Genomic DNA, 72,089 nt, shown 5'->3' with positions numbered 1-72,089 from the left:
AATATGCTTAAGGCACGTTCAAATAATTATGTTGCATTCCTGAAGAATGAACACTTAAATGTTAAAATTACAGATCAATTCCCTGAAGTGAATGTGACAATATTTAGTAAAATTTATAAATACGGACACACTCTTGGTTGTGAAGAGATCACGACTCACCTCCACAAGAGGTAGAATAATTGAGAAGAAATGTTTCGAATATTCTATGCTTTACTCCCAAAGTAGTAAACTCATAAATCTGCTCCCGAAGTAGCAAACTTTGAACTCTACTCCGGAAGTTGTATATCCCGAGCTCTACTCCCGAAGCAGTAAGACTCTAAATTCTACTTCCGATAGTAGAACTCTGAAAGTTACTCCTGAATTAGTAAATATTCTGAAATCTACTTCCGAAGTAGTAGAACTTTGAAATTTACTCCTGAAATAGTAAGACCTTGAAATCTACTCTCGAAGCAGTAAAACTTTAAACTTTACTCCTGAAACAGAAAGAATTGGCAAAAAATTTGAATTTTGAAGCAAAGTCTTATTGTCCTTGAACAAAATAATGAGCTATAGATTCTTATATCTAGCGCATTCAAATAATCTGGCTATAGATTCTTATATCTAGCGCATTCAAATAATCTGGTTTCATTTCCCGAAGCGAATGAAGATATACCACAACCTATCTCTTGTAAAGATAAAATACAAGGAATATACATGTTATTTTTGTGGTATGAAATTAAGACATTGCAACACGTACATGTTGTACGTCGAAACATATTAAAGTATCATTCTAAGGCAAAAGGAAATATAGTAGAATGGTTTCTACTATAACCACATTGATGCATTGTGATTAGTTATTGATTTCCTTGAAGGAAATAAACATTTAATGTAGTCCTTCCTAAAGGATGTGATTACTATGTGGTTGCTACTTTGATACAAAATATTCAGATGTTAATGGCTAATCTCCTTGAAGGAGATATTTAAGATACTGAAGTTTAGAGCTTAACATTTACTTTTCGTAATTTATAGTTTAACATTGTCTTTAAATTTCCATTTGATTATTGTTTTCTTTCATGACACCAGTAGTGTCATTCCAAATTTTCTTTTGTGATACTAGAAGTATCTAGAAAATATTGGTACTAGAATCTAATGATTAAGGGCTGTAGAAGAGCTAATTGTTTATCTACAAGTATCATGACACCGCTAGTGTCCAAATTATATCTAATTATGGTAAATAAATTGACGCCTCTCGAAGATGTTGTATATGATAGCACCATTCGTACTAGATCATAACTGTTACAGTCGGAACACAAATTATAGTAAATATGAAGTTTACTAATAATAAAATGGTTATCATATTGAGACTACAAATGATTGGAAGATTGAATATCTTCAAGTTATCATGGGTAAGAAATACGTATGTGAAACGTTACTTGAGCATGATAAGATCACATACCGCAATAAACCAGAAGTATATTGATACAAAATCTCATGCAATAGTGAATCAGAAGTTTACTAAAATAAATAGCGCTCGTCATGGTAAACTTGAAGTTTACAGGTACAATAATTTTATCAGTTGACAAGACCATTTTGGTCGTCCTGATTTAAACCTGATGTGCTAATTGAGTATTCAAAATATATTGAAGAACTAGAAGATTCTTCAAGAATTTATTTGTGTTGCTTGTTCTCATGATAAGTTGATTACACCAGCTAATGTTGAGACTGAATCCCCTAAAATTCTGGAAAATATAAAAGGTCAATGTGGGCCCCATCACCTTCAATGTGATGTCTTAATTAATAGATGCATCTATGAGACGGTCACATGTACGTTTATTGTAAACTGACAGTTTGACATTTACGAAGTTGCTTGCTCAAAATAATTAAGTTGGAAGCATAATTTTCAGATTATGTAATCAAGAAAATTCATCTTGATAATGCTAGTTTATATGTAAACTGGTTTGGCACTGGATGCCTCCATAATGTAGCTAAACCATTGCTTATGAGAACAGAGCTTCAGATGTTGGTCTGAGATATGATATATTGAATACAACGACACTTGTATGCTTCAGACCAATAAATATGATAAATTCTCCCATCATAATTGGTTCAGGGTCAGGAACTAGATATTCCATCTTATAGCTTTTGATGTGCGATGTATGATTAATTGATATACTATGATGCACAGAGATGGATTTCCCAAAGAAAATGGGGATATGTGTTAGTTTTTCTAACATAAGGGGGAGAGAATATGCAACTAAGAAATATGTTGTGAATTATCATCAGTATGATCCTCAGATAATTCAAGTCAGATGCTGGAGGTATTTGCTGACCCAACTATTTCATATTTCATCTGCAAAATGCTCCTAATGTCCTTAAAAGACAGAATCTACAGCATTGCATGAAGCATGGTAGACCAATCGGTTCCGAATGTAATAATTCGTGAAAAGGGGGATGAGCAAATGATCAAAATGATCATAATAAGGAGGCAATATGCTCTTGAAGAGCCTACGACATAACATTTCATGAAACCTTATGGGAGGTTCAGGTACCTGAAAATAATGAAGTGATGAGATCTCAGTAAGCTATGTCGAATTACGAACCGATACAAAATGGTATCTCATCGACGATATCTTTGATACATTATGACGCGCAATATTGTACAAGATTGTGAGGATCTGATTTTTACGTTTCTTAAAGCATGCTGACGTAGAAATAAATTATCAAGTAATATGATGCATCTTGATAAGCGTAAAGCTTATTGGACCTGCAGTCCAGACATCAGAAGGTGTCACGTCATTTAACTACTAAATGGATGTTGTCACAATCTATATATTTTACTTGATAAGATTCAAAAATTTCTGAATAATTCAGAACGCCTAAAGCATATACAAGTTCTTGGAAAACTTGTTCATAATCCTTATATGGATTAAATCACGTAAGGTGAATGCATTTTCATCATCTTAGTGAATATTTATTGACGAAGGATACAAAGATGACCCTGTTTACCTTTGTCTCTTTATGATAATCAAAACATTTCATATTACTGTGCAAGTTGAATATTATTGGAGCTCTTGAAAAGTTTTCAAAAGTAGTAGATTATTTGCTAAAAGGGGTTGAAATGAGAAAATTGAATTGGTCCTGAAATACCATATATTTTTGCAATTGATACGAAAATGATATTGTTTTAATTCTAAATGGAGATATTGAAATAGATCAATTGCATATTGCAGATGAAAGCCCTGACATGAATGTGTTTATCCTAACAAATATTGTCAAGTGTTTTGGATATACAGGACATTCATATGATCTACATAAGAGTTCGATACAGATATGTTATCTATTTTCATGAAGGATTACTGTCATACCATGTTATTTTACTGACAGTCAAATCATAGAAAGATAACAGTAGTTTATAAAGCAAGTCAAGAATGTACTTGGCGTGACTGCAACAAATATTATATGAAGATGATGTAACTCTATCTAAGAAATGAAGATGCAGATCATCAAGCAGTTAGTCAAATGATCATTTGAGATGTGATCACAAATGCTCTGTCAACCTCAAGATATGATAAGTTGGTATACAAGATCGGAGTACGTCATCTTCAAGAATTATGTGATGCTTTAATCAGGGGTAGTAAATACGCGCTTGTACTCTTTTTCCCTTAATCAAGATTTTATCCCATTTGGGTTTTTCTGATAAGGTTTTTAATGAGGCAGCTAGCAATGCGTATTACTGGATACGTGTACTCTTTTTCCTTCACTAGAATTTTTTCCCACTGGATTTTTCCTAGTAAGGTTTTAACGAGGCACATTATCTATTAATAAAATATCCAAGGGGGAGTGTTATGAACTATTTTACAAGTTGATATTTGGATGTATTATTAAATGTAAATTATACCACTTACACATTAAGTGATAAATACAACTTGCACTTGCAAGTTGTATCTTAGTTGTAGAGCAACTTGTACAAGTTGTATATTGTAGGTTGAGGGGCAAAATTCTTCTATAAATAAGGAGCTATGCCTTCTCATTTGTAACATCATGAAAAGTGATAATACAATCTCTCCCTCCTCTCTACAAAGCTATTAGTTTGCTTCTCTTATTTATTTTCAATTATATAGTTTTATAACAAGTTATAATATTTCTTGATAATTCTAGAAGGTAACTTTTTTTTCTTAGATATATATCTACTAGTGACATTTGGCCCGTGCTAAGTTTGGATTCAAACCGACATTAAAAATTAAATTGTTAATTATTTTTTTGGTCCATTCTTTGGGGCATTGAGTTGCTAAAAGAGTAGTTTCCTACAAGCTCCTATAAATTAATCATACAAAAGTAGGATATAAAAAAAATTCTTTTTATTTTAGTGAATGACCATCCTCACCCTGAAAATTCGGAGGTAATGCTGAAGCGACTATCAGCCACATGTAACGGAAGTAGATCCAACCTGATACTCTGCATTCATAAAGGAATGCAAAGCAAGTGCGAGTCGGTCAAGACAAAACAACGATCGGTAGGCATCATCGGCCGACTAAACATAGCTAACACAATTTAGATAATAAAGCAGATAGGCAGACAAACCAACAAGTATAAATCAAATGTAATCGAATCCAAATACACATGATTGCCTAAGTAAAGCATCTAATCCCAAATGTGCCAGGTCGGAATGTATTAAGTCTGAATCCAACATCACAAGTACAACACCAAAACATCTCAAAATCAAGCCATAATGCAATGCAATGCAATGCAATAGTGTATGAATGCAATGCAATGCCATGCAAATGCTGTGTACACATGTACTCCGGAAGAAAATATCGACATCTTGGTAGCACAACCCAGTGTGACTCGCGAAGTCTAAGTGCCACCTGTCCCGGATCTTTGCCCACGGGGAGTTCTCACCGGCACCACTCTGGGGGACCTGCAGAGTCCATGCACTCACTCAATCAATGATTTTGGAACTAACATCCGATATCAACCTCTTATGTCACTCAAGTAAAACCGAGCCCAACTCATCAACGTGTTTCATCAAATATCATCAGTATCTCAATAGTGTATCATGAAAAATGAGAGTGCGTGCAATGCATGTATCATCATCAATAATCATGCTTAATATCACAAGTACTAACAGTGGGTACGCAACCAATATATCCGAGTCACAAGTACCAACAGTGGGTACGCCAACAACATCGTAATCAAGATGATAAAACAGAATTCAATATCTATCAACAACTCATGGCATCAAGCCAACACAATAGAACAATCAAATCACAACATAACGGGGTGGCTAGCCCCAAACACACAGCAGGACCCAACCTAAGGCAATATCCAACCCAACTTTATACCCGAAGGTCCACATACGCATCTCCGATAATATAGTCTAAATATGTGCTTCGCTATACGAAATCTCACCAAGGATAAGCCATAACCTACCTGGATAGCCAAACCGTAAACACCAACAACTCATTCCTTTGTCTTGCCTTTCCGTTGAGCCTCAGAACCAAAATAGTCTAGGCATATTCGAAATCTAGATTAGAAATCATGAAGAATGATACTAATATTGCTACCATTCAATTTAGGTCAAATCCAACCCTAGAACTGGGGAAACGGGGCCCACAAGGGCAAAACGGAAAATTCGGAAGCAAAATATCAAATTAAGCACTAGGTGATCATAACCTAACCCCTAACTGCTAAATTAACTCATAGATTTACCCAATTTCAAATTTGAAGCAAAATCCCCAATTTGGGTATAAACCCTAACTCTTTGATTCCGAAATTCAACGCTAGAAATGGAAGATATATGATTAACAAGCCTAGATTCATCAAAATCTAACATAAACCCCATCAATTTCATCATTAATAAGCCTAGAGAAAAGTTCATCCAAACCCACTTTCATATTCCATTACTAAGGGATTATTAAAGGAAAAAGGCGGAATTTATGATGATTAGGATTAATGAAATAGAAGAGGGATTGCAAGATTTACCTCCATTTCTAAAAGTTTTTCATAATATAATCTTCAATAATTCGACTTGAGCTTTACTATATGCATGATTAATTTCACTTATTTTTTCGTGAATTAAACCAGTATTGACTAACCAACTTAATTATCATAGAAAGATATTTTGGTATTCAAGAATAATTGAAATGATACGGCACTAAGCAAGAGTGTACTCACGAATCTAATCATTTTGTATTTTCCTTTATCGCTTTGGGTATTTTTACTTCTATTAAATTATCTCTCAACTAATTCTAAAGTTGGGAACCAAGTTTGTTCATTTTTTTTTTCTAGACAATTTGAGATAAAAAAATTAAATACAAACATCGATTTTAAGCTAAAATCAATAAACAACACAAAACTATATTCGCTACTCTAATAATTCATCCTAAAGTCATTACCATTTGTAAGTTCATCATGTAAGAACTCGACAGATTTATCATGTGTAATATATAAAGGGATTACTTAATAATTTTATAAGAGTAGTAACTCCCTTCGTCCAATTTATGGGAATTTTGAGAGTCAATTAAGTTTTTTTTTATCGGAATTTGTTTTTATGCCTTTTAAATTTTTGAAGTTGTTAATTATTGTGATTTATAGTATTTTTTACCTAGTTTTCAAATATATAAGCTTTATTTCAAAAAAATTTAAAGCTCCTATGTTTGGATGCACGATCAAAATTTAGAAGTTTGAATCTCGAATTTCCAATTGTGCCATATAAATCGGGACATAAAAAGTAATAATTAAAGAACATAAATTAAAAGATTTTTAAAACTATAACTAAAATTGATTCTAGAACAGATGTAAGCACATATGATGAAACAAATGTATCTCTAATTGTAAAAGAAAATTTTGTTGCAAAGTTTCTGCAATTTTACTCTAATAAGGACAAATAACATAACAATAACCTAATAAAGTTCAACAAAAGATCACAAAAAGTCAAACAAGTCACCAATTAGGAGGGTCCAAGTGGGAGTGGTATTAAGAAATAAATGAGGGCAAAAAGTTGGAATAGGTAATTGTTGCAACCACATGTAAGCATAGAAATATTGAAATTTGACAAATTTCTATTTTGAACTATGGTAAATGACGAATATAACCCTGTGAGGACTACAAAAAACACTCATTCTCTCTTATATATAGTAAAAATATTTTGTATCGGAAGATAGGTTTTATCCAAAGTGTAATTAGTGCCCCTGCTTTTCTGCTTTCCCCTCATGTCCTTTTCAAAAGGGGTGAGGGGTATTGTTTCCTATTCTAAGGGCTCGTTTTGTACGAGGAATAAGGGATAATTAATTTTGTGATTAAATTTGAGATGACTTTATTTCAAGTGTGGTTGGAATAAAATCGCGGCATTAACTAATCCCGGGATTATAGTGTTATTTTCATCCTATGAGAGGGTGGGATAACAATCTCGGGTTTAAAAAAAGTGGCTTTTAAGCATAAATGCTTAAAGTACTTTTGAAGTGCTGAAAGTTATTTTATAAATAAGCAGGTATGTGTTTGGATGAAAGTGTTGAAACTGAAAATAAGTTGTTGAGAGGGAAAGATGATAGTTTAGGGTTTTTATTAGTGAGGGTAGTATTGAAATTAGAAGAAAATATAAGGATAAAAGAGTAAAATCGTTGGTCAAACCAAAATAACTTTTAAGCCAAAAAGAAAAAAGTTGGGGTTCCCCAACTTCTTATTTTTGACTTATTTTAAGCACTTTTATATTTTCCCAAGCACTCAAAAAAGTTAAAAATGGCTTATAAGCTGGTTTGACTAACTTATAAGCCAATCCAAACGGGCATTCTACATGGGAAACTTTACGGGGTATAAGACTTAGCAGTAACTAAGTTAATTTCGTTTCCTCCCATTCTCGCTGTACACCTTTTGGAGAAGCATCAATGTTGCTCTGATGACATAGTAATTGAGATCTTAACATATCTCCTTGCTAAGTCTCTCATGCGATTCAAGTGTGTTTCTTAAACTTGGAATACTCTGACACGACACCCCAACTTTGTCCGGTCACACTATGGTCGTTCTCAAGCCCGAACCTTAGCCACCCGAATTTTGTTTCAACTCACAACAAATTCTAAAGATGAACAATACCACAACAATAACATACCCGGTGTGATGTGTTGCGACATTTCATAGTTTTGATGATATGACAAACAAGCCAAGGACCAGGCCCTTCATCAGGTCCCCTGCACTGTACGACCATGACAGCTGTAAAGTAAAGCGTACTGTTTCAACCTGGCAGAGCCACAACGGAATAGTAGCTGCATCATTGGGCAAAGAGCAAAGGACTAAATCAACGTCCCTTTCATGGTAACATGTTCCTCACATGCTCATTGCTTGATCTTATATATATATATGTTGGGATTGTTTAACCTAATACTTGCAAATCTAAAAAGCTATATTTCTCTCAAGTGTGGCGGCTACCTTTCTCAAGGTGTCCACAAGAACAAGATCTCAACAATCAGAGGGACCATTTCCTGCCACTGAAGACGTCTAAAGTCTCTAGGATCGTTGAGTCTTGCTTCATGTTCTTAATTTGTATTCCTACACTGCTTGTCGAGAAGCATCATAGTAGGACAGATTTCAATCTTTGTAACTTTGTTTTCTCTGCTAAAGTTAGCTAAGTATCAGTTGAGTCGTTGGCTAGAGGTAGTCAAGACTTGGAGCTTTGTAATAGAGTTATTGTGAAGGTACTTACAATGGGTGTATTGTAAGGGTTAGGGATTAAGAGTTTAATTCCTAATGTTGCAATCTGAAGTTGCTCAGTTTAGTGAAGTTGGAAATCCTACTGAGGTAGGTCGTGATTTTTAATCCCTTGAGCAAGGAGTTTTCCACATAAATACTTGCCTTATTTACTTTTCATAATTATCTGTGAAAACAGTTAGGGACCAGGTCCCCTAGACTGTTTTGGCAAATTTTCAGGTTGTGAACTAGCAAACGGTGAACCAATAGGTTCTATCACAGTGTAATCCCACAAGTGGGTAAAGATGAACAACATTGTGATGGGAAAATATATGAATCTGAAGGACTTTCTTTACAGCTTGATTATTTTTGCTACGATGTTGAGACAACAATAACATACCCAATGTTATCCCACAAGTGGGTAAAGATGAACAACATTGTGATGGGAAAACACGTGAATCTGAAGGACTTTCTTTACAGCTTGATTATTTTTGCTACGATGTGGAGACAAGTATTTGTTCTTGCAAGGGCCTTGTTTGCTTGTATAGATATAAAGATACTCAAGCTTATTTATATAATGTCACCACTAGGGAGATTAAACCTTTTCCACCGCCAATAATATTTAAGACATCTGAGAACCCATGGGATCTTAAGTTGTTTCTGGGGTTTGATCAGGTGACGGGAAACTACAAATTGATTTGTTTTTTTCCTCTCCGAGGAGGAAGAGGAGGAGAGGGGCCGAAATTCTAACGCTAGGAGTAACTAACTCTTCCTGGAGAAAATCGATTCGTTAAAATTTAGCTCATGTAATTTGTCTATGGAATGTATTTTCCTCAACAGGGTTCTTTATTGGACTTGTAGGTTCAAATATGTTGCCTACTTCAACTTTAGAGAGGAGAAGTTTGGATTTCTTCCATCCTCTCTGTCAGATTTTCAAAATTATTTCAGTGGGATGAGTTTTATTTGAACTGCATTGTGGGGAAAATTGGTTATATATTGCCGTTATATCTGTGTCCCTCTAGATATTTTGGTATACGATGAGGTTAACAAGGTTTTTGGTCCTCCGAGAGGTCAGAGATTCCCGAGAAAGGATTAATGACAAGACAAAGGAAGCGCATGTATTAGCAACAATAAGTGTAGAGTCCTCGTATCATGTTTAAATAGGTTAGCCGTTTTGTCGAGAATATTATCCCGTTGACGTCTTTACTATTTTGAACATAGAATTTATGTCTAGTTTGTTTTATCAAGAAGTTAGCTGTAAACATTACTAGCAGGTATGTCAACCAATTTAATTATGGATTGCGCATTCTTATTCAATTTCAGTTTTTATTTATGAATTGTTAGCCCTGGCGGAGCCAGTATTTTCACTAAGGGGATTCAAAATATAAAGAAGTAAAGTAGATTCAATAGCTACTATATATACAGCAAAAATATTTTTGAGCTTGTATACATAGTGTAATACTTTTACGAACCCCCTTGCGGCACCCTAGCTCCGCCCCTGCTCCCCCACAAGACTTGGTATTGCCCGCTTTTATGAGTCGATATCTTTAACCGCTCTTCAGCTTGGTCCAACTCTTCATCATTCTTTATGTCCTAAATATGCAACATAATTAGTTGATTGCCGGTGGGTGGAGGATTTCAAATATCCTAGATTAAAATATGTATAGTATTGGTAAGCATATAGAATGCTGAACTATAGCTCCGCCCCTGTTTCTGGTCTACAAAATTTCTAAGTACTTGCAGTTAATTATCTTGACGCAGCAGGTATTCAATAGAGCATGTTATGAAGATATTTCACATATTCAAAAATGAGTTCCCATCCTTTGTCACATAACTAATTAGTTCCGAGTGTTCTAAATACTGCTAGACCATAGTATACTTCACCATCTCACTAAGGGGTTGTTTGGTATGATGGATAAGGAAAAATAGTACTGAAATAAGAATTTAGTACCACCATATCCCTTGTTTGGTTGTTAATACTGGGATAAATTATCCCAGGATTAAAAATAGTACTGGCATAATTTATCCCTAGAAGAGGGTAGAATAACAATCCCCTAGGACTAGTTATCCCAGGATAAAATAATGAAAATGACAAAAATAGCCCTGAGGTCCCTCAAACCCCTTTTCTACTAATCAGGTGACGGGTAGTTTGTAAATGATTTTTTTTTACAATGCATGTTACTTTTAATAGAACAAACTAACCAATCAATAAGAAATTATATCAGGATAACTAATCCCAACATAAATAATCCCAGTATAACTAATCCCATCATAACTTGTCTTCAAACCAAACGACCCCTGAGAGATCAGAGGCGGAAGTAGTAGGTCTAATTACTAAGAAGTAAGAACGCAACAAGTAGTAGATCAGAACTCATAATCTTAAAAATATAATAGGTTCAACTCTAAGATACTTAAAGGTTATACCCTTAGAATGTAAGTCCTGAAACCGCCTCTCTAAGAGATTGTATGCGCACAAATAATGGCTACCAATTTCTTTATACGAATAGTCGGTTGGATTCGATTTATGTTTTCCACACACACATATACATATACATACATTCACCAGCTATTTTTAGATTTATAGTATTTTTGAAGTCACAATATAAGAAAATAATTTTGTATTAAACGAATAGATCAAATAGTGAATATCATTGGACATATTTGTTTTTTATTTTTTATTTTTTTTTATTTTTTAAAAATCATTATGTTTTTAATGACTAAAGGTAGTCAACCCTAGGAAGCCTCTCAATTTGTTAGAAGTGGGCCACCTAGAAGTAAATAGTAGTTATTAGGTTAAGGAATTTGGTTTCCTCTTATTCTGAACACAGAATTTATGGAGACGCATCAATGTTGCTCTAATGACATACTAATAAAGATCTTAACTTTCCTCTCTCCGAAGTCTCTCATGCGATTCAAGTGTGTTTCTAAAGCTTGGAATACTCTAATACGACACCCCGACTTTGTGTCTCACTATGCTCGTTCTCAAGCCCGCCCCTCAGCCACCCAACTTTTATTTCAACTCAAAGCATATCCTAACAAAAAACACGACTGGTTAGTTCATCCGGAAACAAGTGAAGTATTTCCCTTAGAGCTTAATTGTTTTTGCTACGATGGAGGTCAGATGAGTATTTGCTCAAATCATTACAACGGTCTTGTTTGTTTGTATAGCTATAGATACACTGAAGTTTATTTGTACAATGTCACCACAAGGGAGTTAAAACCTTTTCCGCCCTCTCTTAATCGAGAAATAATAAGAAGTAAGCAATACGCATTGGATCCGAAGTTGTTTTTAGGATTTGATGGGAACTACAAATTGCTTCATGTTTTTGATTGCCGAGGAGAAAAAGAGGGGAAAATTCTAACTCTAGGAGTAGCCAACTCCTCCGGGAGTAAAATCCGCGTGTTTAATGACGAGAGTAATAATAACCACAACTCATGTAATTTTTCTATGGAATGTATTTTCCTCAATGGTGTTCTTTACTGGGCTCCGAAAATTTGTGTCGTCTACTTCAACTTTAGGGAGGAGAAGTTTGGATATATTTTACCTCCAAATCCTCAAAGATGTTATTTCAAAGAGCCGAGTAGAATGCTAACTGCATTGTGGGGAAAATTGGTTATGTGTTGCCGTGATAGTTATTATAGCTCATCTCTTTTGTTATACGATGACGTTAAGGAGATCTTCACGAAGGTCTATGCAAGCTGTAAGGATGCTAACGAGATTTTCACGGACGTCTCTCTCATACGGAAGCATGTTATTGAGATCGCGGCTACGTTGCTTGGAGCAGAAAGGATTAATGACAAGACGAAGGAAGTAGCACATGTTTTAGCAACAACAAGTGTAATTAGTTCCCCCGCTTCTCTACTTTCCTCCCCAAGGCCTTGTTGCTTAAGATTTGATAGCAGTTTTGGTGAGCACAACAACGTGAGCACAACAACAAGACCCCTCGTATCGTGCAGAACATTATCCCACTAATGTCTTTACTAGTTTTAATGTAGAATTTATGTTTAGTTTCTACTCTTTTTTTTTTTTTTTTTTAAATGGATTGTGCATTCTTATTGTTATACCCTACCTTAACCGGGTTAAATTAGAGTACAACATATTGGTGATTCCTAAATTATTTAACTAACTTAAGGAGTCGCCACCTAATTAGTTTAGAGGTGAATTAGGACACCTATCGATTACTAAATGTTAACTCCGTTTAAAGCCTGCTAAACTTAAGATTCTAAGTAAGGGTTCAACTAATCTAAAAGGAAGGTGTTAAGCACCCTTTAAGATCCGTACTATAACGGTTAACCGGCCGGACTTAGATTAATTAAAGAAAGATATTTTTAGCCATTTAAGTATATAAATGGTAAATAATTAAATGATTCGCTACTTATAAAATCGAAGTTTCAAGAGTAAGGCTAACTTTTAAAATAAGGGTTAACAAGAAAATTGGAGATAATAGAAGTTAGTAATATCCTTAACTTATGACAGAGTTAAAAGACGTATGGAAATGATAAGGAAATTTAAATGGGCCAACAAACTCATTTCTATTCTAAGGAATCTGATTTAGACTTAAAATATTTCATGAATTAAATCATTTTTTATTTTATTTTTTGGGGATCAAAATGTTAGCTTATCAAATAGGCAGGTTTATAGGATTGATTACCGAATTAAACTACTCCATTAATTAGATGTAAATCCTAGACGTTAAGTAGCAAAAGGGTAATATAATATTAAAGCTCGTGACTCATACTAATTCTTCACCAGCATCGCGAAAGAGTAAGGGGGTGAGGGAGTTATTTCCACTATTTTTGGTATCTTATACATAGTCGGGACAAAAGAAAATAACAATTCATGAAGAGTGACTCCATGTCCATGCTCGGAAAGAGTCTCACATTGAGACTCGGATAATGCTCCCATTTGTGCACATGCAAAACAAAAGATGAAAAAGAGAGGTTAGAAAGAAAAATCTGGTTCCTTAGTAATACATAAAAGATAAATAACTAAATGGAAATCACATTCTTACTTATACAACAATCGTCCATGAAACCAAAACATATTGTATCACCGATCAACGTACGGGACCAAACATACTAACAGTTATATGACTCTAAACTAAATGATGAAACACTACTTTAAGATTAGTATTCCACTTCTATTTTTTAAAAAAAGGAAAATTCATAATCGGATGACTAAAGTTGACAATATATTCTCCACAACAAATAAATAGGGACAACCTAGTCACGAATGCATTTGACCTTTTTTAACTCAACATTCAGAAGAAAAAATACTTTGTAAATTAACAATGCTAAAATAATATAACAGCCTATTCTATTAATCACCTTTCTACTAAATCTAGGCAGGAAACTTTCTTGGAATAGATTTTACACATTATTTCTAAAATACTAACTCATGCTAATAGAACTCTACCATTCAAACATTAGCAAACACAAGTCAGATTAGCAATATTACCAAATACGGTTCCTAATGTAACATCTACCTATCATTTCGAAAGAAACCACTGGAAGATGGTTACTAATAATTGGAGCATAGCATACTGCTTGAAGATATGAAAATAACTCAAGTGTCGGAGTTTTCCAATAAATACCACAAGACGGAGTTTTATACATGATTAATGAGAAAAAAAAAATTTAATGATGCCTCTTAAGCCATCCAGAAAAAAAAAAAAAAAACCGAGTAAAACATGAGACCGAGAGAGATAGGACCCTTTTAATATATCCTTTCAATACTCCAATCAGTAAACATATTTTAAGTAAAGGATCTTTTAATATTTGAAAGAAGTAAAATACATAACTTTACAATGTTCACACTTTCTATTTACGTCAAACAGAACAACAAAACCCAAAAGGATTCCTAACATGATATTATCTACAACCATTGCATATTCACATCTCAAAACGAATAAAGAGGAAAGGATGAAATTTACCTTCCACGGGAGCAGTGAATGGGGCTTTGATGTTTCAGATCTACTTTCTTTCGAATGAACAAAACGGACAGAGATCGAGAGAGGAAAATTACTAAAGTTACTTTGAGAGATAGCAGAAAAATATCAACAGCTTCAAATGAGAGAGTATTTTTTATGGTTCCCCTTCTCCCCCTCTTTCGGCTGAAGGATTTGAGATATATTTATAGGCCAAAATTAGGGTTTTCAAGCTTGAAATTTGAACACACAAAAAGGTCACGGGCTGGTATTTTGGCTCCAACGAGTCGTTTTGGAAATAGAGACAAATCTCTGAAAAGTCAATTTTCTCTGAACTTAGAGAATCAAAGATCAACAATGACTTAGCCTTTTTTGTTTACTTCATCGATGAGAGAGAAGGGTGTCCTTAAATGCTAGAAGACGAAAAATACAACAACTTCACGAAAATGGGGCGGCAATTACTGTACTATGAAAGAAAAGAGTTGGATCTTTTTCTCAAAGGGGAAGGGGGAGGCTGCTGGAAGGAATAATATAATAGAGAGATAAAGAGACTTAATATTAGGGTTCTAGAATTTGGTATGGGCTAGACGGACTGGGTTGTTATTTGGGCTAATTTATCGCCCGAAATGTTTTCTTTTTGGGCCTAGTTGATAATTGTGTGAGCAAAAATGAGTGGGCTGCATAAAAGATACTAAACAAACAAGGCTAGTAATATGAACTATAATGGTAGTAATTAACATAGTGACTATTATTATAATACTAATAATATGAAGAGTGATGAGTAATATAACTACAATAATAATGCTACTACTAATAGTGATAGTAATAATAATTGTATTATAAAAAATATTTATAATAATAGGACAAAAATAGTTTAGTATTGACTAGGAAGCACAAAGAAATTATTTAAAGGAAAAGTGGGACAAAATTGGGTGTCAACACTTATTGAACAATTTCAGTTTCAACCAGTTTTTGTTCTATTTAAATGCCTACACTTGTTAATATAGTAAGATACATGGCTTACCAAGTTGCGCTTGTGTTAGAAATATACTGGGTTTACCTTAGGTTTGTCTAGGACACTATTCTCAAGACACTCGAATCATGCCTCGCGTCTATATCCCAGGAAGGGAGGAAATCAACCCATTTTGCTTTGTGCCTCTTCTAGGCATGAGTCCAATTATTTATAAAGTGAAAAAATGAGCTCGATACCCTCTAGTTTATTCCAACAGATGGAAGATTTAAGGATAGTTGTATTTGAGTTGCAAAATTGTCCGAGCCATACGCAAAAGCCCCTCGAGTCCCAACCCGAGCCATATAAAGAAGTCCCAAAACATAATACAAGCCTATAGGAAGGCTCAGGTTGTTGCATTCTTAGAGATCCTTAATTGCAACTTGCTGTCGTTATTAGAAATACTCCCTTCGTCCTTTTTAACTTGTCCGTATTTGACTTGACACACCTCTTAAGAAGTAATTAATATAATGATAAGTTTACTATATCACCCTTTGAATATAATAAATTAATCCCACTAATTAACTTCTTTACTAATTTGAATTAAAATTCTATAATTTGTACCCCCTGCTTCTCAGCTTTCATCTTCATGGCTTAAGATTTTTCGTTGAGAACAACAACAACAATTGTCCTTATAGCAAGTTTAAATCTATTAGTAGTTTTGTTGAGAACATTGTCCCATCAACATCTTTACTTGTTTGAAACCTGAATTCGCTATCAAACTTAGCGAGTTCGAAACTACTATCGCCCAACTAAGGGAAGAGCTCGATTCTGTCAAGGTCGATGCGACGCAGAAAACGATAGAAAGGTTCAGGCAGCTCGAAGTTGAGAAAGCTGCCCGAGAAGGAGAGGTTGAGTATAATTGAAGAAAAGGTCGAGACTCGTGCCCTGATCAGTGATAAGCTTCAGCTCGAGGATGCTGTTGCGGCCAACAATGCTCTTCAGACCGAACTGGCATCTGTCAACGAGGTTCGAATCACTCTAATGAGATGAAGTCCGAGCTAGAGGAGAAACTGAGGAAAGCTCAGTCTGACCTGGATGAATCTCTTAATGATATAGTGGCTGCCGATAATCGAGGACAAAGCTAAGAAAGCTCTCGAGGATAGCTCCGAAGATGATTCCGAAGAGACCATTTCTGAGAACTCGGGTTCCTATAATACCGAGTAAAATAGGGCCTGTACCAGCTTTTTTTATTTTTTGTTTTTGATCATTTAAAAATCCTAAGTGTAAAGCTTCGGTTTGCTATGCCATATATTAAATGCATATTTCCCTTTTACCATCATTTTCTTCGATCTTTGAGTCGGGTACATTTTATGACATTTGCTTTGAACGTTTGCTTCGAAAAGTTTGGCCGAGGCTCGGCCCTAAGCTTTTTATTCAAGTCGAGCCAATCTTAACTCATCGGTTATGGGCTTCATTTTGTTCGGTTCACCTTTGACCGAAGACTTATATATGGCTTACCCGTGGGGCCTTTTTATACTTTGTGAATTCAGACGTGTCCGAATCACCTTGGGCATTTAAGTCAAAGTCTTTAATTATTTGACCTTCTTCTGACTGTTTGCTTTTAGTGGATTAGGTTCGGGTGCCATAACCTTTGTGCCTTTGTCAATTTTATAACGGCAGTTCTCGTTCGAGGGTTAAAAAAGAATTGGGATCAGTTAACTACAACCTTTTTGCCTTTGACGATTTTGTGACGACAGTCCCCGGTCGAGGGTTATATTTAATAAAAGAACATATTCAAGACATACTTTTCAGTAATACTTCTCTTCATATCTCAAATGTTTATCTCATACAAAACTAAGGATTTCTTCCGATCTCTTCTGCTCTTTGCCATAGCAACACTACCCGGGCACGATTCGTTCGATCGTTTGACCTTTACATTGAAACCTAGCACAGAAGGTTTGGGAATTTAGAAAAAACAAAAATTGTTCAGAACTTGACTTCGTTTCTTGTTTTAATTCGGTGAACTCTTTTTCGATCTTGGTGGGGGTATAGTAGTCCCCTAGTATTTGTCCGAGAAGTATGAACGGGGAAACCCTATTCAGTCCCCGATACTTAACCGGTCTTCTAGCTTATGGGCCTTTAGCCTCGTCTTCTTAGAGCAACGCGTTGTACTTGTTGCCTCGTTAAAAATCTTGCCGAAAAACCCACTTCGGGACAAAATCGGGGCTAAGGAAAAGAGTACAACACGTGTTTTCAGACCTAGTTCTAATACCTTCGGAATTTACCCCGATACGATTTTTGCAAAAAGGATAGGTGAGAAAAATAATCACAAGGGTTAACGGATCATACCTCAGAAATAATATTTCTTCAAATGCGCCACGTTCTAGTTGTTATGTAGCTGTTGACCGTCCACGGTTTCCAATTGATACGTTCCTTTACCCGTTATTCCGGTGACCTTATACAGTCCTTCCCAGTTCGGCCCCAACTTTTCATCATTGGGGTTCTTAGTATGCAGGGTAATCTTTCGGAGTACTAAGTCCCCAAGTTGAAAATATCGAAGGTTAGTCCTTCGATTGTAGTATCTTTCCATTCGCTGCTTTTGAGCTGCCAAATGAACCAGCTCATTCTCGCGTAGTTTGTCCGTCAAGTCAAGCTTTATGGCCATAGCCTCGTCGTTTGACTCGTTGGTGGTATACCGGAATCATAGACTCGGCTCACCAACTTCTACGGGAATTTGAGCCTCAGCCCCGAAGACCAGGGAAAATGGCGTTTCTCCCGTGCTTGACTTTGATGTGGTTCTGTAGGCCCATAATACCTCCGGTAGCACTTCCTTCCATTTGTGCTTTGATGTCTCTAACCGTTTCCTTAGATTTTGAATTATGGTTTTATTCGTGGATTTCGCCTATCCGTTTGCACTCGGGTGACACGAAGTTGACACAATTTTTTTGATCTTCAATCCTTTGAGGAAGTTATTAACTTTATTGCCAATGAACTGAGGACCATTATCATAAGTTATCTCGGCTGGGATACCGAACCGACAAATGATATGATCCCATATGAAGTTAATAATCTCGTTCTCTCTAAATTTCTCAAAAGCCTGCGCTTCAACCTATTTTGAAAAGTAATCAATCATAAATAAAATAAAACGAGCCTTACCTAGGCCCATGGTAAAGGACCGATGATATCCATTTCCCACTTCATAAATGGCCAAGGGGACAAGATCAGGTGCAATAACTCCCCCGGCTGATGTATCATCGGCACATGCTTTTGGCACCCATCATATTTACGGACAAAGCTTTTCGCGTTCTCCTCCATCCGGTTCTAATAATACCCCGCTCTGATGATTTTTCGTACCAAGGCTTCGGCACTGGAGTGGTTACTGCATGTTCCTTCGTGGACATCTCTCATCACATAATTCATTTCTCCGGGTCCTAAGCATTTAGCCAGAGGTCCGAAGAAAGACCGGCGATATAACTGGTCGTCTACCAAATAGAAACAGGCCGCTTTGGTTTGAAGAGACCTCGATTCTTTTGGGTCGTTTGAGAGTTTTCCATCAAGCAAGTAGTCGATATATTTGTTGCGCCAATCCCATATCAAACCCATTGCATTTATCTCGGCATGACCATTTTCCACTGCCGAGTTCATCAATTAGACGACCGTGCGTAATTGAACTCTTCCACTTCAATCGAGGAGCCTAAGTTGGCCAATGCATATGCCTCGTTGTTCTGCTCCCTCTGTACATGTTGCATGGTCAATTCTTTAAACCGATGCAATATTACTTGAGTTTTTTTCAAGTATCTTTGCATTCGTACATTCTTGACCTCAAAGACGCCATCGACTTGGTTCACGACCAGGAGAGAATCACATTTTGCTTCGATCACTTCGGCCCCCAAGCTCTGAGCCAATTCTAGACCTGCAATCATAGCCTCATACTCGGCTTCATTGTTAGTCAATTTTATAATTCTGATTGATTGTCTAATAACGTTACCCCCGGGGGCCTTAAGAATAATGCCCAACCCGGTACCCTTTAGGTTTAATGCCCCATCTGTATGTAGGGTCCAGATACCCGAAGCCTTTCCCGAGGTTAACAAAAGCTCTTTCTCTACCTCGGGAATCACGGCGAGGGTAAAGTCTGCTATAAAATCGGCTAAGATTTGAGATTTAATAGCCGTCCTAGGCTTATACTCGATATCATAATCGCTAATCTCTACGGCCCATTTGGTCAACCTACCCGATAGTTCCGGTTTATGCATGACGTTTTTTAACGGGTAGGTAGTTACTACACATATGGGGTGGCACTGAAAATAAGGTTTTAGCTTTCTCGAGGCACTCACTAGTGCCAAAGCTAATTTTTTGAGGTACGGATAACAAGTCTCCGCATCTCCTAATGTCCTACTTACATAATAGATTGGGAATTGCATACCTCTTTCTTCTCTGACCAACACGCCGCTTACCGCAACCTCGGATACCGCTAGAAATAGGAACAGTTGCTCATCTGCCTTCGGTGTATGCAGCAAAGACGGGCTCGACAAGTATTGCTTCAATTCTTGCAAGGCTTTTTGACATTTCGGTGTCCAAACAAAGTCATTCTTTTTCCTTAGCGGAGAGAAGAAACGGTGACTTTTATCGGATGACCTCGAGATGAATCGACTTAGGGACGCTATCTTTTCGGTCAACCTTTGCACTGCCTTCACATTGTTCACCACTTCAATATCCTCAATAGCTTTGATTTTGTCCCGGTTAATTTCAATCCCTCGGTTTGATACCATAAACCCCAAAAATTTGCCAGACCCCGAAAGCACACTTCTCCGGGTTCAGCTTCATGTTATATTTGCGAAGTACATCGAAGGTATTCTGCAAAGATTTTAAATGGCCCTCTGTTTCCAGGTACTTGACTAACATGTCATCAATGTAAACTTTCATTGTTTTACCTGTCTATTTTTCGAACATTCAGTTAACTAGGTGTTGGTAAGTTGCTCCGGTATTTTTTAAACCAAATGGCATGACATTGTAACAATAAGTCCCATATCGGGTAATAAAAAAAGTTTTTTCTTGATCCTCTGTGTGCATCCGGATCTGGTTACACCCGGAGAAGGCATCGAGAAAACTTAACATCTCATGTCCGGCCGTCGCATCAATCATTCGATCGATGTGAGGCATAGGGAACGAATTCTTCGGGCATGCTTTGTTTAGATCTTTAAAATCAACGCACATTCTAAATTTATTACCGTTCTTCGGCACCACAACGACGTTAGCTAGCCAGTTCGGTATTTTACCTCCCGGATAGAACCAATTTTCAAAAGCTTTGTTACTTCATCTTTGACGAAGGTGTGTTTTGACTCGGCCATCGGTCTTCTTTTCTGCTTGACCGGCATAAATTTTTTATCGAGGCTGAGCTTATGTGTTGTCACCTCCGGTGGCATACCTGTCATATCTATATGGGACCATGCAAAACAATCGGCATTAGCTTTCAAAAATTTAATTAACTTGTTCCTGAGCTCCGAGGTTAACCCCATGCCCAGGTATGCCTTTCTATCAGGTAAATGCACAAATAAGATGATCTGCTCCAGCTCCTCCACGGAATATTTGGTTGCATCCGAATCATCAAATTTGTACGAACGATCTGGGCACACCGAAATCATCATCTTTGCAATTTGGGCTCATATCCCCATGTTCTTCACTCGAGCACACATTCTTTAATTGCTATTTGGTGGCCTCATCTTCGATTGACTCACCAACCTTCTGAACCGATTTCTTCGAAACTAGATGGATTCCCTCGACTGCGAACATTTTCCTTGCTGCGGGTTGTTCACCACCGACAGTTTTTATCCCTTTCGGAGTTGGGAACTTCAACATCTGATGCAACGTCGATGGTACAGCTCTCATGCTATGTATCCACGGTCTGCCAAGTAAAGCATTATACTTTATCTCCTCGTCGATGACAATAAACACAGTCTACTGAATGGTCCTGTCGATGTTGACCGGCAACGAAATTTCTCCCTTTGTAGTTTCACTTGCCATATTGAATCCGCTGAGTACACGAGCTACCGGAATGATTTGATCCAGCAACTTCAGTTGTTCTGCCACTCTTCATCGGATAATATTGGCCGAACTACCTGGGTCAATCAAAATGCGTTTAACTTGAGATTTAAAGATAAGAATGGAGATTACCAACGCATTGTTGTGCGGTTACATGCTGCCTTCTGCGTCTTCATCATTGAAGGAGATAGCCCCTTCGGCCATGTAATCCTTGGTCCATTTTTCTCGTGTAATCGAAACCTTTGTCCTTTTCATCATCTGCCCTCGAGGTGTATCCGTTCCTCCTATTATCATATTGATCACATGTTGTGGTTCCACAGACTCAGCTTTTTTTATGATTTTCCCTTCCTTTATAGTGGCTTTTGGCTCGGTCACTCAGGAACTCTCGAAGGTGACCATTTTTCAGCAACCGAGCCACCTCTTCCCTTAATTAGTGACAGTCCTCGATTCTATGACCATGAGTTTCATGATATTCACACATGATGCTCGGATCCCTTTGAGTCGAAATAGATCTCAACGGCCTCGGCCACCTGGCCTCTGTGATACGCCCGATAGCCTAGACCATGTCTGATGTATTGACGTTGAAGTTGTACTCTGATAACCTCGGTATGTCTCCATTGCTGGTTGAACTACCGGCATCGCCTCTAAATAACAAGCCTCTGTTGTTCGTCCCACGATGAACTCACTTTTCACCTCTACTTGAGAAATAGCTGGGGCCACTTCTTGTTTTTTCCGACCTAAAGCTGGATTTCTCCGGTTGAGAATATGGTCGATATCTTTCCCTCAATGGTCTTGCCTCTGGTTCATAATTTCTCCTCGATCTTTCAGAGTTCTTGCTTCCACTTACTGGTCTTGGGGGGAGTTTAAGTTGATCATACTCTACCCGAATCTTAGACTCGTACCTGTTATGGACATCTGCCGAAGTTACGACCTCGTATTCCAACAAATTCTCTTTTAATTTGAATGAAGCAGTTGAGCTTGGGGGAATGAGCCCCTTAGTGAAAGCTTGTGCTGCCCATTCCTCCGGAACCGGGGGTAGTTCTATCCGTTCCCTTTGGAACCGGTTTACGAACTCACGTAGCAGCTCATTATCTCTTTGGGAGATTATAAAAATATCCGCCTTTCTGGCCTGTACCTTCTTGGCCCCGGCATGAGCTCTGATAAACGCATCTGCGAGCATCTCGAAAGAAGTGATGAAATGTTCGGGCAGGTGATCGTACCAAGTCAATGCCCCTTTGAATAATGTTTCACCAAACTTTTTCAGCAATACCGACTTTATTTCATCTACCTCGACATCATTGCCTTTTATGGCATAAGTGTACGAGGTCACGTGATCCTGTGGGTCTGTTGTCCCATCATACTTGGGAATATCCTACATCTTGAACCTCTTCGGGATCAACTTTGGGGCCGCACTCGGAGGGAAAGATCTTTGAATGTATCTCTCTGAATCTGGTCCCTTCAAGATCGGGGGTGCTCCCGGGATCTGATCCACCCGAGAGTTATATATTTCCACTCTTTTCTCCGTTGAATCGACCCATTTTTCCAAAGTCTTGAGCATTTTCAAAACCTCGGTAGATGAATCGGCCCAGATCCGTCGCTCTCGACTACCCGTGCTTCCTCTCGCCTTGGCTCGGTAACCTCTTTTGGCTTTGCCAAAGCTGATTTGTCATTTTTGCTCTGAAGCTGAGCTATGGCGATCGCCTGATCCTACAACATTTCAAATATTAAACATAAGTTAATCTCATCTGGTATATCCGAAGTCTTCCGGGCTTGCGCCCGAAGAAGAGTAGTTGACTTGTGGCTATTCAAAGGTTCTGTGGCCGGAAGGGTGGCATTCTCTTGATTGACGGTGTTCTGTCGGTTAAGGCCTTCTCTAGAATTGTCAGCATTTGGGTCGGACGGATCAGCAGGTGGGTTTCGTAACCCGCTGTTGTTCTCGTTTTCAGCAATGATTTCGTTGTTATTCACATGCCCGGAATGACCGCTGCTTGCCATTTCGTACATTTTCTGTGCAAATCTGTAAATTCTCAAACAATAAGTGAGAAAAGAAGTAGCAAAAGATTAGACCACTACCATTATCCTATGCCCCACAGTGGGCGCCAAACTATATACCCCCGGATAGTGAGCAACAATTATATTTGTAAGTGGAGAATAGGATATGTGGATTGACTTAATCTTTTGTGATATGAGATTCTATCGAATATAAATACATATATATATATATATATATATATATGGTGTATATAAGTAAGTAATAGCAAATGTATTATTAAGTAATAACGATGGAAACTAGAGAGGAAGAGTTAGCGAATGCAGTAAATTGGTCCGGCCTGGAGAAGCTTCTTAAATATTTATACCACTTTTCTGATCACAATGTTGTTGAATGATGAAAAGCTCACCTAATAAAGGAAGGGGTAGTCCTCTATTTATAGGCAATCATAAATGGACCTTAGTATAATGTAAAAAAGCCTTTCTAGGAAAACCCTAAAATGGATAAGGTTGGTCCGTACGGTCTGACACCTGTACTGTTGTCAGCGCAAATGGCGGAACAGTTTGATGACGCGTGGCCTGCTCCATAACTGATTTTTTGGAGCCACATCGAGTACGCTCTTTAGGTTCGAGTCTACCGTGTCCGGTAAAATACCTTCGATGTTGAAGTAGAGTCGAAAGCGTTCGTGCCCACTCGGACATATGTTTTACTCCAGTATGTCGGACATAAGTTGACCCGATCTTTACCGTATACAAAGCTGGGTTGTCGTTTTTGGGTTTTAGACCGTAGTCTTTAACTATTTAGACAGTAGTCTTTTAGTTTACACGTTTCTGATACTTGGGGGTTCGATGACCATAGTCTTTAACAATTTAGACCGTAGTCCTTTAATTTGCACATTTTGGATACTTGGGGGTCCGATGAAATGCAATATTAATGCGAAGGACAGTTTCAGCCAAGACGATACTTTGAGGAATTTCCTCATTTTATTGATAGAACCGGAGACAAAATTATAATTGTTGCTGTGGCAAGAGCAAGTTAATCGGGCATGATTCAATTGATCATTTGGCCCTTACATAAAATCCTATCGTACAAGCCTTGGCTTTAAATAGGTATCGATTAGCCCAGGGTATGATAGTCCTCTCGTACTTGAGTTCAAAGTGTAAGGGCTCGGAGTACTATCGATCCGACGCAGCGTCCATTCCCGATTTGACCGCCTTCTTCTTTATTTTAGTAGCACGCTGCATAGCGCTACCTCATTAAAAACCTTACCGGAAAACCCATTTCGGGACAAAATCGATCGAAGGGAAAAATAGTGTAGCACGTGCTTTCAGTCCTAAGTCTATGACTTCTCGACTTCCATTGTCTTTGCCGATGACCACCACTATGTATGCACGTAGTAAGTTGACCAAAAGGAACAGAAAAAATAAAAGGTTACTCGTACCTCTAACAATAGTACCATTTTAGGTGAGCCACATTCCGCATTGTTTGGAAGTTATTTTCCATTTTCACTATCAAGCCGATAGGAACCTTTCCGAGAATGTCGTGTACTCTGTATAGCCCTTCCGGCTCGGGGCCCAATTTCCCTTCGTTGGGGTTGGTGTGGAGTGTTCCTCAGGACCAAGTCCCCAATCCAAAAGTGCCTAAGGTTGGCCCTTCGGTTATAGTATCTTTGCATCCTTTGCTTTTGAGCTGCTAACCGGATGTAGCCAGTTTCCCTCTTTTCGTCCACTAGATTCAGACTAGTTTCTTCACGGTTCGATGCCTCTGTAGCATGTTGAAATCTTAAATTTGGTTCACCGACTTCAAAGGGTATCAGTGCCTCAGTTCCATATACTAGGGAGAACGGGATTTTCCCTCACTCGATCTTACCGTTGTGCGATAGGCCCATAAAACCTCAGGTAGAATCTCCTTCCACCTGTGCTTAGACCCGGTCAACCTTTTCTTTAAGTTCTGCAGTATAATCTTATTTGTTGATTCAGCTTCACCATTCGCGCTTGGATGATACGGGGTGAACAAGATCTTTTTGATCTTGTATTCTTCGAAGAATTTACTGACTTTGCTGCCTATGAACTGCTTCCCGTTATCACATGCAATTTCCGCGGGTATCCCGAACCGACAGATTATATGGTCATATATGAAGTCGATGACTTCCTTTTCTTTGACCTTCTCGAGTGCCTGTGCTTCAACCCATTTAGAGAAATAATCAGTCATAAGTAAAATAAAATGCACCTCACCCGAAGCCCAGGGCAAAGGCCCTACTATGTCCATTCCCCATTTCATGAATGGCCACGGGAAAATGACCGGATGAAGTTCCTCCCCCGGTTGATGTATCGATGGAGCGTGTCTTTGGCATTCGTTGCATTTTTAAATGAAGGCTTTTGCATCCTTCTCCATCTCGTTCCAGTAGTAACCGGTCCTGATCAGCTTGCGCACCAGTGAATCGGCTCCTGAGTGATTTTCACAAGTCCCTTCGTGAATTTCCCTCATAGCATAGTAGATTTCCCCTGGCCCCAAACATCTCGCCAAGGGACTGTAAAATGACCTTCGGTACAACTGGCCATCGACCAGACAAAATCTAGCTGCTTTGGTTCGAAGGGCCCTCGATTCTTTGGTATCGGATGGCAATTTCCCTGTTTCAAGATAGTCTATGTATTTGTTTCTCCAATCCCAAGTGAGGCTGGTTGAATTTATCTCAGCGTGGTCGGTCTCGATGGTCGAACTCCATCAATTCGCACCACCCGGAGTTGAACCATACGATTCTACGGATGATCCCAAGTTTGCCAAGGCATCGGTCTCATTATTTTGGTCCCGAGGCACGTGCTCCAATGTCCATTCCTTGAATCATTGAAGGACCACATGTAGTTTTTCTAAATACCTTGGCATTTGGTCGTCCTTGACTTCGAATGTGCCATTCACTTGATTGACCACCAGGAGGGAATCGCACTTAGCCTCAATGATTTTGGCTCCCAAGCCTTTAGCTAGTTCTAAACCTGCAATCATAGCCTCATACTCGGCTTTATTGTTAGTCAAGTTAACGGATCTAATAGATTGTCTTATTACATCACCAGTGGGTGGTTTGAGAACGATCCCCCACCCGGACCTCTTCACATTGGAAGCACCATCCGTGAATAAGGTCTAGACTCCTGAACTAGTCCCCGAGATAAGGAGTAATTCTTTATCAACCTCGGGGATCATGGCCGGTGTAAAGTCGGCCACGAAGTCCACTAGTATCTGGGATTTGATAGTAGTTCGGGGTCTATATTCAATATCGTACCCGCTAATCTTGACAGCCCATTTTGCTAACCGGCCTGAGAGTTCGGGTTTATGCATGATATTCCTTAAGGGGTACGATGTTACGACACATATGGGATGACATTGAAAGTAAACCTTTAATTTTCTAGATGCACTCAATAAAGCTAGTGCTAGTTTTTCTAAGTCTGGGTATCGGGTTTCAGCGTTTTCTAAGGTCCTGCTCACATAATAAACTGGGTATTGCGTACCTTCTTCTTCTCGAACCAAGACACTACTTACCGCTATCTTGGACACCGCCAAGTATAGATACAATTGCTCGTTTTCCTTTGGTGTGTGTAGCAAAGGTGGGCTCGATAAGTACTTCTTGAGTTCTGCTAAAGCCTTCTGACACTCGGGGGTCCAGGCGAAGTCGGTCTTTTTCTTCAGCAATGAGAAAAACCAATGACTTTTGTCCGAGGATCTGGAGATGAATCGGCTCAGGATAGCTATCCGCCCGGTCAACCTTTGCACCCTTTTGATGTCGTTTATCACGGTGATATCTTCAATTGCCTTTATCTTGTTCGGGTTGATCTCGATCCCTCGATTCGATACCATGAATCCGAGAAACTTACCCAAGCCGACACCGAAGACAAATTTTTTTGGATTCAGCTTGATGTTGTATTTCCTTAATATGTCGAAAGTTTTCTGCAAATACTTTAAATGGTCCTCTGCTCGCAGGGACTTAACAACCATGTCATCTATATAAACTTTCATTGATTTCCTTATTTGGTGTTCGAACATGCGGTTGACTAGTCGCTGATAGGTGGCACCGGCATTTTTTTAAGCCGAAGGGCATTACATTATAGCAACACGTGCCAAATCTAGTCACAAAAGAGATTTTTTCTCAGTCCTCTAGGTCCATCTGTATTTGATTGTACCCGGAGTAGGCATCGAGGAAACTCAGTGTCTTGTGGCCCGCCATAGCGTCGATCATACGATCGATGCTGGGCAAAGAAAATGAATCCTTCGGGCATGCCTTATTTAAATCTTTGTAGTCTATGCACATTCTAAATTTGTTTTCCTTTTTAGGCACTACTACAACATTATTTTAACTTATCTGTGTATTTAACTTCCCGAATGGATCCTATTTTAAGGAGTTTAGATACCTCGTCTTTGACGAACACATGCTATGACCTCGGGCCGTGGCCTTCTTTTGTTTAAGCAAAGTGGAAACTTGGGTCCCGGACTATCACTGCGTTGTCACCTCCGGTGGAATACCTATCATGTCTAAATGGGACCAGGCAAAGCAATCAGAGTTATTTTTTTAAAATTCAATAAATTTTTTCCTGAGCTCGGGGATTAACCCTGTGTCTAGGTATATTCCTGTCCGGTAGATGAACAAACAGTACGATTTGCTCAAGTTCTTCGACTGTTGACTTAGTGGCATCTGAATCATCGGGTACCACGAAGGACCTCGGGACTCTAAAGTCGATCTCTTTATCTGGCGTGTTCCTATCCCGGTCTTCTGAGGACACCAGAATCGGAACTTATGATTGCTATTTGGTGTCTTCCCCTTTGTTCGACTTTCCGTCCTTCAATACTGGAGCCTTAGCTGTCGCAACCGCTTCTTTGACCTCGAACATTTCCTTAGCAGCTTGTTGCTCACCGTGAATGATTTTGATCCTTTCTAGGGTCGGGAACTTTAAAGCTTGGTGCAGAGTTAAAGGCACTGCTCTCATGTTGTGAATCCATAGTCTTCCAAATAATGCATTGTATCTCATATCTCCCTCTATCAAATAAAATTAGGTCTGCTGCATCGTTCCAGCTGTGTTGATTAGTAAGGTGATTTCACCCTTCATCGTTTCGCAAGCCATATTGAATCCGTTGAGGACTTGAACTGCTGGCACGATCTGGTCTAGTAGTCCCAGCTGCTCGATGACTCTCCATCGGATGATATTAGCCGAGCTACCTGGATCAATTAGCACACGTTTAATTCTAAATTTATTAACAAGGATAGATATTACCAATGCATCGTTGTGGGGTTGAACGATGCCTTCTATATCCTCGTCATTGAACGAGATGGGACCATCGGGGTCATAACTCCGGATACGCTTTTCTCTTGTGGAAACTTTGGTGCGCTTCATTACCGGCCCTTGGGGGATATTCGCTCCCCCCATAATCATGTGGATCACCTGGTGAGGCTCATCCTGTCTATCTTGCTTGTTGGCATCCACGTTCTTGAAATGAGCTTTGGCCCGTTCACTTAGGAATTCTCGAAGGTGACCTAGATTAAACAGACCGGCGACCTCCTCTCTTAATTGTCGACAGTCTTTGGTGCAATGACCGTGGGTGTGATGGTACTTGCAAATCAGGTTCTTATCTCATTTTTTCGGGTAGGATTGAATTGGCCTCGGGTGCCTTGTTTCTCTGTTGCGGATGACGGATGCTGCTATGGTCGCCGCATCATCGCAAAAATTATACTTGGACAATCTCGGGGCTTCTTTATTTCCCGATAATCTGTCGATCGTGTTCCTGTTCATTAATCCTCAATTACTCGGGCCATGATCATTCCTCCTATCATTTTTGCCTGATTCACCGTTGCACATATTACCCTTTCGATCAGGTGGATAAGGCTGATACCTGTCATGTGATGGTCTCGGACGTCGATCCGTCGTTCTTCTCGCTTAATCGTTCCCTTTACTGGGACGCCACGATCCCGATGCAGTTCTCAAAATCTTATCATCCTCGACCCTGATCTTCGATTGATACCTGTTGTGCACATCGGCCCAAGCGATTGCCGGGTATTCTACTAGATTTTGCTTCAACTCCAAAGATGTGATCGAGCTTCTTGGGTTGAGCCCCTGGGTAAAAGCTTAAACGGCCCAATCGTCTGTAACCGGTGGCAGATCCATACGCTTCATTTGAAATCGGGCCGCAAACTCACGAAGGGTTTCATCATCTCGCTGTTTAACGTTGAACAAGTCCGATTTCCTTGTTTCAACCTTGATGGCTCCAGCATGAGCTTTGACAAAAGCATCTGCAAGCATAACAAACGAGTCAATTAAATGTTCGGATAAATTGTGATACCATATCATTTGCTCCCTTGGACAGGGTTTCCCCGAACTTCTTAAGTAGCATCGACTCCCTCTCGTTCTCTGCGAGGTCGTTGCCTTTAATGGCACATGTTTATGCAGTCACGTGCTCGTTTGGGTCAATGGTCCCGTTATACTTCGGGATGTCGGGCATGCGGAACCTTTTTGGGATCGGCTTTGGTGCAGCACTAGATGGGAAAGGCATCTGAACGAACTTCTTCGAGTCTGGTCCTTTCAATATCGGGGGCGCTCCAGGAATTTGATCAACCCTCGCATTATAGTTTTCCACCTTCTTGTCGTTCGCCTCTATCTTTTTTTCCTCGGACTCTACTCGTTTCGTCAGTTTTTTGAGTATTCTTATCAGCTCGACATTTTGTCCGGGGTTGTTCCCGTTGTTCCCAGCAATGTGCCTTTCTTCAGTTTCCTCAGTCTGTTCAGATGGTGCAGTGTTGGGTACTCGATTTTGCACCGCCTGTTGTGCTTGTAATTGTGCCATAGCCATGTCCAACTGGTTCCGAAGCTGTTGCAACGTGGCTCCATTATCCCCATCTACTGGCACGTCACCCACTGATGACACGATCTGGTCAGGATCGATTGGGGGCACATTATTGTTAGGTACCCCATTGTCGTTTTCCTCGGGATGGCTTGATTCAGCGTGAAAATTAACAGAGTGAGAGTCTGACATATCGGGTAGACTTGAAATCAAACTTCAAAGAACAAGTGTAAAATATCGAGTGTTATCAAAACTCGTATTAAACCACCACTATTATCCTAGGCCCCACGGTGGGCGCCAAACTGTTTACCCTAAAAATGGATAACAATTGAATTTGTACGCGGTGCGAAGGATATGTGGTTTTTGGTTTAACACAAATGATTGTTAAGCGACAAACAATGAAGTAAATGCAAATAAAACGATATCAAACCACAGCAAAGCAACGGTTGCTCTTGAGAAGCAGCTATTCGGTTGACTCGAGTTCTGGGAACCGAGCTCGTGCTAGAGTGGATGTGCAATGAATAATGAACAATGATAAAACACTTAGAAAGATGGATGAACACTTGCTATCAATTGAATTGCTCTTTAGGTTTATGCGTCTGTGAAAAAAAAAAAAAGAACTACCTAAAGTAAAGGGAGGCCTCCTCTTTATATAGTACAGGAATCCTAACCCTAGTACAAGTCTAAATAAGGTATATAATCTCCTATTAACTGATGGGCGAGGTCGGCGCCGAAATATCCGGCTGATGGCGGATATTTCGATCCCTCACTCATCGTGATTAACCGCCTTATTTTCATATCTCGGCAACTAACTCCAACCGAACTCAACGGCCCGGGACCAGGTGTGGTCGGTCTAGCTTCAACCCGATGCTCGACTTCAGACTTGACTGGGACTAGTTCGACCCAGCAATGATCGTCATGAACTTAACTCCCATATTGGGAAACTGAGGATACCATTGTCCTCGGTTTTACCCGTATACAATAATCATTTATACAACTTAAAGGGAATTCACTCAATGTCATTGTTGTCGTTGGCGCATAGGCAAATTAAAGAAAATTCTTCCTGAATATCAGTTCAGATGAAGTTATACTACGAAGTTGATTTTATAAAATAATAGTAGTAAAATTTATTTTGATTTATGGAACACTTGTTTCCATCTATGCTTCAGATAATTTTAGTTCTAAAAAAAAAAAAAAAAAAATTAAAACAAAGATTGATTTATGCAATTTCAAGTATTACTGTTTGGTTGCATTTCGTTCAAATTTTTTTTTAGGTTCAATTGGAAGCCATATCCACTGCATGGTTGATGCCACTAATTAAAATTAGAATAGTCACCGTACCTATATTTGGATTTATAATATGATGTACTGTACTTCATTAGCGTATTAATACTACTTGTGGCCTAAAGAATAAAACCTTAGCACTATTAGTAAACAAAATGGTCCTAATATTACACTATTTATAAATAGTGTACTGTGTTGTTTTGGCACTTGAAAGGATTGGAAACCTTTTCAACAAATACATATATATATATATGATGTAGATTAATTGATGTCTAGTTACCACGAAAGGCAAAAATGGGACTCCATAAGTAGTAGGTGGGTGGATGCATGGTTAATAATCAAACGATAGTAATTTAGCAACAATACATATGAATAGTTTTAAAATCATTAATTTCACACATGGCCATTTCCTTTGGAAGCCATATATATCCGATGCATGGTTCATGCAACTAATTAAAATGAAACAGTCACCTTACCTATATTTGGATTTATGATATGTAGATTAATTGATGTCTAGTTACCACGAAAGGCAAAAATGGGACTCCATAAGTAGTAGGTGGGTGGATGCGTGGTTAATAATAAAACGATAGTAATTTAGCAACAACACATGTGAATAGTTTTAAAATCATTAATTTCACACATGGCCATTTCCTTTGGAAGCCATATATATCCGATGCATGGTTCATGCAACTAATTAAAATGAAACAGTCACCTTACCTATATTTGGATTTATGATATGATGTACTCTCCCCGTCCCAATTTATATAGCACAGTTGAAATGTCGAGAATGAACCAAATTACTTTTTTACCGGAATCTCGTTATATGTCTTTTGAATGTTTAAGTTGTTTATTATTGTGATTTATAGTATATTTTAATGTCGTTTTCAAATATATAAATGTTATTTCAAAAAACTTAAAGCTTCTATCTATGTCCGAATTCACGGTCAAAGTTTAAAGTTTGAATCCCAAAATTTCAACTGTGCCACACAAATAATTAAGACAGGGAGAGTATTTCATTAGTGTATTAATACTACTAATTTTGGCCTAAAGAATAAAATCTTAGCACTTATTACTAAACAAAAGAGTTAGTTGTGCATAGAAAGAAATTAAATAGTCCTAATATTCCACTATATATAAATAGCGCACTGTGTTGTCTTGGCACTTGAAAGGCTCTACAAGAAAGTACAGAAATGACAATAACTTTCTGGCAACAAAAATAATATTGTTGACAAAATTTAATATTTGGCAATAACTTAGTTTTATTGTTGACATATATGATGAAACTTTTTTTACTGCCAAACATTTTAATTTTGTTGCCATAGTTAATAATAAAACGATAGTAATTTAGCAAAAATATACTTAATTTCACACACGGCACCATTAATTCCTTTGGAAGCCATATCCGATGCCACTAATTAAAAAGAAATAGTCACCTTACCTATATTTGGATTTTATGATATGATGCACGTCATTAGCTTATCAAATGCAATTGATACTACTTGTGGCCTAAAGAATTTAATATTCCTCTATAAATAGCTATAGCCCTGTCACATTTGATTCAGCAAACAGATATACTTTGCAATTGCGAGCTTAACAACATAAAGTATTAATATGGAATTATTAACTATATTGATTTTGATTCTTAGTTGTCCCTTAATTGTTACTTCTGAGGACTACCATTACATGGCATATGTTATTCAGTGGGTTCCGACGTATTGTGGACGAGTAAACTGCAAGGCTGATATTATGCAACGGCCGTTGAGGTTCACCCTCCACGGCCTCTGGCCGGGAAACAGCACTGGAGGGAGTTTGAAATGCAATCCGCCTCCACATGGTACTGAGGACAAAGTCAAGGAAGTGGTATGTTGTTGTTTGACGCACATTATTATTCAATATTAATCATGAAATTTGTATAATTTTTAATGAAAGAATTAATCTAAAATCTTCGTCTAGTAAATTATATACGGACAGTGGAAAAATTCCAAAACACTTGAAGATAACCTCCACAAATACTGGCCTAGTTTGAGCTCTGATGGATGGACAGATGAGGAATTCTGGATGCATGAATGGGAGGCCCATGGCTACTGCACTAAACAGACACTCCCAGCTGCTGATTATTTTCGGGCAGCGATTGTGGCCAACGTCGATAAACTTCTTGCCAGAGTGAGGAACACATTTATGACTGCAAATATGGTAGGATTAGGTGATCAGGCTTACGATAAGCAACATCTAATTATCGCTCTCCATAATGCGCGCGGGCTACCCCCTGACCCCTATATCTCTTGTATTCCAAAGAATTCGAGTCATGTGTTTCTGAAGGAGATCCACTTCTGCCTGGATAAAACAAAACTCCAGAGATTCATTCCCTGCCCGACGAGCCAAGACACCAGAGGATGTGGTGAAGGGAACATCATAATTCCATCTAGGGTAACTTGATCGTAACTTAATTAATACTACTATCTATACTTTAGCATGCATGCAGTGATGTTTTATGTTTTATGCTGATCATCTTTCTTATCCTTTTTTTGTATGTAGGCCATCTATGGCTCGCTGCTACAAGCTGGAGGTTAATCCCAGTGCATGGCCGGGATTGATGAGAGCTATTATACTAGGCAAAAATATTAAATATGTTGTGTGTGCATGTCACAAGTTGTTAGTTCTAATTAACTAATTAGGTTTATATTTGCATAGTAGTTTCCGTTACCCCGGTGTAAAAAGAAATGGATCTTTAATGATCGTACTGTTCTATGCAATATATATATATATGAATGGGCCTTATATATATGTATTTATTTTCATTCGGCCTCCGTATTTCCTGTCTTCCCCAATAATTTCACGAAAGAAAAATAAATGGTTAGATAAAACCTGATGATCAGCAATATATATGCCAAAACAAAACAATAGTTTCAATCTAATTACACCCGTTGGCGTGGCCATGCATGTCACTAAATCACCAAATTAACGTTACAGTACAAGAGTTGGTTGGAAGAGCCAAACGTAGGAAAAAGATGTAGTCCAGTAGTATTGCCTCAAGTAATGTTTAATGGCCTATAAGATTAATGCCACGTGGATCATAAGATAATTTACGGTTGAGATTTATTTCAAATCTTACACTTAACAGAAGAACAAAAAAAGGTAAAAATAATACTAACGGCATCCATTCAAACTAACCCATGTTTCTTTTGTTTTTTTTCTTTTAATACTTTCTTCCTTTTAAAGTGCATTTCAAAATTGTTCAGATTTTGCAAGCAAACTTTTTCGAGAGTCAAGAATCACAAGTATTTCAAACTAATAACACATTATGATTTATGCAAGTTCTATTTCGTTTCGTGTTGGATTTTTTCCCCAGCAGTTGACATACTGGATATTTTATAAATGTAATTAAGTGGAGTACTGCCTTTAGTCAGCTTAATTGGACGCATAGATGATGTTACTCCTATTCCCACAGACATTACTTGTAGCACAACAGAATGTTTTGGTTAAGTATTGAGCTAATTTAACTGTGTTTTACATCGATCTTAGATTTGTCCATTTTGTAGCCTGAGAACAAGTAATTTTAAACTTATGATCATTTGGAGCTTGATTACACCAAATTAAATATACAAGCTTCACGTGCCGGCTTGAGGTTTACAATATAAACATCAATCATAGACAACAATCTATCAATCACCAAAATATACAGCAAATACAGTCCAAGTAAATGGACCAGCATAAGCCAACTAGTAGCTAACCTGCACCCACACACAAACGCCAAAAAAAAAAAAAAAAAAAAAAAAAAAACCAATCAGGGGAAATAAATTAAGCTGCATAAACTTCCACAAAGCAACATGGCATAAGGGGAAATAATAAAGAAAGAGAATTGATGGGGGAAGGTATATCGAAAAACAAAGAGGAAGAAATGGCAATTCCCCACTTTTCTTACATTCACCCCATTTTGAGTATTCGGTATTCTGCTTCTGTTAAATACACACAAAGAGTTTGGTCATTTTATTTAATTGCTACCAGAAGTTGTATTTCTCTGGCTTTCTCCCTCTATCACTTACATCTTTATTCCAATCTGTTATTACTTCTTATCTTTGAACTTTTTGGCAGAAGGAAAGAGACTTTCGCTGCAAAAAGTTGCCCTAAATTGTGTTACGCTTGTGGATGAGTTCTTGCTAAAGAGTGAAGACAAAAAAGGTTACGGTGAGGCTCAGCTGTTTCCATTTCACCAATTCTACTTCTTTTATGGTGTTTTCCTCTACAATCTAGAGTTTTTTGAAATTATTGATTTTCGGTGTTTGATTCATATTTACACACAGTTTTTTTTAATTTTATTTCTGGACAATCTTGGCTATGGATTGTCAAAGAGATGAGCTTTCTGGAGTAGTGTGGAAGATTTTGCAGCTAAGGTTTCTGTTCTTCTTATTTCTTCTCCATTTATAATCTTGGATACAAAATACTTTACTCCATGATTGCAGTTTTTTGATTTATTTTTGTTATTTCTTACCATCCTCTTATATTTCTAGCGCACACCAGGTGTTTGACAAAATGTCACTATTAGCGTAGCTTCAAAAAGAGGAGCTTTCCAGAGAAGAGAGCTTTTGCAACCAAGGTTTTTGCTCTTCCTATTTCTTCAGCATTTGTTTTTCTCAATACAAATTACACTACTCCATGATGTTTTTTTTTTTTGTTTATTGTTGTTATTCTTTACATTTGTACATTTCTAATGCGGACCAGGTATTTTGAAATCATGTCTCTAATATAAAGTCAGATTTTGTTTGCACTGTTGGGGAGTAAACCTCAGTTTCATGATACTCTTTAAGTTCTTTCAATGTTTACTTAAGTTAATTTACCTGTTTTGAATTTTGATGACGAAAATTATATTTACCAGTTAACTTAAGTGTCTTGACATCACTTTAATTATGATAAATATACTTTGATAGGTTAAACCATTGAGACAGAAAATTACAAAAAAAAAAAAAGACGAGGAAACAGGGAAAAATCTACATGAATTTAGAAGGTTAAAGGGTACAATGAGGATAATATCATGTGGTTCCTACAATGCGAAAGGAGTTACCGTTATAGATTACATTCTCTTCACAAGCAATTTTTCAAAGTGATAAGACATTTTATTGAAATCTTTTTCTAATGACTTCTCCTTTGTATACTATAAATCCTATTTGCAATTACCTACACTAAAAAACCTTCCTCATCCCGATGTTGATGAAAGATATACAAAATTTGCTTCTTCGGTACCTACCTGGGCTTATAGAAAAATGTTGTACTTTTACAAGCAGTGTAATCTGTCGACCGTAGTTCAAGTTGGCCAACCTCTATTTGGCTGGTTGGTGATCAGTTGGCTCTAATCTTCCCGTTTGAATGACATTTTATAGATTTCTTGATGATAAGACAGTTGCGAAAGATCTTTATCTTCGTACCGTCTAAATATTGTATTTTTAATCTTCATGTACATACTACAATTCTTAATTTCTTCTAGAACAGTCTTCAATTCTTAATTGTATGTCGACTGTTGGCCATGTACTTTGTATTGTACAATAGTTAGAAATGACAGTGGGGAGGACGAACACGGTATTACATTGATGTACCAAATATTATGTGAGTTGTACCAAGAAGGTGTACAAACAGGGTCAATTTGGCAACTTCGTCTCAGTACTTCCAAATAACTTGGGTATTGCATCTGTGAAACACGTGTGTTCCCACTGAAATATCCTTTATTTTATTTCAGTTTGCTTTCTTCCACGTTCTTCATGTTACCGCATGTTCTCCTGGAAGATTTGATAATATTCTTCTGTCCTTGTGGTATCTAACGGCCACCAGTATCTATGATTTTACTTTTTTTTTTTCTATTGATTTTAGGTCTTCTTTTGTCTATTTTTCATTCCATTGGTTTGATTTTTTTCCTTACAATTTTGCTGCTTTATTTGCTTGGATTGTAGTAATGTTGCATGCACTGAATTTAGAGTTCATTGGATGTTGCCACTGCTGGTCCTTTTGCTCCGATCCTTCTCTCTTCGTTGTTGAAATTTAGTGTTTCTTCCACTTTGTTCTTGATGTGGGTGTTTTTTCAATTTGTTAATTTCTCATGTGTAGGCCTTTGTACTTCGAGGAGAAAGGAAAGGAATTGCAAATATGAGATGTAGGGAGCAGATGAAGCTTCATATTCCAAAAATCTTACCATCATAGGCACACCGAACCTAATTCTATGGATTAGTCGTACATCATCTTATTATTTCTTTTTATTTTTATTTTTATAAAAGTAAGTTTATCATGTGTTTAGGTAGTAAATTTCTTAAAAGTGAAGAGTAAAATTGCATATTATGAATTTATCTTCTTGAAGGTCATTCAATTGACTGGTATCTTAATTTGAACACAATGAACCAGAAAATAAGCAACAGGTATGAATTCCGCTATACGTGAATGATGAGATTTCTCATATATAAGAACTAAGAAGGTGCTTTTGTCCAGTCTTTGAAAACAGTTGTGTGTGCTTAGTGTTGTTCGTCGTAAACAGAGACATTTTCTTTGTGGTAAACATGTGCCAATTTTTATTGTTATAACTTTCACTTCAAAAATGCAAATTTAAAACTTAATAAACCTCAGTTGGAATGTTTAATTCAAAACTCTACTACCAGGCATGATATCCCATTGTTAGAACCTAAGTTACTCTGACTCTTCACTTTTGGTGCCACACCCGTGTCGATACGACATGGGTGTGGGATCCGTACCCAATCTGGTCAAACGATTTTGGGTACTTTGACCAAAATCGATGGAGAAATTCCGGACAGATTCAATGATTTCAGTAATCAAAACAAATGACAAGGTGAAATTGAAGAAAATGGAATACCTTGTACATAGAAATTTCTATGTCACTGCTTTTTCTTTTATCTCCTTCCAGGATTTTTCTCTTGATCAATATTTTCTCCTCAGGTTTTCCACATAATATCTCATAATTAAGGTTTTAGAACTCTATTTTTAGATATTTGAAGTAATTTTAGTTGAATCCCCGCACCCGTATCCATACCTAGATCCGTATCCCCGAATCTTAAAATTTAGATCATGAAGGATCCGACCTCTAGATCCACACCCGTATCGTACACCCACACCCGAGTCCGAGCAACTTAGGTTAGAACTGAAAGAAGTCTGTAATATGAAAATTAGGTGCCTCCTTAGGTGGTGTTGTACCCTCCACTCACACTTTATAATTTTGGCAATGTTCCATCTCGATTATCACGTGTTATTGTGCTGTAATGCTAAGGATGTGTATCGATAATGCTTAGTGTAAAATCTGCATCTTTTCTTCTGGTGTAGAGTGGTCATTTGAAAACAAATGCAGCTCTTAAGTATGTTGTTACATCTCTCGAATAGAATAAAATTTACCCAGCAATTGTCTCACATGTTTCCTCTTATTTCTGTTTGCGATGTATCCTATACATTGGCTGCCGAATCTATTAATGTGCTTTTGTCGTTCTCCCTCATGTTCGCTTATATATAGTAGAAGCTAGTATAAACATTATTAGCTTTAGACCTGTGTTCCATTGTGGATGCGCCTTACTATAGATAATTCTATTCTATGAAAATAAATTAGAGATGTCTCAGAGAGAATGGAGTTTAACTTTACTTCAGATGTAGCAGGGACAATTTTAAGATTTTCAAGTAGCCCAAAAATGCTTCTTTTTAGAAGCTTTATAGACTTTTAATAGATTGGTATTTTGACATATGAGCTTTAGGAGTTGCTCAACTCTCCTTACCTGTTTATGGTTTAGAAGTCCCGAACATTATCGTAGGAAAAATTACTACAACTTTCTATAAGGATCTGATAAGTTATTGTTAGAACCCGTATTTTTGTACAGTGGAATAATCTGGATTAATTACGATAAGTTAAGGACAAAAATTATTTCGGGATACAAAGTCGGGATTCTTGACCTTCGATTTTATTTTGAGATATAAGTTGTGCATGAATTTATTGGTATGGAACAATTAGGAAAATTTGGGACCAAAAGTGATAAAAATTGGAAGATGAAAATCATCCACAATTTCCATGGTTGGCCCACACAAATGGTGTTCAATTTTAATTGGGACAACACATTAATGTGGGCCAAGGGACCTTGACCAAGTCTTGCCAACTTAAAAAGATGACCACAAGTCTTCCTTTTCATTTCACCACACTTGACACTTAGAAAAAAAAAAAGGGGAAGTGAATACTCCCTCCTCCAAGCTCACGGCCAGCAGCAGCAAGAATCATCCCCCATTTCTTGTCCTCCAAAAATTATTTTGATGATGAAAACCCACTATCTTGAGGTCTCTTAGTAGCGTGGAACCATCGTTGGAGCGATCAATCCACTATTTCTCATCTTTTGGAAACCCTAGGCTTGTGGAAGTTGAAGAGGAAAAGGTAAGATTTGATCTTGTTTTTGTGTTATGAAGGTTCTATTCATGTTGTAGTATCTTATTATGGTTGAAAATCATGAAATAAAGAATGGTGAAGTGGATGCCATATGTATGAGGGTTGGGCGTGTGATGGGTGTTGTTGTGTTGTGATTGAAATTATGAACTAATGTTTAGTTAGTTGATTATGATCATTGTAAGGTGAAGAACAATTGGGAATCATCCATATATGTGTATGTGTAGTGTTGATTGAAATGGGTCACATTATATGACAATGAACGAATGAATATCGCTTAATGTTTTAATCGTCGTCGCTTTGAATTTTATGTTGGAAATGAATGTTCATTGGTTCAAATTGAGGTTGTAGATGTTGCGGACTGATTTGGGGGCTTTTGTATATTTAATGTAATTGGTATATGGATGAGATAGTATTGTTAGAATGTGAATTGTGAATACAAACCATGATTTGGAAATGAAGAAAAGTTAGAGGGGCTGTTTCGGTTAGGGGGGCTGTTTCGGGTAGCTTGGAGAAAATTTGAATTATTGGAAATGTTGTATGAATTGCTTAGAATGTCCTTAAATATCGTTGGTAGGGGTTTGGGTTAGTATGTGAATGTATAAGCGTCGATTGTGACTTGAATGTAAGTTGTCGAATTGAATTTATGTAAGTTGTCGAAAAGTGGAAAAGAAAACTACTATTGTTATTTTGCTTTCCGAATTGGTTGTTGATGTTGCTAGGTTGGTTATTGTTGTTGTTGTGGATTGTTTTGGCCGAGTTGAATTCTCGGGATGGCCTATTTGCAGGGGAAATGCTGCCCAAATTTCTGTAGAATTAAGGGCGAATTTGGAATTTAAAGCCTAAAAGTCATTAGCTAATGTTTGGCATTTTATGGCTTATTTTTAGATCGTGGGCAGCCCGAATCATAGTTTGGATTAGCTTGAGTTTGGATCATTTTGGAGAGCGTTTGAGGTATGTAAAGCAACCTTCCTTCTTTCGGCATGCCTTAGTTTCACATAGGCTAGATTAGAGCCTTAAGGGAATTCCAAATTCGAAATCCGAACATGTTATGATTCTTATATATATTCTTTGGCACTCTTATGTATGTTTTGATGAAATATGAACCATTATGTATTTGAAGTAATCGTTTTCCGAACCTTGCATAAAAAAGGTTCACGTTAAGGAATTTCGTAATCTCTGGAATGCCATATCTTTTCATGAGGCTCGGATCGCTTCAATAATTTTTATAGAAGTTTGCTTGATGTTTAATGGGTATGTTTTTTATAGGCGGGCTTCGGGTCTATACTCGTCCGTGGGTCCCGTGACGCCCATTTATGTAAACTCGACAACTTTGAAACAAAAAGTGATAATTATTATTCCGATTTCGAATGTGACTGTTTTACTTATCCTTCGGGTTTATAATAATGATTTTATGCATATGATTCCTCACTACTCCGCTCGTGCTTACGATGATATCGTTCGCCGGTTTGCCGGTTCGTTGTCGTGCGCTTTGTGATACATTCCGGTGTTATTTGTGTTTATGGTTCACCGTGCTCCTATGAACCATTATGTTTGGCGTTATGCTGTGTTGTGATGTGTGACGGGGATTCGAGATTTGAAACTTTACGGTGTTATGCTTGTGTTATGGCGCCATCGACGGGCGGGCGACCATATTTTCCGTGCCACGCATAATTTATACTTTGGAAATAAACATTTTGATATTTTTGGATATGTATTATTTTCCATACTTCGATTCGATTATTGTTCGTTATCATTTATCTCTTTCAGAACTTAAACATATTTCATATATGTACGGGACGGGGCGTTTCCCGCGGTACGGACGTTCAGCCCTGGGATCCACCCATGAACAGGATATATATAAATGCTCTCTCAACTTATACGTATATATATATACTGTTGCATTTATATATTATACGGCGGGGGAGTCCCACTATGATTCGAAGGGTGTCTTGTTTAAGGTCCGTGGACATGTTTTGTGGGTGGATCACCCGTCGATTGTGTGTGTATACGTTGTGTTTAGGCGATCCCATGGCGCCGCGGCCCCGCATGTACATATGATATTTTGGGTGTGGCCTTTGTTGGTAATACGTGCGGGGTTATTTTGGATAGTCCATTAAACAAAGAAAATAAATACGAAAATTATCTAAATTCTATGGGCTTTTGTTATAATACATATCCAAAAATATCAAAATGTTTATTGGGTGCCGGATAAATTATGCCTACGGGGTTGGTCGGAAAATATGGTATCGAGCGGTTTGTTTTGATCGTGTCTAGTACGAGTCTTGTTTCTCGGTGTGTTGTGCACCACATCTATAAACGGGAGGCTACGCTAAACATTTAGGATGTTGTCTTTTTCTCGATCTTAGATCGTGCGATGCTATTAGGATGACTTTAAGACGAACGAATCTTTCGACGATGATGCCTCCAAAAGCGCGCAGGGCGCCGGGAAGCGGGGGCAATCATCGTAAGCACGGCGGAGAGGAATCATATATAAATCATTATTATAAACGAAGGATAAGTAAAACTCGGACCATTCGAAATCGGAATAATAATTATCACTTTTTGTTTCAAAGTTGTCGAGGTTTACATAAATGGGCGTCGCGGGACCACGGACGAGTATAGAATTTGAGCCCGCCTAAAAAAAACATCTAAACGTCAAGCAAACTTCTATAAAAATTATTGAAGCGATCAGGACCCCCTCGAGTTTGTCAGAAAGATATGGCATTCGAGAGTTAGAGAATTCCTTGCACGTGAACCTTTTCTATGCAAGGTTCGGAAAACGAGTTTAAGAATACATAATGGTTCATATTTCATCAAAACATACATAAGAGTGCCAAAGATATATATATAAGAATCATAACATGTTCGGATTTCGAATTTGGAAGGCGGCTTGGATATCTAGCCTATGTGAAACTAAGGCATGCATGGACGAAGAAGGAAGGTTGCTTTACATACCTCAAAGAGGGCTCATCTCTCAAAATGATCCGAACTCAAGCTAATCCAAACTATGATTCGGGCTGCAATATCTAAAAATAAGCCATAAAATGCCAAACATTAGCTAATGACTTTTAGGCTTTAAATTCCAGAGTGTTTCGCTGCGGGTGCGTGCTTTAATTCTACGAAATTTGGGTACGGCATTTCCTACCACCAAATGGCCATCTTCAGCCTCGAGAATTCAACTCGGCCAAAACAATCCACAACAACAACAATAACCGGTCCTAGCAACATTAACAACGGGACCGGAAAGCAAAATAACAATAGTAGTTTTCTTTTCTCTCTGATTGTCGACATTACATAAATTCAATTCGACAACTTACATTCAAGTCTCCAATCGACGCTTATACATTCACATACTAACCCCTAGAGCCTTTTGATATAAGCAATTCATACAACATTTAGCCGATAATTCAAATTTTCTCATTAGCTACCGACTAAAGGCGGATTTGGTAGAGTTAGATATTTCTTCGTTTATGGGAATCATGGTTTGTATTCTAATGTCACATTGTAACAATACTATCTCATCCATATACCAATTACATTAAATATACAAAAACCCCCGAGAAAATGATCCAAGGGGTATATTTATCAACCGTGTTCATGATTTGAACCAATGAACATTCATTTCCCGATGGTTAAAATTTGTAGATGTTTTCCCGACGAGCTTCCGATTAAAACTATTGACTTGTTGCGATATTCATTCGCCTATTTCATTGTCGTATATAATGTGACCCGAAATTAAAAGAATTGAAAGACACTGAGAGATCTATTGGAGAAGGGTTTTATCGGATGATTCCCAATTGTTCTTCACCTTATTTGTGATAAGAAAACTAACTAAACATGTAGTTGATTATTTGAATAAGGTAACCATCAAGAATAAATATCCCCTCCCCCAGGATTGATGATTTGTTTGATGGCATCACTTCACTGCGGTCGAGCTACCATTCTTTAAGAGATGATTTTCAACGGCATTAATAAGATACTACAACATGAATTAGTTATGTCTTTTGGGCCGACAAATGCCCCGGCATTTATGGACACATGAATCAAGATCATAATCTTGATCGTGTTTATCGATGATATTCGGTTTATTCTCGGTCGAAGCGAGATCATGCGGACCATTTGAGGACGGTTTCACACTTTGGCAAAGATGAGAAATAGTGGATTGATCGCTCATATCATATATTGGGGCTTCGTGGTTCGGGTGGATACTAAGGAGACCTCGTTAAGAATTGGCCTAGGTTTTCATCAGGTGCGTAATTTTACCGGGATTGAGCTGGTTATTATCGGAGATTCGTGGAGAAATTTGCTTCCATTTCGCCCTTTGACAAAGTCGACTCGCAAGCGGAGCAAAGTTTCGGTGGTCGGATGCTTGCGAGCGTAGCTTCCGATTCTTGAAATAAGTTGACTACGGCTCCGGTTCGACACTTCCCGAAATCTCGGATGGGTATGTGATTTATTGTGATGCCTCTGGTATTGGTTTGGGGTGTGTGTTGATGCGGTGCGGGGTGATAGATGCTTCGCGGCGGCTCAAAAAACATGCTTAATTATCCTACTCACGATTTAGAGTTAGCGGTTATTCATGCCTTGAAGATGTGGAGACATTACTTATATGGGGTTCACGTTGATATTTATACGGATCCCAACATCTCCGAGACATACGCGAAACGAACTGCGACGGAGGAGGTGGTTAGAGTTGTTAAAAATATGATGTTGATCTTTACCATCAGGAAAGGTAATGTTGTAGGCTACTTAGTCGCAAACTGTGCCTAGCGGGCGTGCCATCGAGAGGAAAGAAATGGTTCGTGACATTCATCGGTTGGCTAACGGGAGTTCGTTTGGCATAGTGTTGGTGTTTGACGGTATTCGAGTCCTCTTACGAGAAGATATTAAGCGGCATCGGTTGGGGATCCTATTACGGCACGGTAAAGATGCGGCCCCGACAAAGAGAAGACTCCGTTTGAGATTTCAACGTGGAGTGTTATTTCACGGGCGGTGTGTGTACGACGTTGCGGGGTTGCGCCGATATGGCGAGGCACATTATGCCGATAATTCTGTTCACCCAGGGTCGACGAAGATGTACCTTGATCTCAGATGTTTATATTGGTGGGATGGTATGAAAAGAGATATAACAGAGTTCGTCGCTCAGTGTCCGAATTGCCAGTAAGTTAAGATTGAGCACCGGCCCCGGGGCATTGCGGGAGATGGAGATACCGACGTGGAAGTGGGAGATCATTAATATGGATTTCATTACGGGTTTACCTCGCACTCCACGGAAGTATGATTCTATTTGGGTTATCGTCGATCGGTTGACAAAATCGGCTCATTTTCTTCAGTGATTCGCTGAGGATTATGCCAGACTTTATATCAGGGAGATTGTGCGACTTCATGGAGTTCCTTTATCTATTATCTCCGACAGAGGTGCCCAGTTTACAGCAAATTTCTGGAGATCCTTTCAGGCAGGATTGGGGACGCAGGTGAGTCTCAGTCTGACATTCCATCCCGGTCCGACGGACGGCCGAGCGCCTTATACATTGGAAGATATGTTGCGGGCCTATGTGTATATAGATTCCAGGTACGGGATGACCATTTGCCGCTTGTTGAATCGCCTATAATAATAGCTACCACTCCAAGCATTCAGATGGCACCTTATGAGGCATTGTATGGCAGAAAGTGTAGGTCACCGATCGGTTGGTTTGATGTCGGGGAGACTGAGTTGATTGGCCCAGATGTGGTCCAGCAGGCCGTGGATAAGGTGAAACTTATTCGGGAGAGATTATTAGCAGCCCAGAGTCGACAGAAATCATATGCAGATAATCGCCGACGACCTTTGGAGTTTCAGATTGGCGATTGGGTTTTCCTGAAGGTGTCACCTATGAAAGGTGTTATGAGATTCGGCAAGAAAGGAAAGCTCAGTCCAAGATATATTGGACCTTACCAGATTGTTCGTACAATAGGCAAGGTTGCCTATGAGTTAGATCTGCCAGCCGATTTGGGAGCGGTACACCCGGTATTTCATGTTTCTATGCTTCGTAAGTGTATTGGTGACCCCTCCAGGGTCTTTCCTGTAGATGATATTCAGGTCACAGAGGAGCTATCTTATGAGGAGCAGCCTATAGCCATATTGGATCGTCAGGTAAAAAGGTTGCGGAACAAAGATATGATTTCTGTTAAAGTGCTGTGGCGGAACAATAACCGAGAGGAAATGACCTGGGAAGCTGAGGAGCATATGAAGAAGAAGTATCCTCATTTATTTTCAGAGCCTGCAGGTAATCCAATTCTCTTCTTGACTATGTCTTTTGATAAATGAATCGTTGATCAATGGTTGTATTGTTGTGATAGTGGTAAGGAAACTCCCCCAAATTGTTGTATGACCGGTAAGATAAATCTAACATTCGTGGACGAATGTTCTTAAGGGGGAGGATGTTAGAACCCGTATTTTTGTACGGTGGAATAATCGGATTAATTACGATAAGTTAAGGACAAAAATTATTTCGGGATACAAAGTCGGGATTCTTGACCTTCGATTTTATTTTGAGATATAAGTTGTGCATGAATTTATTGGTATGGAACAATTAGGAAAATTTGGGACCAAAAGTGATAAAAATTGGAAGATGAAAATCATCCACAATTTCCATGGTTGGCCCACACAAATAGTGTTCAATTTTAATTGGGACAACACATTAATGTGGGCCAAGGGACCTTGACCAAGTCTTGCCAACTTAAAAAGATGACCACAAGTCTTCCGTTTCATTTCACCACACTTGACACTTTGAAAAAAAAAAAAGTGAATACTCCCTCCTCCAAGCTCACGGCCAGCAGCAGCAAGAATCATCCCCATTTCTTGTCCTCCAAAAATTATTTTGATGATGAAAACCCACTATCTTGAGGTCTCTTAGTAGCGTGGAACCATCGTTGGAGCGATCAATCCACTATTTCTCATCTTTTGGAAACCCTAGGCTTGTGGAAGTTGAAGAGGAAAAGGTAAGATTTGATCTTGTTTTTGTGTTATGAAGGTTCTATTCATGTTGTAGTATCTTATTATGGTTGAAAATCATGAAATAAAGAATGGTGAAGTGGATGCCATATGTATGAGGGTTGGGCGTGTGATGGGTGTTGTTGTGTTGTGATTGAAATTATGAACTAATGTTTAGTTAGTTGATTATGATCATTGTAAGGTGAAGAACAATTGGGAATCATCCATATATGTGTATGTGTAGTGTTGATTGAAATGGGTCACATTATATGACAATGAACGAATGAATATCGCTTAATGTTTTAATCGTCGTCGCTTTTGAATTTTATGTTGGAAATGAATGTTCATTGGTTCAAATTGAGGTTGTAGATGTTGCGGACTGATTTGGGGGCTTTTGTATATTTAATGTAATTGGTATATGGATGAGATAGTATTGTTAGAATGTGAATTGTGAATACAAACCATGATTTGGAAATGAAGAAAAGTTAGAGAATTTTGTTTCGGTTAGGGGGCTGTTTCGGGTAGCTTGGAGAAAATTTGAATTATTGGAAATGTTGTATGAATTGCTTAGAATGTCCTTAAATATCGTTGGTAGGGGTTTGGGTTAGTATGTGAATGTATAAGCGTCGATTGTGACTTGAATGTAAGTTGTCGAATTGAATTTATGTAAGTTGTCGAAAAGTGGAAAAGAAAACTACTATTGTTATTTTGCTTTCCGAATTGGTTGTTGATGTTGCTAGGTTGGTTATTGTTGTTGTTGTGGATTGTTTTGGCCGAGTTGAATTCTCGGGATGGCCTTTTTGCGGGAAATGCGCCCAAATTTACGTAGAATTAAGGGCGAATTTGGAATTTAAAGCCTAAAAGTCATTAGCTAATGTTTGGCATTTTATGGCTTATTTTTAGATCGTGGGCAGCCCGAATCATAGTTTGGATTAGCTTGAGTTTGGATCATTTTGGAGAGCGTTTGAGGTATGTAAAGCAACCTTCCTTCTTTCGGCATGCCTTAGTTTCACATAGGCTAGATTAGAGCCTTAAGGGAATTCCAAATTCGAAATCCGAACATGTTATGATTCTTATATATATTCTTTGGCACTCTTATGTATGTTTTGATGAAATATGAACCATTATGTATTTGAAGTAATCGTTTTCCGAACCTTGCATAGAAAAGGTTCACGTTAAGGAATTTCGTAATCTCTGAATGCCATATCTTTCTCATAGAGGCTCGGATCGCTTCAATAATTTTTATAGAAGTTTGCTTGATGTTTAATGGGTATGTTTTTTATAGGCGGGCTCAGTTCGGGTCTATACTCGTCCGTGGGTCCCGCGACGCCCATTTATGTAAACTCGACAACTTTGAAACAAAAAGTGATAATTATCATTCCGATTTCGAATGTGACTGTTTTACTTATCCTTCGGGTTTATAATAATGATTTTATGCATATGATTCCTCACTACTCCGCTCGTGCTTACGATGATATCGTTCGGTTCCGGGCCGGTTCGTTGTCGTGCGCTTTGTGATACATTCGGTGTTATCTTGTGTTTATGGTTCACCGTGCTCCTCGCTCGAGGGCCGGGTTCCACTTATGTTTGGCGTTATCTTGTGATTGGCGTTATCTTGTGTTGTGATGTGTGACGGAGATTCGGAGATTTGAATTTACGGTGTTATCGGTGTTATGGCGCCATCGACAGGCGGGCGACCATATTTTCCTGTGCCCTATGCATAATTTATACTTTGGAAATAAACATTTTGATATTTTTGGATATGTATTATTTTCCATACTTCTGATTCGATTATTGTTCAGATTTATCTCTGTACCTTCTGCTTTGCATACTCAGTACATATTTCGTACTGACCCCCTCTCCGGGGTGCGTTTCATGCCCCAGTACGGACGTTCGGACTGGTGATCCACCGTTTAGGACACCCCTTCCATTACTGCGAGTGCTCCTCTCATCCGGAGCTTATACTTTTGGTATATATATTCGTCTGTTGCATTTATATATATTGTTCATGGGTACGGCGGGGGCCCTGTCCCGTCATATGATTCTGTCTGTCTGTTTAGAGGTCTGTGGACATGTTTTGTGGGTTGTGCCTACCTCTGTTCAGTTGTGTGTGTATACGTTGTGTTTGGGCGATCCCACTCGCCGCGGCGGCCGGTCCGCATTTGTATATGATATTTTGTTGGCCCTGTGTGGCCTTTGTTGGTATTTTCTGTGCGCAGGGTTATTTTGGATAGTCCATTAAACAAAGGAAACTCTGCCAAAATTTTTCTGGAAATTATCTAAATTTGAAACATAGCCATGGAAAACACGCTATATATTTGAATGCGTTCGTTATGATTTGAGATAGCGTTTGATAGATGTGTTTGGGTGCCCAGATCGGGCACTAGTCACCGCCTACGGGGTTGGGTCGTGACAGTTATGGTGTTGAAAAATATTCTAAATCTGATTAAGAAAAGGGGGATAAAGGATTAGATGGTCGTTGAAACTAAAAGTTTGGTGTTGAATTTTTCTTTAAATCTAATTAACTATGATAAAGGATTAGAAATTGGTATTGGAATGTAATGAGTTTTGGTGTTGAAAAGTATACATCCTAAATCATTAACTAATAAAATAAGAAGGTTGTTTATTTTTACAACAAGTCCCAGTGATCTATTTAACTCCACTGTGGATGCACATGAATAGCTATTAGGATTAGTTGAATATCATTTCTCTACCTGACAGAAAAACAACACTTGAGAAAACTGAAGTTGGAGATGTTCACACATATATGGAGGGTGCTTTCATAATTGTTGTTTGTTTAGCTTACAAGAGCATTAAGTCTTTACATTTGTGGATTAGGCATGGAGGGCAATGATACCTTTTTTCCCTCCGGTGAACGGTTGTAAGTCAATTGTGAGAACTATTGAACATACTTTTTGATCGAGTTGGATGAATGTGCAACTCTACAACGATCTGGTTTGTGGCTGGGAGAGATGCAGTCTATAGGGGGAATTTCTGCAGTGCAAGAAGTATATGGAATGGGAGAAACTAAATGTATTTGTGAACGGAAGTCCACTATTGTATACTCTTTGAAGTTCTGATGTAAATGACATTTTATAGTGATGAGTATATTGCAGAATTTTCTTTACGAGTGTTGTGATAGAATTTATTTATTTTATGCGAGGATATTATAATATTATAAAGGCCGCCTCGGTAAGAATAACCAGTACCTAAGTTTTTAGTGTTTGACTTTTTACTGATATATTTCTTTGGTCACTATTGACAGGGGCGGACCTACATGGTTTCAAGCGGATTCATATGAACCCACTTCGTTGAAAAATTACACTGTATATATATGTATATTTAATCTGTCTTTGAAAGAATACAAGGTAAATTTTAAACCTACAACAAATGAGCTTTCTTTTTCTTTTAAGCATTTAACCACTGCAAAAAGAAAACTAACAGATTTGTTAGCTTCTTTGCGTATTTATTTTTTAATATATTGAACCCGCTTGGTGAAAATCTTGGGTCCGCCACTGAGTCTATTGATAATGCTTGTTGCCTTATTGAACCTTTCCTATCAGGTTGTATGAACTTTTCTCAACAAACCTTTGATCTTTTATGTGTCTTCTACACTTTTGATCTTTTGTCTCTTTACCTTTATTAACAATACACAACAGTCTATTCTGCATCACAAATGATATATATGTAAATTTTAAAGAGTAAGCTCATCTTCTCAACCATTATGATTGGGTCTAGTTATAAAATAAGATAGACATAATGGGTGATCACTTGGAGGCAAAGTCATCAAGTAAACATAGGAAGTGGAGGATTTCCCCCGTATTTTGCATTTTATTGTCGCTTGTAAAGCACTTTATTTTTAAGTTATAGTTTCATGTTGTGAGGGGTATCTTTTAGTATGGTTATAAAATATATAGAATTATAAAAGCTTCTTTTAATTAAATTAAATGGTATTCTCTGAAAAAGTTGGCGGGAGATCTCCACAAATATTGGTCTACTTTTGGTGACTGAGCCGTCTACACTAGGAGTTTTGGATGCATGATTAGAAGAACAAAAGATGAAACTAGTGAATCAATTTGTTGGACTATCGTTTATGCGAATAGATATAACAATGTGTGATTATGCCCATCTTTTAGATGTTTTGATCAAGCCCAACTTTTCTATGAAGAAAAGAGTTTGAATCTTTCAATCTTATGTTGTGGTTTTAGTATTACATTACGTGGAAGGTCCCATTGTTTTAAAAGGCGAAGTGTTTTACATAGGCTTGGGCGAGATGTAAGCCCCACAGATCTTCATGTTATGTTAATTTTTATATTAGCAATAATAATAGGAAAAAAAATATAGAAAAACTTTAAATTAAGTGTTGAAATTAATACTAGGAGTTCTAACATAACCATATAAATAATACAAAAAAAATTACTGTATAAATTACAGTAGCCCCACTTTAATGTCCTAACAGATAGTGCAATTTTTTCTATTGTACTATTTTATGGTAAGAAATAAACTTATCTAGCACAAAACAGATATTGAAAGAAACAGCCGCAAACCCACGCTTGGACTGAAAGGATGTGTTCGTTCAAAGTAAAATGTCGTCGTTTTGAGATTAACAGGTTTGGTGTTAAACCTTTTGGCCAAAAATTGATTGGCTTTGAAGTTTGAACTGTTCTTTGGAACGTAAGTTATATGTCAAAACATAACGAAATTGAAGAAAGAAATATAGTACAGTACTTGTTAGACATTTTCTTTTCATGTTCTCCAATTCCCACCCGATTGTATCCTTTGACTGTTTAGTTTGACACATATTTGTTCTTCACTCTTAAATTTCTGAAGTAGATGATTTAGTTAGAACTTAGAAGAACAAATTTTAATGGAATTAGTTCAGCCTAAGTCGTCCCGTCACCAATAAATGGACCAGCATAAGCCAAAAAAATAAAAAAATAAAAAATAATAATAAAAGAAGAGAATTGATGGGGGGAAGGTATATCGAAAAACAAAGAGGGAGAAAATGGCAATTCCCCAATTTTCTTACATTCACCCCATTTTGAGTATTCGGTACTCTGCTTCTGTTAAATACACAAAAAGAGTTTGGTCATTTTATTTAACTAGTTAACTTGTCCGCGCTTCTCGCGGTAATTAGATAATCATAAATTTACTAATTAACTTTTTTATATTTCTTAAATAAGCATGTAAAGAATGAAAGATTCAAGATTTTTGATCTGTTTACGTGCATATGGATACAGTTTGAAAATACGTTTGTTACTTTGTAAATTCAATACTATGTGTATATGAGTATTAGTTTTATCCTTTCATTAAAAAATAAAGGTGATTGATTTCATAAGTTTCTTTTTATTAAAATCTAAATAAGACAATAAAATAAAGAATAATCAAAATAAAAATGCTCAGGATGAAATTGCACTAAATCCTCAAAATCTAATTGTGTTAATTTTCTTTTATAATTCTCGTCATTGTTTATTCATCCCTTTTCCCTCGGCTCTTTTCTTCTTCTTTCATGTCTATCTTCCCTTTCTTTCGTCTTTCTCTATCTTCTTATCACCTTCCATAATACTTCCCCTTCCACTCTAAAATAATCTCTTTTCATCCTCAAAATCACTTGTTCATACTCAAATTGCTCAAAGTGTCAAATATATTAAGTTCGATTTGGAAGCTTATCCTATGAATTCAACGCACACAAAAAATTACAGAAAGAATCCACAAGACTCACATGAAAAATATTTCAAACTTCGGTCTTCTTATATCTTTCCGTCAATTCACCTGAATATGTAATCACATTAGAATCATTAGAGAAAAGATAAAATAATAAAATCAAGAAAAACACCACAATAAAGAAAAAGAATGAGAAATAATTACCTAGCTTTTTTCCAGACCAAATCAAATTTATTCAAGAGGTGGAAACTTTACACGTCACCTCAAATCCTTTTACATTTTAAAAAAAAAAAATTCAAGAAAGAACTGAGGATTAGACTAACAAAATACAATTAATACAAAGTGTACTCATAAGCCTTGTTTTTGGTGGAGCATGAAATAGATTGCATTGTTTTCATGTTGTCAACGTTGCTCAGATTAATGACTTCACGCAAATTTCAAACTATAAAAATAGCATAATTATGTGAGAGCTCAATCAATATACCAACAATACAAGAGCACAACAAATTTCGGATGACCTTCCACGTGAAATCATAAAAACGTGGACAAAAAAAATCACATCAAGAATAAAAATAATTATGTTATCACAAAATGTACACTAACCTTACTTGATATACCTAAAGATCACGTCCTTTTGGAAGGAAAAAACACATTGAATGTATCAGTAAGGAAAAATACATAGTAACTTTTTATTGTTGATAAGTAAAACAAAGGCATAGCATATTCTACTATGGAATGGACATGTTATAATATTAAAAGAGGGGGATATAAATACAAGAAAAAAGATAATAAAACGTAAGGACCCACATTTTTGTTGGCCTCTAACTCCGTGGAAGACATCTGAAAACCAATCTCAAAAATTTACAACCCATACAAACTAACAAAAATTAAGAAAACAATACTGTGTAGTTACAATTATTGAGACTCCAAGCCGTGCCTTTTCTTTGTAAAGCATAGTGGAAGAGAATTAAAAGAATAAACAATTATAGTTTATGAATTTCATTTGTAGCTGTACTTGATAAAGTTAATTGAAATTTTAAAACAAACCTTTTGGAGTTGAATGAAATTGCTTGGCGATTTGCGAGAAGGATAATAACGCAAAAACGGCACTCACCATTTTAACTGGTGAGTCTTCAATAACAAATCCACTATTTCATCTGAGTGAAAATTTCCTTAGCGCATTTCCTTAAAAACACAACCTTACAACAGAAGGAGCTGGGCAACTACCCATATTTAAAGAGAAGACCATATTAGTTTCTAAAACAACGTTACATTCCCTTCAGGAATATCCTATAGGATAGAAGTTAAAAAGTTTGTAACTGGCCTAAAATTATAACCTTTAGTTAATGATTCCATCAATTGGATAAAATTAATCACCAATATTTAAGAGAGTTAAAGGAGTGTCTTTTGGATTTTTTATTACCATAATTCATACATAGAAAAAAGTAGGAAAAATTCAAAAAAAGGAGAAAAAAGATAAATAGCATTCTAGGCCATAGAGAGGTGCCACATCACCTTGTCTATGCCTAGCTTTGTATTATATATAGATTGCTACCAGAAATGCATGGGGTCATATATTAGTCTAATCTAATATTGTAAGTAATTAATCTGCTAGTATTGAATTCTACATTTATTCTTGGAAGAATTAAAGGAAACAAGGAAAAGTTCATTTATTTGGCCTGCTTATAGGTTGGATTTTAGAGAAAAATCTAACTAATTTTAATACTATCAAGTTTCTAAAAAATTCTAAAATTGCAGAGTAATTATTTTTATAAAATAAGATAGACATAATGGGTGATCACTTGGAGGCAAAGTAATCAGGTAAACATAGGAAGTGGCGGATTACCCCCGTAATTTGCATTTATTGTCGCTTGTAAAGCACTTTATTTTTAAGTTATAGTTTATGTTGTGAGGCCGTGAGGGGTATATTTTAGTATGGTTATACATATTTTTTTTCTACCGAATTCTAAAAGCTTCTTTAATTAAATTAAATGGTATGCTCTGGAAAGGTTAGTAGGAGATCTCCACAAATATTGGTCTACTTTGGTGACTGAGCCGCCTACACTAGGAGTTTTGGATGCATGATTAGAAAAACAAAAGATGAAACTAGTGAATCAATTTGTTGGACTATCATTTATCCAGATAGATACAACTATGTGTGATTATGCCCATCTTTTATATGTTTGATCACGTCCAATTTTTCTACGACGAAAAGAGTTTGAATCTTTCAATCTTATGTTGTGGTTTATAATACTACTTGGTCGGACCCGTTGTTTTAAAAGGCGAGGTGTTTTACATAGGCTTGGGTGGGGCGTATGCCCCACAAATCTTTATGTTATAGCAATAATTAATAGAAAAATTAAAAATATAGAAAAACTTTAAATCAAGTGTTGAAATTAATACTAAGAGTTCTAACATAACCATATAAATAATACAAAAAAAAATTATTATAAATTAAAGTAGCCCCACTGTTATGTCTTAACAAATAGTGCAATTTTTTCAATTTTACTTATTTTATGGTAAGAAATAAACGTTATCTAGCACAAGACAGATATTGATAGAAAAAACATGCCGAGCGAAAAAACCAGAAACTACCGTAAACCCACGCTTGGACTGAAAGGATGTGTTCTTTCAGAGCAAAAAAATCTGTCTTCTCTTTAAGCTCCATTAGTTAACTGGTTTGGTGTTAAACCTTTTGGCCAAAAATTGATTGGCTTTATACTGTTCTTTGGAACGTAATTTATATGTCAAAACATAACAAATTGAAGAAAGAAACATAGTACAGTACTTGTCAGTTTCTCTTGTACATTTTCTTTCATGTACTTCAATTCCCACCCGATTGTATCCTTTGACTGTTTAGTTTGACACATATTTGTTGAGTCCGGAGCCTAAAGGGCACTAAAATGCACAAAATAAACCAAAAGGGGTGCTCCATTCCACAATATACCAAAAGGGGTATAACGTGGAGGGGCCAACGTTATACCCCCCAAAAAAATTTCACTGTCAGACCAAAAAAAAAAAAAAAAATTTAAAGTATAACGTGGATGAGTCCACGTTATACAATCCTTATTCATCCTTCAGAAGCAAACATCATTGTCATTGTCATATATATTGTATAACGTGGATCAGTCCACGTTATACAATATATATATTTTACCCCCCAACGTTTTACAAAAATAGTTTGTAAAACGTTGGCCTGATTTAAATCATATCCGGCTGTTTTTTTTTTAAAAAAAAAATTCAGTGATTTTTTAATTTTTAACTCAAACATACGCCACAAGTCATATAATAATTAACTCAAACAAATAGTCTAACTCATACAATAATTAAATATGTGTTATATATGCGAACATAAAAAAAATACTAAAATATAAGTTAAATAAACGTCACACATTAACTGAGTAGTAAATGTTAAATTACATACGTTATTAAAAGGCACAAGACATATTATATATTCTTGGAAGATTACATAAGGAAACAACGATCGTACAACTTAGGAAAAAACATAAGAACCAACAAGTAACAACAACTACTAATTTCTGTCGGGGCAGCGATTCTTGTTATGACCAAGCTTGCACGTACTACACTTCCTAGCCATGCAAGCAAACAGGTCATAACAAGAATCACTGCCCCGACAGAAATCAGTAATTGTTGTTGCTTATTGGTTCTTATGTTTTTTCCTAAGTTGTACGATCGTTGTTTCCTTATGTAATCTTCCAAGAATATATAATATGCCTTGTGCCGTTTAATAACGTATGTAATTTAACATTTACTACTCAGTTAATGTGTGACGTTTATTTAACTTATATTTTAGTATTTTTTTTTTATGTTCGCATATATAACACATATTTAATTATTGTATGAGTTAAAATATTTGTTTGAGTTAATTATTATATGACTTGTGATGTATGTTTGAGTTAAAATTAAAAAAATCACTGAAATTTTTTTTATTAAAAAAATAGCCGGATATGATTTAAATCTAGCCAATGTTTTACAAACTATTTTTGTAAAACGTTGGGGGGTAAACGTGGACTGATCCACGTTATACAAATATAATTTTGTATAACGTGGATCAGTCCACGTTATACAATATATATGACAATGACAATGATGTTTGCTTCTGGATGAATAAGGATTGTATAACGTGGACTGATCCACGTTATATAAAATTATAAATTTTGTATATCGTGGATCAATCCACGTTATACTTTTAAATTTTTTTTTTTTGTTCTGACAGTGAAATTTTTTTGGGGGGTATAACGTTGGCCCCTCCACGTTATACCCCTTTTGGTTTATTTTGTGCATTTTAGTGCCCTTTAGGCTCCGGACTCCATATTTGTTCCTCACTCTTAAATTTCTAAAGTGGATGATTTAGTTAGAACCTAGAAGAACAAATTTTAATGGAATTAGTTTAGCCTAAGTCGTCCTGTCACCAGTAAATGTGCAAAAGAATTAATTACTGTCATAAGCAAAATTTTAATCCAGATAATTATAGTTATCAAGGGATTTTGCATGACATGGGTGCATATTTGTTGGAAATAAAACAATGTGATCGCAGTACTCATTGTATCAACAACAGGGGCAATAATGATGATGATTTCTTTAAAAATAAAAAATCATGAATTCCAGTAAGGCAATGTCGAAAAGAATTTCTAATAAAAAAGGATACATGAATTATGAATACAATTGTGGAAGTTACTTCCCGATTGAACAGTTGCATACATATAGAAAGGCACAATCTTTGGAGATTTCCTTGACGTTTTGCAACATAAGGCAGCAACTTTTGACGTGGAAGGCGAAAGACACAACATCAAATTAAGCAACGAATTAAGAAGAAAGCAACAATTAAAACGGGTTCAACATTCTTAACCTTTCTCTTTTATTTGTCAATTTTTCACGTTTTGTGATTTTGGCGAATTAGATTTCTAAAAATGTTATCATAGATTTTGCTTATTTATATTTTAATTCCCGTTAGTGAATATTTTGAATTTGACTATAATATATTGAGAGCTTACTTTTGAGTAGTGCAAATGCTATGAGTTACTTAAATTTTGTTTATTCATCGCCATAAGTTTTTGTGATTTGCAATCATGTTTACCTCGACAAAAAAATCATCATACGATGATCCATACTGATCATTCACAGAAATGTGTATTTTGTTCTTTCATGTGTAATTATTCACTCAATACATTGTTATAATAATATGAATATTATTTTGCAAAAGCATATATTACATGACGCGGCACACACGTGCAACACACGTGCAGAGAGACTAGATAGGTTAAATATCTAAACTTATAAACAGAGTAAGTATAAATGGCTTTAAACAAGAAAAAAGTTATAGCATATATAGCATCATGTACTTACTCATGGATTGTTAGCCCTGGAAGACTTGGAACCCGAACATCAATTTGTTCCTAACAACAGACAGAAGACTGCGTTTATTTTGAAACAAGAAAAAGAAGAATTTAAAATCTGACTGAAAAATCTGAGGCAGGACCTCTAAATTTATAGCCAAGTAGAGGTGTCTGTTCGGAAAACTAGGTGCGTTGCCTTACAAAAAAAAGGCGCAAGGAATAAAGTTATAAAACCTTCATTTCCCATTCACACGCACAAAAATAAAACTGATTAAATTCAAGTGGATAATTTAAGGATGAGAGAGATCCTTAATTTCAACTTGCTGTAGTGTTATTAGAAATAGCTGGTCGTTACGAGACTTATTTTAAGGCTAATCACTCTTACAAATCTATTGGGGTGAAGGATAACAGAACTGCTATCTATACTTGTGTGGTGACAATACTAGTTCATGGTAACCAAAGCATCAAAAACACATTTGTTAAGGGTGTGTTTGGTTGTTTACTTGTGTTAGACGAAAAGGGGAAATCCGAGCCATTTCTATAAACGGTAGGGGTATAAATAGGTCATTATTTCCTGAGGATATATTTGGACATTTTCCCTTTAAATAATGATTACAAAAATATAGGGGTATATTTGGACATTTTCCCTTTAAATAATAAATATAGGAATTTTACATAAATGACTACACTTTGGGGGTTTAAAATTTGCCATAGCTACAGTTTTAATATTTACATTGCGTAGCTACGATCTCCAATTTGTATTCAAAAAATGGCTCTTGTATTCATAAAACGGCTTAGCTGTATTCATGAATACAACGAATAAAATTTTTTCAAAAATTCTTTTCTTGTATTCAAGTTATACGTATTCAACTCAGTTGTATTCACGTCAATTGTATTCAACTCGATTGTATTCATTTATAGAAACTTTTACATTGTATTCACTTTATTGTATTTGAAAATCGGTGGTATTCAAACAACATAAATACAAAAAATTGTATTGAACTTGCACAAGCGAGTTGAATTTTCCCAAAAAAAAATAACGAATACACTCAAATCGAATACAAGAAATAAATTCATTGTATTCATTTGTATACACTTCAAATTTACTGTATTCATTTTGTATACAAAAAGATCTCCTTCGAAATACATGCGATAAAACATTGTATACACTATGTATACACTCCAATTTGAAATTAAAAAAAAAAATAAAAAGCTCGGATCGAGCGCCACGGAAAACGACCGGAGGAGCGACAACGACGTAGATACAAAAAAAAAAAAAAAGCTTTCTCTCTCTAAGAAAACAATAAAGCTCAGATATGTTGTTGATGATGAGGAGGTGGCGACGGCGGCGAGCGATGAATGACGCGGATCGAGCATAGCTCCGACGGACTTTGAAGCTTTGAAGCTTTGAAGCCATTAATGTAACTTTGGAGCTTTCTCTCTCTAGAAAAACAAAGAGATTTAAGGATAGAGAGAGAACGGCGACGGTGGTGGAACTCCGGGAGATCTCCATGGTGGCGGTGCGGTGGCGGTGGAGAAAGAAGAAGCGGCGGTGGAGATCACCATGGTTGTTGGAGAAAAAGAAGACGGCTTGGAGAGAGATGTGATGGAGGAGAGAGAAAATGGAGGAAAATGGGAGGAGATTGTGAGGGAATAGAGAGAAAATAGTCTTAAATATTAAATACAATATAATTTTACTATACTAGTTATCTTGTGTAATTGACATATATGATTTAGCTATGAGATGTAATTTAGGCAAAATATAGCTACTAAATATAAATAAGGCTTAATGTTCTCCATACCATGTAGATTTCTCAATAAATAATGATTACAAAAAATAATGATATTTAATGATTAATCCTAGTCAACCCTAGGAAGGATCTCAATTCGTTAGAAGTGGACCAAGACATTGCCCGTCCATACTATTGAGACGCATCAATTTTGTTATGATAACATAGTAATGGTCTAATGGAGATCCTAACATTCCTTCCTACCAAGTCCCTCATGCAATTCAAGTATTGAGGTTTATAGTGAGAATGGGGGAGCAAGGGTAGTGTTTCAATAAGTGGAACTAGAAAGAATGTATAGCTAATTGTTCTTGTATTGGTTAGTATCACAATGATCGAGAGGACTAATTTGTGCAAGAATTAATATGGGTCATTGCTAAATCGTACTTCTGATTGAGGAGAGGCTATATGTAAAACAGAAGTATGCACTGCACTACATAGTTTAGGGAACATTCAGCATGTTAATTTAGTGGATTTTGCTCTTATTTTGGACTTGGAAAGCTACTTTAGTCGAATGTTGTTGGCAACCATGAGGGATTATGTACTACCCGAGTGGATATCTATCACAACCAAGGTTGATGTATGTAGCTTTGGAATGATACTATTGAAACTCATAGGTAGTCGACGGACCGATTAGAGGGCAGAATAGAAGAGAAGTGGTTTCTCTCACCATGGGCAGCACGACAGATAATAGATGGAAACGTTCATAGATGAAAGGCTATGTGGAATGTATAATATCACGGAGGCAGAACGTGTGGGAATGGTAGCGGTTTGGTGCATTCATCAATTAGGCATTCCATAGGAATGGTGGTTAAAATGTTGGGAAGAAATAGGCTACGTGGAATGTATAATATCGGGGAATTCTTTTGTGGAATCTGATAACAGGGCATCACGAGCTCAGGTTATAATCCACAACTCTCAATAGATTCTCAAGCTTCAGTTTAGGTCTGTTTCTCAACGAGTCACTGTCTAGGCGTGATGTTCATTAAAAAGGAGATTTGTTCAATTGAAAATATGAATTGAGATACAAAACATAACAAGAGATAGATAGTCTTTTGATACGATAAGCTGAGGCTACAATCAGCACCATAAAGGACCAAAACCAAGAAACTTAATTCAATGATACCATGCCTTGTGCTTTAATATGAACACGGCAACAAAGACGTAAAGCCTTCGACAAAGCAGACTCATTGACAACCTGATTATACAAGCTCTCCTTATAACAAGAAATTAATCTGAGGAAATGTAATCTAAGAAATTAATGAGTGAAAAACCCATAATTGAGTCAAATATGTCAGGAAATTAATGGTCCACCTCTCCACGTTTAATTGTTACTAAGCTCTCCTTATAACAATATACCCCACAGCCACCAAAATCTGGGTCACCCTTCAGCCCCGAATGACGAAATCCAAGATGTCTCATCTTCTTCGTCCGAACATTATAGGAGACCAGTCGAAAAGCTTTGGTTACCAGAATGAGAGAGCTATAATAGAAAGACTTAATGCGTGTGAAGCATTGAAAGGTAGCAAGTTTGTTCCAGACCCCTGGTTGGATCATTACCCATATATCAAAAAAAAAAATCCGCCAACTCTGCTCAAGATGGCAATGGAATCATCAAGCAATATTAGATGCGGGGCATTCGGCACAAGCCTAACAGAGTGACCATCTGGTCCTCTAATCTCTTCAAACACCTCACTCCCAAAGTTGAATAAAAGAATGCTGCAGTTTTCCATCCCACATAGCAGCCAGTAATAAGCTCCATTCAAATAAGTAGTACCATATGTGCGGTCCCTTGACGCATACATTTTTTGATAACTGGGGTTTATAGGAATCTTTAGGTCTGAAAATTCTCCATGAGTCCCGGGAACAGGAATAGACCGCTGCATGTACATCATTATAATCAAAGAAGTACCGAAAGTGAACCACCTTATAGTCATTAGTCAAGGGGTCTAATCCGACCCCAAGGCGAGAGCCGTCACCGATTTCGAGTGGAGGGAGGGGGGAGTCTCACCTCCCTGGTGGCAGGATTCCATAATGCACACGAGATTAGTTCATCATCGAATTGGCACTCCAAATAAAATAGGCCATCCACAGAACCTAAGAGGGTCGCCATACCTCTAAGCCTCTGGGGAATATTTTCTTGATTTTGATCATCCGAAATAATCAAGGGAATGGGAGGGGAATCGTCATCATCATCAGGTGCACCACAATCATAAATCAGGAGTTTATTTTTGCTACAATTCAAGTGTTGTTGAATGAAACTAGGACTTTTGATAAGAGCATACCAGTTATTGCAGCCGCATTTGAATAGCAACAACGAATTTCACAGGCAATCTAACAGAATCTCCCTTGCTAAATCTTCAGGGAAAGCCCGACAATTATCGCTGGCAGCCATAGTAGTTTACTCAGAAGCGGAGCCAAAATTTGAAGCTTTGAGGTTCAATGGTTCAACCAGCAATTGGAAGGATACTCTTTTAGGATAAATTGATTAGTGACAGACACTTGCTAACAGTGAAGAAGTTCTGATAGCAGCTGTAGTCCTTCTAATAAATTGCTGTCCATATGGCTGGTCGTTTCTGTTACTATATCAATCTACCAGTGTAAGAAATTGTATTCTACATTTTAGTCATGGAAATCTAAAAGAGAAAAAGAATAACTTTGAGGCGGGAAAGTTACTACTAAAAGAGAAGAATGATTAAGGGCATCACAAAAATCAATAGTACTGTATGCTTTTAAGGAGTTACTAAAAATAAAAGGGCCACCAATTGTTCATCTGCATAACAAAATAGACAGAAAGAGATACGAGCAGTAGATGAACAATAACCATGTAGCTAGCTAGAACAACAAAAAATATATATTCTAAAAGTAAGGAAAATATTAAAACCAAAATAAATAAAAACATCCTTTGCTTTTCCATGTCATAAAATTTCTTCTAAATTTGTGGTAAGAGAAGATTTACGATTGATAGAGAATAGTTTGGTGAGATTCTAGTTAACATGTTGATTACTTTGCCTCCAAGTGATCACCCATTATCCCATTGTTAGCCCCGAACATCAATTTGTTCCTAACAACAGACAAGAGGAACATATTATGGAGCCCATATAATTCACCGGAGGACGAAGCAAATCACACGACAATGATTTTATTTTGAAACAAGAAAAAGAACTTAAAATATCTGAGGCAAGGCCTCTGAATATTTAGCCAACGAGAGGTGTCTGTTCGGAAAACTAGGTGCACTGCCTTTACAAATAATGGCGTGAGGAATAAAGGTATAAGACCTTCATTTCCCATTCACACACACACAAATAAAACTGATTAAAATCAAATGGATGATTTAAGGATGAGAGAGATCCTTAATTTCAACTTGGTGTAGTGTTATTAGAAATAGCTGGTCGTTACGAGATTTATTTTAAAGCTAATCACATTCATCACTTACATTTCCATTGGGGTGAAGGATAACAGAACTGCTATCTATACTTGTATGATGACAATACTAGTTCATGGTAACCAAAGCATCATAGCCACATCTATTAGGGGTGCCTTTGGTTGTTTACTTGTGTTAGCCGAAAAGAGGAAATCCGAGTTTAGGTTCTCTCAATAGATTCTCAAGCTTCAGTTTAGGTCTGTTTCTCTAGGAGTCACTGTCTAGGCATGTTGTTCATTAAAAAAGAGATTTGTTCAATTGGAAATTGGAATCGAAATACAAAGAGTAACAAGAGAAAGATAGTCTTGTGATACGAGAAGTTGAGGCTACAATCAGCACCTTCAATGATACTATGCCTTGTGCTTTAATATGAATGCGGCAACAAAGATGTAAAGCCTTCCTCAAAGCAGACTCATTGACAACCTGATTCTACAAAGCATATCATCAAGATTGCAGCACTCAGACCATAAATACAATAAAGGACATAAGTCGATCATTTGACTAAATCAAAGTGTTTTACTAGTTAAACATAGTACAACTGTTGCAGCAAGCATCAAATTCAAGGATTTGAAGATCAAAAGACAACTACTCTATCTTAAGGATGATGATAACTAAGAAAGGCAGGGTGGCACCCAAGTAGAAGAGTGGGTTTACCCGGATCACAGAATGTGCTAACATATCATCTGCTCAAGTAATCTTATAAGCACAATGCCACACAATTTATGACAGCAATCAGAAGTATGTAAATGATAAAAGATTGAGTGAACATGCTTATAAGCTCGATTCAGCAAGTGTGCCGCATATCATGTGATGCACTTGTTAGAAAGCTCAATGGAGGAGTCAGTCAAATATGTCAGGAAATAAATGGTCCACCTCTCCACGTTTAATTGTTACTAAGCTCTCCTTATAACAATATACCCCACAGCCACCAAAATCTGGGTCATCCTTCAGGCCCAAATGACGAAATCCAAGACGCCTCGTCTTATTTGTCCGAACATTATAGGAGAGCAGTTGAAAAGCTTTTGTTACCAGAATGAGAGAGCTATCATAGAAAGACTTAATGCGTGTGAAGCATTGAAAGGTAACAAGTTTGTTCCATACCCCTGGTTGGATCATTACCCATATATCAAAAAAAAAAAAATGGTCAACTCCGTTCAAGATGGCAATGGAATCATCAAGCAATATTAGATACGGGGCATTCGGCACAAGCCTAACAGAGTGACCATCTGGTCCTTCAATCTCTTCAAACACCTCACTCCCAAAGTTGAATAAAAGAATGCTGCAGTTTTCCATCCCACATAGCAGCCAGTAATAAGCTCCATTCAAATAAGTAGTACCATATGTCCATCCGTGGAGGCATACATTGTTTGATAAGTGGGGTTTATAGGAATCTTTAGGTCTGAAAATTCTCCATGAGTCTCGGGAACAGGAATAGACCGCTGCATTTACATCATTATAATCAAAGGAGTACTGAAAGTGAACCACCTTATAGTCCTTAGTCAAGGGGTCTAATCCGAACCCAAGGTGAGAGCCGTCACTGATTTCGGGTGGAGGGAGGGGGAGGGGTCTCACCTCCCTGGTGGCAGGATTCCATAATGCACACGAGATTAGTTCACCATCGAATTGGCACTCCAAATAAAATAGGCCATCCACACAACCTAAGAGGGTCGCCATACCTCTAAACCTCTGGGGGGGAATATTTTCTTGACTTTGATCATCCAAAATAATCAAGGGAATGGGAGGGGAATCATCAGGTGCACCATTATCATAAATCAGGAGTTTATTTTTCCTACAATTCAAGTGTTGTTGAATGAAACTACGACTTTTGATAAGACCATACCACTTCTTGCAGCAGCATTTGAATCGCAACAACGATTTCACAGGCAATCTCCCCAGAATCTCCCTTGCTAAATCTTCAGGGAAAGCCCCACAAAGCAACATGGCATAAGGAGAAATAATAAAGGAAGAGAATTGAGTATCGAAAAACAAAGAGGAAGAAAATGGCAATTCCCCAATATTTTTTTTTTTACTTTTTCCGATCTGTCCGTCACTCTCTCTTTCTATGTGTGATTGTGTGTCTCTTTCCGCTTTCTATTCTATCTGTTCTCTCTCTATCTCTATATGTTGGTCCCTTTTTCCCTTTTTATCTGATGTGTGTGTATATTGTTTTTTACTCCCTCCGTTTCAATTTATGTGAACTTATTTAATTGGATATAATATTTAAAAAAAAGTGAAAACTTTTGAAATTTATGGTTCAAAATAAGTCTTGAATATCTGTGTGGCTGTAAATTATTTCATAAAGTAAATTTATTTCTAAATTAATAAAGAGGTTATTTATTTTGACACGAATTAAAAAAATAGGTTCACATAAATTGAAACAGTATGAAAAATGATTAGGGGACCACCCAAAAATAATACTCCCCCTCCAATTTTTGTCACGTGTCCCCTCCCTTTCTTTTTAATATCTGTTTTTTCCTTTTCCGTGCCTTTTCGTGTGATGTGTATCTCGCGTAGGTGTCTGAAAACGTGTGTTGTAAAATGAAGTGGGAGGAATTAATTTGTTGGGAGGAATCTTATGAGGTGAAACTTTTTGATAGGTCCTCTTTTTTTGTCTTTTTTTTTATTTTAATAAAAATTTAAATATATTTATAAGCATATTAACCACCTAATTTTTAGACTAAGAAAAATACAAATTTATATATTTAAATCCGGTTAAAATGAAAAGAATATTTTTTGAAATTTTCTCTTTATCTTAAATACGACTCTATTTTTTGTATTATATATTTTTTATTTTCACAAAAAACAACTAAAATGAGATAAATTCTGGAATAGCAAGATTAAGCCGAAAAGAAATATTGAATGTTAAAAATCGTGTAAAACAATTCGGGGAGGGTAAAAAATTACGTGTCTACAGTTATAAAATCATTAATTTCACACACGGCCATTAATTCCTTTGGAAGCCATATCCGATGCCACTAATTAAAAAGAAATAATCACCTTACCTATATTTGGATTTTATGATATGATGCACGTCATTAGCGTATCAAATGCAATTGATACTACTTGTGGCCTAAAGAATTTTCATATTCCTCTATAAATAGCTATAGCCCTGTCACATTTTATCAGCAAACAGATATACTTGCAATTGCGAGCTTAACAACATAAAGTATTAATATGGAATTATTAACTATATTGATTTTGTTGTAAAATTAAGCTAAAAGAGTAATAATAGTAAAGGATGAAAATAATAGAAATAGAGAGAGACAAGAGAGGAGAGATTTCTTATTCATCCTAATGTGTTCAAGTGTCTACAAGTATGTACAATATGAATCCCTATGCCTCTATTTATAGTGGTGCATAGAGGCATATAAAAGGGTAGATATAAATATGACATTCAACATATGAGAATGTGGGGAAGATCACGCGGGGTGAAGGAGACATTACATTAAACCTTTTGAGATCATGGGAGGGAAGTGGGAATTTATTTCTAGAGTGGTGGACATCCACACTTATTATTTCACAACACTCCCCCTTGGATGTCCATGTCTTAATAGATGATGTGTCTCGTTAAAACCTCACTAGGAAGTGAGAAAAAATCCTAGTGAAGGAAAAAGAGTATACATATCTCGTAATACGCATTGCTAGCTGCCTCATTAAAAACCTTGCCAGGAAAACCCGGTGGGACAAAACCTCATAAAAAAAAGAGTACAAGCCGTGTATTATACTCCCCCGATAAAAGTATCACTTAATTCTTGGAGACAACACATCCAAATCTTGTATATCAACTTCTCAAATGTCGGTAGTTAGCAATGCTTTACCGAACATGTCCGTCAACTTATCAATCGAGCGTATTTATTGAAAACCTATTTCACCTTTCGTCAAGATCATGTCCGGAAAATAACTTTTGAGGAATGTGTTGTATTTTGTCTCCTTTGTTATATCCTTCTTTCAATTGAGCTATGCAAGCTTCGCACAATATTGTTGAAATCTTCATTTCCAAATAAACATCATATTATTGCAAAATGTATTGAATTATTGATCTCAAATGTACACGTATTCCCGAATTGCTTTGTATAAGTATCAACAATTGACCGCTATGTCGAACGTCATAGTGTGGCAAGATCCTCACATGCAAATCAAGATACTTGCTTGAAGACCAAACTTCATGTAATAATACAAATAATGCCCCGCATTTACATAACCAACAAAACCTTGATAATAATTGTTAGACAAACAATTCTATATTAATAATTTCTTTTTAGCATGCAATGCAATATACTCATCATTATCATTAGGTCAAAATGATGTTTATTTATATTTAGCGACATCACAATCCATGGGGTACTCAATGGAATCGCTTTAACCTATATAAAGATTTGTGAAGCTTTATTTTCGTAAACCTTAAATGCTTCAAACCAATTTAAATCCCTAATGATTTTCTTTCATTGTCTATATATAGCCATATTGACAACAATGAATTATACGCATTCAAAATTTTCATATATTGATCGATAAGAAACATCGATCAACGTAGAGAATACTTACGTCTCCATACAATAATGTTAGGACTTTTTGCAAAAATCTTTATGCCACAAGGCACAAGCCGTAATTTATTTTTTTACGGCTTTTATTTCTCATTTTACTTTTCATCAACAAGAATTCATTATTTGTACCCCATTGACATTAAACTTCGAGGTCATTGGACCGTTTGTCAAAACATCACTTTTCCAAGTGAAACAAAATATATTTGAATCGCGTATTTTATTTGACCAATCATTATATTATATTCTTTGACAAGAGTCTCTTTGAATTCAAGATCCTCATCATCATTATAATGTTGAGTGCTACATTATTGTCAAAGATACCGTCATTGACATTATCCAATGTGATATCGAGATCTCTTCATTTTTCATCAAAGAACAAATGCTTCTCGTTTTTCACATACCAAATGCGAGGGATTTATTATGTCATGTGCTCTTTAAAGCACTCGCCTCATTATTATGACCAGATCATTTGCTAAAACTCGAATCCTTTCCAAAGTGGGAAGTTAAAAGGAAAACATCGGTCACTAATCATAGTGAAGAAAATATTAAGTTTCGAAACACCCTCATCATCGGTTCGAACCCGACTGTCTTATGAACTTATATATTATGTTTTGGGGCCGTTTACATGCAAAAGTTATTTACCCGGGAAATAGAGGGATCCAACCTTAAAAGTTTAATTCTACAAAAACATAGCATACACACGTAATGAAAATTTTTCGGATGCCAACAACAAACTCAATGAACAAAACAAACACGAAACAAACATGTTAAAGATTTTCTCGTTTTTTTTTTTAAAACCAAATAAAAAGAAGGGTAATATAAGGCATAAATAATCAAGTAAGAAAATATTAAGTTTTCGAAAAATTTATATAGTCGCTTGTCAAACACATCGGTAACATAATACATACAAATTGTAGCCGCTATATTCAACCCGATATCATACAACTTAATAAATAATTTCAAAGTTCTATCATAACCTCGAACACCATACAAAGCACCTCAAGTCAACATCATTGATTCTACTGATCAAGACGAGCGAAAATGGAGCGTTCCGCCAATCCAAAGAAACATGTCACCTACGGAGAATACTTAGCGTGCTCAACAACACAACCGAAGAAAGGACAACATGATCTTCAAATTGTGAACAAAATCATGTAAACCTACAACATCAAACGAGGTCATAACCATTCAATGTACATTTAGAATCTCGTAATAACCCAACTATCTAAGTTACATCCGACACACAAATCATACATACTCATACCGAACGCATCATCACATGGAATGACATTAACCGATGGGATTTGCCTCATCATACGTGATCAAACTCATCATCAAAGAACAAACTCATCACACATCATCACATACCAAATGCGGGACTCCCCGTTGACGTGGTCGCCACCCTATCCGCGCCACAACACAAGATAACTCATGAATTTTTCTAGGAGATAAGATTTCAAATCTCCGTATCCCCGAACGCAACACATCATCACAACACATCATAAGCCATATCTTTTAACAAAGATAACTTCATTCTTGTCCTATGGCGAGGTTCGGAACCGTAACACTTTAGAACAAAGATATATCTCGTAAACTTTTTCTTACTTGTCTTAAACTCTTACTACACGGCGCACGATCATATACACGCTTATTCATTTGACCGTGAAAAGGTAACACAGAACGCACGAGCATCGATCGTAAGTAACCACACGCATATCGACATCATTACAAACTCACCCGAATGAACAAAACAAACCTCTCTTTTGAAAATCCAAAACCGTAGTTAAAACAAGTTTTCTCCCGAATCTCGCTCGGGGCATGTCAAACCGAACTTTTAGAAACCGTTGTTACGCGTCAAAATCATAGGAGTAAAATCCTTATTTCCAACTCGACTTTTTAAAAATAAATAATCATAGTGAAGAAAATATTAAGTTTTTCGAAAAATTCATAAAGGTGGCATAAAAAGGCACGCGGCCCCACGGACAGCTCCCCGTCCGAGCCCGACTACGAGGGGTGGGGGAGAATGATGTCTTATGAACTTATATATTATGTTTTGGGGCGTTTCGAGGTCGTATGCAAAAGTTACGGACGTTTGAAGTTTCGGAGTCGTTTAAGAACAAGTCTCTTTGAAAAACAAAATTCTTTTGTAAAAATAATAACTCTTTTTGAAACCTTAAAAGTTTAATTCTACAAAAGACATAAGGGTCACAACTCAACCGCGTAAAAAAAATACGAATCGCTTACACAACGTTTCAAACTCAATCATATCCAAGACATACGGACCATAACCTAGCCATTCTAAGGATGCCAACAACATCAAAGCAAACACGAATCACAAACATACTCGAATTTTACGACGTTTGAAGTTTCGATGGAATTACCCCGAGTCTCCTTTGAAAAAAAATCATGTCATAACTTAGTTTCGTCTAAGACATGCCAAAAAGAAAAGAAGGGTAAGCTTCACATACCTGGCTTGCTTCCTAAGCTAATCCAAGCGTAAGTTCGTCTTCTCAAAAATCTACAACGACATCAATAGGCATCGAACATTAGTCCAAATAGCTAAAGGATCCAATTCCAAACCATTGCTTTTTCTACCAAAAATTGGGCAGCATTTCCCCTATATATTCTCCAACCCCGAGATTTCAACTCGGCTAATATCAACAACAACCAAACCAACAACAATTTCAACAACATTAATAAATAATTTCAAACGCATTCTATCATTGATAATCCCTTTCCCCGTAGTTCAACAACATTCCATTCATTCAATTGAACCTTATGCAATCAAGTCAACATCATTGATTCTACATTCAAGTATCAATCCGAGGCCATTCAATTACGATTTAAGAGCGTTCCAAGCCATTCGCAAAACATTCAAATCGACCCCATCCAATGTATCATGCCACCCGAATCCCTCTAAATACAAGCAAGCAATCAACAACACATTTCTTTCCTTCAAATTCATACGCTTCATCCACAATCCCATACATTACAACATGATCTTCACAATTGTAAAAGAACATATAAAAATCATATTTACCTACAAAAACAGCCCACAACAATCATAGCTTCAACTTGGATCATTAACCTTCATTTTATGTCATAGAATTCATGTCGACGACAACCAAAATACAAGATAACATTAATTCATTTCATGCACACCAAGCAGCGACCCCTATTTTCGGCCAACACAATAAACAACATTCCATGAGTTTCATTCATCTTCTACACGTCACAACAACACATAAACATGTTGAATTCAATTAGTTCATTACTCCTACACACAATATATATGTACACGGCCAACCTTCAACTTTCACAACTCAACTTTAACATCCATATTTTCATGAATTTCATCCATATTAACATACTACAATACACATAAACCTTCCATAACTCATAAAACAAGATTGGAACTTACCTTTCTTCACAACTTCACAACTTGGCTAAGTTGGTGGATAATGGAAACGAGTGACCTATTGTATCCAACAACACTCCCACGTTAAAGAGCACCTTCCAATTGGTAATTTGGCTAGAAGAAATAATTTTTTTGGTGAAGGTTCTTGGTCTTCAAATTTTTTTTCCATGGCCGTTTTTTCTCTTCTCTCTCTCTCTTGATGCTTCATGAATTTTCTAGGAGATAAGAATGATGAAGATGACTTACTTAGTCATCTTTTATGGCCACACAAAATTTCCACATATGGCCCTATGGCCCACACACACACATGGCCATTTTCAAATAATGGCCAACTTTCCATAATTCTTTTTTTGGTCCCAAAATTTTCATAAAATGTCTAACTTTCCATATTTCACTTTTAACCCCAAATTCCTTATTCCAAGTTTACCCTTAACATTTCATACCCACAAAAATGAATATGCGACTTATGCTTTGAGACAAAATCAACAAAACCGAAATTAAAAGTCTTGTCCTTAACTCGTCGCAACCAACTTAGAATATTCCGACGTACAAAGTACTGTGTAATGATTGTCCTTCAAGGACTTTAGTTCTATTGGAGCATTTGCGGTGGAATATAATATATGTCATGGGTTAAGTTGAATTACCTTTTCAACGAGGATCATACCGTGATAATTCATTAAATATACATTATTTCCGGACCTATCATCCCTCCCCCTAATGTTAGGAAATCTAACATTTACCTTCCAACCTTATTTGGGGACCCATCTTTGGGCATTGTGGTGGAGCAATTAAATCATACATTTACGCATTCAAACTCTTAGATAGGAATTATTTAGTTCCGACCCCGAA

The 72,089-nt window shown here is 37.0% G+C and overlaps 3 protein-coding genes across 3 annotated transcripts; 2 read left to right on the top strand and 1 right to left on the bottom strand.

The window, feature by feature from the left end:
- Positions 1-33,277: 33,277 nt before the first annotated feature.
- On the top strand, positions 33,278-34,237 carry LOC132034782 (ribonuclease 3-like). The gene is made up of 3 exons (XM_059425144.1): positions 33,278-33,526; positions 33,638-34,093; positions 34,202-34,237. Exons 1-3 carry the CDS (start codon positions 33,278-33,280, stop codon positions 34,235-34,237), a joined length of 741 nt encoding a protein of 246 aa, XP_059281127.1.
- An 11,550-nt stretch (positions 34,238-45,787) lies between these two features.
- On the top strand, positions 45,788-48,034 carry LOC132035295 (uncharacterized). Its single transcript, XM_059425570.1, has 2 exons — positions 45,788-46,339; positions 47,950-48,034. Exons 1-2 carry the CDS (start codon positions 45,946-45,948, stop codon positions 47,970-47,972), a joined length of 417 nt encoding a protein of 138 aa, XP_059281553.1. The 5' UTR covers positions 45,788-45,945; the 3' UTR covers positions 47,973-48,034.
- Positions 48,035-63,569: 15,535 nt separating this feature from the next.
- LOC132033235 (putative F-box protein At3g10430) lies at positions 63,570-65,263 on the bottom strand. Its single transcript, XM_059423149.1, has one exon. The coding sequence runs from the start codon at positions 65,217-65,219 to the stop codon at positions 64,119-64,121; it is 1,101 nt and encodes a 366-aa protein (XP_059279132.1). The 5' UTR covers positions 65,220-65,263; the 3' UTR covers positions 63,570-64,118.
- Positions 65,264-72,089: the final 6,826 nt, after the last annotated feature.

Source organism: Lycium ferocissimum, chromosome 10 (genome assembly GCF_029784015.1).
Source record: "Lycium ferocissimum isolate CSIRO_LF1 chromosome 10, AGI_CSIRO_Lferr_CH_V1, whole genome shotgun sequence".
Lineage (NCBI taxonomy): Eukaryota > Viridiplantae > Streptophyta > Magnoliopsida > Solanales > Solanaceae > Lycium > Lycium ferocissimum.
This window is presented reverse-complemented; position numbering and strand designations above follow the sequence as displayed.

Excerpts from the sequence above, each read along its gene's own strand:
- LOC132034782 (XM_059425144.1), top strand. The coding sequence starts at position 33,278 with ATGGAATTATTAACTATATTGATTTTGATTCTTAGTTGTCCCTTAATT. Across the intron at positions 33,527-33,637 it reads AGGACAAAGTCAAGGAAGTG|TGGAAAAATTCCAAAACACT; the intron begins GTATGTTGTTGT and ends ATATACGGACAG. Across the intron at positions 34,094-34,201 it reads ACATCATAATTCCATCTAGG|GCCATCTATGGCTCGCTGCT; the intron begins GTAACTTGATCG and ends TTTTGTATGTAG.
- LOC132033235 (XM_059423149.1), bottom strand. The coding sequence starts at position 65,219 with ATGTTGCTTTGTGGGGCTTTCCCTGAAGATTTAGCAAGGGAGATTCTG.
- LOC132035295 (XM_059425570.1), top strand. The coding sequence starts at position 45,946 with ATGAAAGGTGTTATGAGATTCGGCAAGAAAGGAAAGCTCAGTCCAAGA. Across the intron at positions 46,340-47,949 it reads TTTATTTTCAGAGCCTGCAG|ATCGTGGGCAGCCCGAATCA; the intron begins GTAATCCAATTC and ends GCTTATTTTTAG.